Source organism: Columba livia, unplaced genomic scaffold, assembly GCF_036013475.1.
Source record: "Columba livia isolate bColLiv1 breed racing homer unplaced genomic scaffold, bColLiv1.pat.W.v2 Scaffold_206, whole genome shotgun sequence".
Classification (NCBI taxonomy): domain Eukaryota; kingdom Metazoa; phylum Chordata; class Aves; order Columbiformes; family Columbidae; genus Columba; species Columba livia.
In genome coordinates, this window is record NW_027043202.1 from 21038 (window position 1) to 91382 (window position 70345).

Below are 70345 nucleotides of genomic sequence, written 5' to 3' on the forward strand. Positions count from 1 at the left end.
AGAGATCTTGGAGACAGGTTGTCACATCCATCCCACCTGAGAACATGACGGGACAGCAGCAGGGACATGGTCGTGTGTATCAGAGAAGCTGAAAGGCCAGCAGCACTCACGGGATTTAAGAGATCATGGTGAGGTTACTTCTCTCTGGTCAAGTGCAAGACCACATGAAGAATAACAGGTTGGGATCTCTGCTTGATGGGCAGTTTCTGAGGTGGTGAATCTTTCTCAAGTAGTGGGAAAAAGCAGCAGAGAAAAAAAAACAAACCACCAAGTGCAGATTGGGAAGTGGGACTGGTTATCAGGAGTAAGAAATGTCACTGTAAGGGCAGTGCTGTGGGGCAAGAGGTGACCCAGAGGGAGCTGGATCAGCCCATGGTTTGTGTTCCAAAGAGCAGCCAGTGAGGGTGCAGACACAGCAGTGAAGGTGCAGAAATGCTGGGTGAGAGCAGGTGGGGAAGCGAGATGGGTGTCTGCAGCCTGCAGGGAAAGAGGGGCAGGGGTAGCACCGTGTAGAACAGCCTGTGGTGGAGATGGCAAAGGGCGCTGTAAGGCTGGAAGGGACCCACAGAACCCAGGTCTCTGTCCCCTTGGCCAGGGCAGTTGTCTCTGCCACTGAGGCCCAGCAGAAGACATGTTGTCCTCATGGCACTGGGGCCTCGGTGCCTCCTTGCAGCCCCATGGGGAAGCTGGAAGTTGTTGTCCCAGTGTTGTCCTTCCCTGGGCCTTGCACACCCACATCCCACGGTCCCAGGAAGAGCCCTGAGCCGTGTGTGAGGGACAGGATCCCCCTTCCCATTGCCTGCAGGTCATGGTTCCTCATTTCTCCTTCAGAAAGCAAACCAAGGGGTTTCTGAGCACGAGAGCTGAAGAAAAGACTGAAAGGAGACCTCATGGTGGCTACAGCTTCCTCACAAGGGGAGAAGGAGGGGAAGGTACTGATCTCTTCTCTGTGGTGACCAATGGTAGAAACCAAGGGAATGGAAGAAGCATGTGCCAGGGGAGGGTCAGTGGGACATGAGGAAGAGGTTCTTCCCCAAGAGGTGCTGGACACTGAACAGGCTCCCCAGGGAGGTGTCACGGCCCCAACCTGACAGTGTTCAAGAAGAGACTGGACAACGTCCTCAGACACACGGGGTGACCTGTGGGGTGTCCTGTGCAGGGACAGGACTTGGACTCCATGATCCTCGTGGGTCCTTCTAACTCAGGACATTCTATGATTCTATGAAAGACTAGGTCAAGAGTCCATGTCTTCATTGTGCAGATGAGTTGTAAACATACACATCATGTGCATGTCCAGTGTGTGCATGTGGTGAGATGAACCCAAGCGAGCACAAATGCCATCAGCTGTTCCTTGGGGTGCCATAAAGGTCAGTGGGACACAGATGGTGTTCAGGGGCCTCTTCCAACCTGCGTTATTGTAGGATTCCATGAATCTTTTCCTTGGAGAGCTCTTTCACGTCAGAATAGACAGAGGAAGGAGAACAAAATCAGAGGCAGAAGCAGAGATGTAAAATGCCCCAGAGTAAATACAGCAGCTCCTCTGAGGAACGTTTCTCTACTCAAACCCTTGATAGGAAATCTATTAGATACATTTGATGAAAGCAGCTTAGTTTGATCTGCTCACACACTTCACCACAAGGAGGGTGATGGTGGGTACGATGTCGTGTGGTCACTTGTGTCTCAGGAACTCATAGTCGAGTAGGAAGCCAGTGGCTGTGGAGGGGACTGTGAGGTCACTTCTGCCTCTGCAGGGGATTGGCCAACAGCAGGAACATGGCTGGCAAAGGACTGTGAGGTCACACAGACGAGACGAGCAATCAGGCCCAATCAGCATGGCTGGATGAAAGGCAGGTCCTGCTTGACCACCCTGATCTCCTTCTGTGACAAGGTGACCGGCTGAGCAGATGAGGGAAAGTCTGTCGTGGGGAGTGAATCCGCCACACGGGCTGTGGGTGTTGTGTCCTTAGACTGCAGTAAAGCCTTTGACACCGTGTCCCACAGCATCTCCTGGAGAAGCTGCAGCTCATGGCCTGGATGGTGTATCTGTGATGGATCAAGAACTGGCTGGATGGCAGGGCCCAAAGAGTTGTGGTGAACGGAGCCAAATCCAGTTGGTGGCCAGTCATGAGTGGTGTCCCCAGGGCTCAGTATTGGGGCCAGTTCTCTCTCATCTCTTTATCACTGATCTGGATGAGGGGATCGGGTGCACCCTGACTATGTTTTCAGATGACCCCAATTTAGGTGGGAGTGTTGATCTGCTGGAGGGCACGAAGGCTCTACAGTTGGATCTGGAGCTGCTGCTTCATTAGGCTGAGGCCATTTGTGTGAGGTTTAACAAGGCCAAGTGTCAGGTCCTGCACTTTGGTCATAACAATCCCCTACAACACTACAGGCTTGGGGAAGAGTAGCTGGAAAGCTGCGTGGTGGAAAAGGACCTGGGGTTGTTGATTGAAAGCAGCTGAACATGAGCCAGCGTGTGCCCAGGTTGCAAAAAGGCCAATGGCTTGATGTGCATCAAGAATAGTGTAGTGGGCAGAACAGGAGCAGCGATCATCCCCTTGTACTCGGCACTGGTGAGGCCACAACTCAAATCCTTGGTTCAGTTTTGGGCCCATCACTGTAGGAAAGACCTTGGGGTGTTGGAGTGAGTGCAGAGGAGGGGGACAAGGCTGTTGAGGGTCTGGAGCACAAGTCTGCTGAGGAGCAGTTGGGGGTTCTGAGGCTGTTTATCCTGCAGAAAAGGAGGCTGAGAGGAGACCTTTTTGCTCTGTACAACTCTCTGAAAAGAGGTTGTAGCATGGAGGGTGTTGGTCTTCTCCTGAGTAGCAAGTGAGAGGATGAGAGGAAATGGACTCAGCTTGTACCAGAGAAAGTTCAGAATTGATATTAGGAAACATTTCGTCATGGAAAGGGTTGTGAAGCAGTGGAACAGGCTGCCCAGGGAAGTGGTTGAGTCACCATTCTCTGTTCCTTAGCACAGCTTCTAGGAGGATCTGTTCCATCATCTTCCCAGGCACAGGTAAGAGGCTGACAGGTCAGTAGTTTTCAGGGTCCTTCTTTCTACAGCAGAGGAGAGAAACACTGCCACACAGCGCAGCTTGGAAGGTGGAGACTGGACATGAGGAGGAAGAAATGTCACTCAAAGGGCAGTGCTGTGGTACGAGAAATCATCCAGAAGGAGCAGGATATCAGTCCATGTACTTGTGTTTCCAGGAACAGAGCATGAGAGTGGAGACACATCAGTCAATGTATGGAAATACCGGGGTGAGAGCAAGGGGAGGAAGTGAGATGGGTGTCTACAGCCTGCAGGGAAACAGAAGCAGCTGAGGGACAGTGTAGGACAACCTGTGGTGGAGATGGCAAAGGGCACTGGCAAGGCTGGATGTCACCTGGAGAACCCAAGTCTTTGTTCCCTTGGCTATGGCAATGGCCTCTGCCACCAAGGCCTGTGAGCAGACGTGTTGTCCTCAGGCACTGGGGCACCTCGTGGCCTCCTTGCACACCCCAGTAAGGCTGGGAACGGTCACACCATTGTCCTTCACTCAGCACCACACAGCCCACATCCCCTCCCCAGGAAGAGCCCTGAGCAACGTGTGAGAGACAGGATCTGCCTTCCCAGGGGCTGGGGGCCAGGCCTTGGCCTCTCTGCTTCATCCAACTAAACCAGGGTTTTCTCAGCACCTCAGCTGCCTGCACGCTTCCCTTTGTTTATCTGCCATCATGGCCTCCAATTCTCTGCTCTAACGAGTCCCTGGGGAGGCTTTGCTGGTACTTGCCCTCAGTGGAACTCATTAATACTTCAAGGAACTTAGTGCTTTTTTCTTCTGGCTTTGACTTCTGGAAAGGTTTGTGCAGTCTCCTCTCAGCACCTGAGTAATGTTCAAGGACTCAGCACCCAATGCACCATGGGGCTCATTACACTCAAGAAAGCTCTGACAAACCATGTCTCTTCTTGTATTTTCCTTCCAATCTTGTATAGTTAATTAGAGAGTTTTCTTTGTGTAATTACGGAAAAAGATTTCAAAAAGCTTCTGATAAAAAAGTCTTTCTATTGTAAAGGGTGTATTTTAATCATTTTCAGTTTGGAGAGGATGCGATTGCAGCATTGTCTGATGTTGATCCAGGGTCTCTCCTCAGGAGGTCTGGACTGGCTGGAGAAGCTGTCCCTTGAGGTCTCACACCGTGTGGACAACCTTGCTCCTCACCTCCCCAACCCCATCGTTTCTCTCATTGGCCCCTGGGCCTTGCATCCCTTTTCCTCACACCAGACTTCACTGCAGTCTGCAGCTGGATGTGCCAGCTCCTTTGCACCAGCTCCCACCTGCTCTCCTTGCAGACCCAAGTGCACACAGGAAACAGGGACTTTGCTTTACCCTTGAACAAACAAAACACAACTGATGAGAGTCATGATTAAAAGAAAACAGACTCCTCAACTGTACACCAAGGACAAGCTGCCACCACTGAGGTTCACCTTCTCCAAGGCAGAACCATGCAAGAAATGTTTTAGACAGAAAGGAAATTATAAAATAAACACAATAAAAGAGTTGGCTAAAGACAGAATTAGACAGACTACTGAAAGACAAGGAAGCTTTTAACTCCTTGAAGCTGAAAGCAGCAACCGGGTTGTTGACAAGTGTCTGAGTGATCAAACAGTAAGAGGAAGGGAAACCCAGAGAGCAATCGCAAGTGTTGTGTGCAGATCAGCTGCTGGAAATGGGACCTCAGACATGGCCAGTTTAGTCAGGGCAGGAGGAAATACCTGGAGGATGAGGGAGATGAGATGCACAGATAACAGAGAGAGTGCTGAGAAGGCAAATGTAGTGGAGGATCAGAAGTTCTCCTCTTGCTCTTAATGCACATCCTGAAAAGTCTCATTTTGATCTAATGGGAAAACACTGACATTTAAAGTATTCAAAACAAAGGTAGGAGAATTACAACACCAACAGTGTTTGATGTTTAAAGTTGCAAGAACACATTTCCTTCACTCTACATCTTTCAATTGGTTTCTTTTTCCCTCCATTTTTAAAAAAGGTTCTCTAGATTTCTCTCCTACCAAAGCCTCCAGCATTAAGAAAGATAATCCTTGTGTCTTGTACAGAGCCGAAGGCACCAAACAATCCACAGCCATGGGCTGTCAGTGCCACTTTTTACCCTTGGCACACAGTGAGTCATGCTGGAAGCTGTTGGCCACTCTTGACTGATGGAGGAAAGAGGGATAAAAAGGTTAATTGAGCTGTTCTCTTTTTAGATGGCCATGTTGACAGTGATCTCAACAGACCTGTGTTGTCTGTCTTTCTATGTGATCATAAGGAAAATATTATATTTATGTGTTGGTAAATATATAGTAAAATGTATAAGTGTGTCCAGTTATATTTCCTACCAGAACTCTCCAAGGAAGAATCTTTCTTCAGATAAATTGCTGTTTTGATATTGTCTTTGTCACCCGTCCCCTGCCCCACTGGCCACTGGGACCAGGGTGCCCTCAGCCGCCTTCCTTGTGCTGACCACATCTTTGGAGAAGCCCTCCTGGGTGCCCTCCCCTTGCACGGCCATTTCAGCCACTGCTCAGCGTTGGCTTTGCTGGCTCCATCCCTGCACCCCCAGGCCAGGTGTCTGTCTGTCTGTCTGTCTCCTGGGCAGCCTGTTCCCCTCCAGCCTCCCTGCACGTCCTTCTGCTGTTTGATCTCCTAAGTCAGGGGGTCCCTGTTCGTCCATGCTGACCTCTTGCAGGCCATGCTGGACCCCCTGGCCATCAGGTTGGTTTCTTCCTGGGCTCTGAGGACACTGCCCCTGAACAAGGACTCACAGCCTGTTTGTTCTCCAGGACAGCCAAAGCAGATCCTCCAGTAATGAAATCAGTTCTCCTGCAGGACCGCACTCTTGTTCTGCAGTTGTCCTGCTTCTCCACCATCTCATGGTCACTGCAGCCATGGCCGCTCTCATCCTTCAGATCCCCGGCCTGATCCACCTTGTCTGTCAGTAGGAGACCAGCCCTCGTCAGCTCGTCCGTGTTTGTCTCAAAATGCTGTATTCCACACCTGCAGGAGCCTCCTGGGTTGCTTGTGCCCAGCGCTGCTGCCATCCCAGCAGACCAAGCCATAGTCCAACTTGCCACGTAATTGAGGACCTGTGACCATGAAGCTTCCTCCAAGGCAAGGCTCTGTGCACACCAGGCTCCCCTCTGCACAGAGCTCATCTCCAGCTCCTCATCCACCCGCCTGCCTTCCCGAGGAGCCCTGACCACCCCTGGCTGCCCTCCCACCACTGAGCTGTCCCACCAGGGCTCTGCAGTCCCCATGGGGAGCACGGTGCTGCCTGTCCAGCAGAAATGACAGTGCTGGGTGGGAGAAAGGAGAGGCAGGTACAGGGGAAGTGTCTGGAGGTTGGCTGTGAGGTGACCCCTGGTGCCAGAAGAGGATGATGCAAGGTGAGGGGTCATGTGAGGGAGGTAGATTTTGAAGTCCCATCTTTGGAAACAATCCAACTGGGCACGTGGTGAGTCAGGCCTAGTGATGTCACCTGGATGCTGGAAAACACACCCAGCAGTGCTGAGAGCCTGGGAGACGGGAGATGCAGGAGAAGGGGAAGATGACACGGCTGGAGGTGGGTTGTGATGCCACTTCTATTGCGGTTACCTGGGGGTACATGTAGGCAAAGCCAACATGGCCGGATTATCACTTGTGAGGTTACCTCATGACAGCAATGTGATTGGCCAGAGTTAGGCAGGTATGATGAGGTCATCAAGGACACCAGATGGGAAGGCTGCAGACAAATGACCATGGCCATGGTGAGTCCCTGGCCTGGGTGAAACCACCTGTACGTGCCATGGGAAACTGTGGGACCTGCGTGAGAAGCTGAGGGATGTGAGGAGGGACCAGCAGTGTGGGCAGCTCCGTGTGTCCCAGCTGGGCCTCACAGGTGGCTGTGGATGTGACCAGGCTGGCCAAACGGCACAGACGGGAGCACTTCCCACAGTCTGGGCAGTCAAGTCTTGCAAGGCCATCAGTGCCTGGAGGAGCCACCAGTGATGCCGCTGAAGTCCCAGAGGAACGAGGCAATGGCATCCAAACTATTAAATTTGAGTAGAGGTGGAAATAACCTGAGCCAACTGGGGAAAAACTAACTGATGATGGTTATGAATTGGGGAAGAGACTGGGGCAGAGAAAGCTGGATCGTGGAAGAAGCAGCCTGTGGAAGGGGGAGAAGGATTCAAGGGACCAGCTGCCCATGGGGAGGTGGCTGCTCAGCACTGCTCTGGCTGAGCCCCCTGCCTGATCACCATGGTCTGTACTGCTTACTAGACTGGTTTCAGCTGGGATAGAGTTACTTATCTTCACAGCAACTTGTATGAGTCCATTTCACATTTGTGATGGAAACAGTGTTGATCCCACCCCATGTTTCAGTCATTGCTGAGCAGTGCTTGCACAGTATCAAGGGTTTTTCTGCTTCTCACACCAAACCCACCAGCATGGGGGCTGGGGATGCACAAGAAATCGGGAGGGGACATGGCTGGAACAGCTGAACCAAACTGACCAAAGGAATGTTTCACAACATATGATACCATAGTCAACAATAAAATCTGGGAGAGGAAGGGAGGGGAGGACATTCGGAGAGATGGCGTTTGTCTTCCCAAGTAACAGTCATGTATGATGGAGCCCGTCTTTTCTGAAGACAGTTGAACACCCTCCTGGCAATGATGCAGTGAATGAATTCCTTAGTTTTCGCTGACTACATGCATAAATTTTGCTTTACCTATTAAACTGTCTTTGTCTCAACCCATGAGTTTTCTTTTGTGTTTCCGATCCACTGCACCATCCTGCTGTGGGGCAGTAAGTGACAGACTGTGTGGTGCTGAGCTGCCTGTCAGGGTTAAACTACAGAACTAATTAAACTGCTCCTGGCTCTTTGCTGTGTGAGTGGGCTCACTAGAGTGTGTGTGTTTGGGGGTGATGATATGCACACATCTTCTTGGTCAGTTCTAAGAGGCTAGCAAGAAGGAGGAGGGCCCCAGGATCTGGAGAAACCCAGGGTTAGGATGGCTAAATGGGTAATATCTCTGAGTCTGGGCTGACCCAAACCCCAGGTCCACACTGGAGGGACCACAGGAGCGTGTGTGAGACTGTGGGTAAGTTCTGCGTGGGATGTAAAGACCACTCGTGCAACCTTCACACCAGATCAGGGAGAACTGGACATGCTCAGTACTGTTGCTCGTGGTTATGAAAGTGCTGCTGTTGGTGTGGTGGCCCTGAAGGTGCTGTTGCCTATTGGAGCTGGTCTGTGTCAGATTGTCTGTGTCCATCTTTGTTTCCCTGCAGATACCTGGTTTAGTGTGACAAAGAGGATTTTTCTCTGGCTGTTTTTGAGGTGAAACTCCTGGGCTTGTTGTTGATATCAGCTTTAAAACAACAGCCAAATCTAGAGGAAATGCAAGGGAGAGAGATCATTTTATTACAGAGAGGCAATGAAAGGAAATAAAGAGGATAAAACAATAAATAGAGTACAGGTCTGCACTGGGATACAGTATAAGTCATTTCTGTAGAGTCATTGAAAGTTTATCAGCATCAACAAACACCCATGAAATCCCTTTCCTAATGGACTCCTTGAGCTCCTGGTTCCTCATGCTGTAGATGAGGGGGTTCACTGCTGGAGGCACCACCGAGTACAGAACAGACACCACCAGATCCAGGGATGGGGAAGAAATGGAGGGGGGCTTCAGGTAGGCAAATGAACCAGTGCTGACAAACAGGGAGACCACGGCCAGGTGAGGGAGGCAGGTGGAAAAGGCTTTGTGCCGTCCCTGCTCAGAGGGGATCCTCAGCATGGCCCTCGAGATCTGCACATAGGACACCACAATGAATACAGAACAGCCAAAACTGATTAACAGACTAAACACGATAAGCCCAAGTTCCCTGAGGTAGGAGTGTGAGCAGGAGAGCTTGAGGATCTGGGGGATTTCACAGAAGAACTGGCCCAGGGGCCAGTTTTCACTGCACAGGGGCAGATTTCACTGCACAGGGGCAGTGAAAATGTATTGGCCGTGTGCAGCAGAGCATTGAGAAACCCAGTGGCCCAGGCAGCTGCTGCCATGTGGACACAAGCTCTGCTGCCCAGGAGGGTCCCGTAGTGCAGGGGTTTGCAGATGGCAGCGTAGCAGTCATAGGACATGATGGTGAGAAGGAAACACACTGCACCAAGCAAGAAAAATACAAAGAAGACCTGGGCAGCACATCCTGCATAGGAAATGACCCTGGAATCCCACAGAGAGTTGGCCATGGACTTTTGGAGAATGGTGGAGATGGAGCCCAGGTCGAGGAGGGCGAGGTTGAGCAGGAAGAAGTACATGGGGGTGTGGAGGTGCTGGTCCCAGGCTATGGTGGTGATGATGAGGCCGTTGCCCAGGAGGGCAGCCAGGTAGATGCCCAGGAAGAGCCAGAAGTGCAAGAGCTGCAGCTCCCGTGTGTCTGTGAACGGCAGGAGGAGGAACTGGGTGATGGAGCTGCTGTTGGACATTGACTGCCTGTGGGCATGAGGACCTGTGCAAGGAGGAAAAGGCAGTGTCAGGTTAGGGGAGACTTCTCTGAGGAAAATAAACATGCTGTTTCTGATGGAAAACGCCCTCCCTGATGGAGGGATGTTTCTGCTCATTCTCTCTTTCTACCAGCTGAGAAAAAACAGTTTATCACAGTTTAAAATGCAGCTTGGGCATCTGGTTTCCATGAACACAGCTCTGGGGCAAAACCCCCTGAGTTGGTGTCAGAACAAAAACTGGCCCACACTCCCACCCCAACCCCAGAGAGCAAGAGCACCAGGGACAGGTGGAGAAACAGGGAAGGACACTGCAGTGCTACCAGAAAATAAAGCAAGGACAGAAAGGAAGACAGGCATGCTGTGGAACCTTCTACTGACCCAGCTGTGCTGCTGCCACTCACATAGTGACACTGGAGAGCAAGTACTTTTAGCACCTTATTTGTGTACCCCGTTCCAGGAACCCTTCACCTGGAGGTCCGGCTGCTGAGGTGGAGACTCGTGACCTGGACCCCATGGCTTTGGGGCAGAGGGTCTGCTGGGGAGGAGAGGAGACCAGGGGTTGCACTGGGAAATGTGTCTGCACTGCAGGGCATGGCAGGGGGTTTCCAAAATCCTGTCCCTGGCATATCTGGTAGGAGCTCCTTCTCCCTGCCCATGTCTGTGCTGCCTGCAGCTGTGTGTCTGTCCCTGGTCTGCTCCCTGTCAGTGTCACAGACCCCGTCCCACCCGCTGTGTGCTCAGCTCTGTCCTGCTCACACCTCCTGGCACTGCCCAGGGGCAGCTCTGTGTGTGCAGGGGCTCAGGAGCAGCTCAGACCAGTCCTAACAAGAACTGGGGTCTCAGTGTCTTCTCCAAAGAGAGAAATAAATCCCCATCTCCCACTGCACACCCAGCCGACCAAGAGTGGAAAACTGAAAGCACAGACTCCTTCCCTTCCACATGTTCCTGTGTTGAACTTGTTGTTCAGAAGGCCCCTCTGCCATGTCTGTGAGGGGATCTGGAGCTCTGAGCAGCCCTGACCCACACAGCCCCCTTCAACCCCACAAGCTCCCTGCCTGCCCTGCCGGGGGTCGCTCCTTCCACCCACAGCTGCTGCCATGGGATCTCCCGGGCAGGTCTGAGCGCTGACCCTGGCAGGCGGCAGAGTCCCTGCCCGGCACAGCCCTGGGGTGCAGGGACCCTGCTCTGCAGGACAGCCCTGGGCACCCCTGGGTGCTCCCCCGGCTTCACAGCTGTTCAACATGGCCTGACAAGAGCCCCGTCCTTACAGACCCCACAAGCTGTGCCTGTGCCAGTTTCAGGAGTTGCCTCCAGGAGCTACAGCTGCACTGCCCTGCACCCAGAGACTTACCATGGCAAGGGCTGCAAAGGTTTCTCCTCCAGTGAGCTCTCAGTCATCCTCCCAGTCCTGACCACCTTTAATCTCTCTCTGCCTTGCTCGTCTCCTGAGATCCCCAGGCAGAGCCCTCAGCCCTGCTGCGTGTGCAGAGGAGCTGCTCCTGGGCAGAGCTGTCTCTCTGCAGCGCTGCCGCTGCCATGAGCTCCCTGTGTCCCAGGAGCCCAGCCCAGCTCAGCAGCACAGGAGCAGCACAAGGCACTTTAATGACCCCTCTGGTGGGTTTGGTGCTGAGTCCATGGACCTCAGACCCTGAGGGGAAGGTGATGAAACTTCTCAGAAAGTCAAACTCAGATGCAAACTCCAAAGTTCCCTGTAATATTAATGGGCCCCACTGAGGGACACAAATGAAGAACTGACCCCAGAGTTTGGTTAGAGCAGAAAACTGGAGGCAGTGATGACAGGTCAGAAAAGCAAAGTAAAGGTCTCTCTGATGCTGCGTAACCCTGGATGTGTTTCATTAACCAAAGGACTAAGCCCTGACCCCCAACCCTGGGGAGTCAGATCCTGTCCCTCCCATGTTGCCCAGGGCCCTTCCTGGGACAGTGTGATGTGGGGCTGTGGAAGGCCAAGGGCAGGACTATGGTCCCACACCTCCCAGGTTCCTGGCTGGGGACAAGGAGGGTTTGGATCTCATTGACAACATCTTCCTGACACGGGTGACTGAGGAGTCAGTGGGGTGAGGTGCCCTGTGGGACTTCACACTTACAAACCAGAAAGAGTTGGTCAGGATGGAACAGTCAGGGATGGGAAAGTGGAGCTGAGGCTCCTGGGAGATGAGAACAAGGCCAAGAGCAGGATTTCAGGAGAGCAAGCTTTGGCCTGCTGAGGGACCTGCTTGGGTCCTATGGGATATGACCTTGGTGTCTGCAGAGCTTTTCTCTCCCATCTCCTCCCTCCTCTCTCCCACCTGCTGTTGTGCAGTGTTTTTTACCCTTACTCAAATACAATATCCCAGAAGTGCTGCCAACATCACTGAGTGTCTCAGATTTGGAAAGAAGTGGGTCCCTCTTGGAGCAGCTGGAATCGGCTCTGTCTGACATTGGTCAAACTCCTGTTGTCTTCCCTGAGAGGTGACAGCTGTAGCACACCCACACCTACCCCCAGTTCCAAGAGTTTGTCATGTAAACCCAATAGAGAGTGACAATGTGTTGGGTGTTGCAAACTACATGATCATGTAGAAGAAATGGAAAAGATCTTCTGTCAGCAACTCAAGGAGGAAGTCACCAGTCAATGAGCAGGTTCCTATGGGGAACTGTAATTGCTCTGACATTAACTGGCCTGGCAAAGTGGCAAGTGCCATCAGTCCAAAGGATCTTGGGCCAACTGCTTAACGTGTCTGCATTGTGGGCCAATGAGAGTGATGCTCAACTGAATCTGGAACTGGGAAACAAGGAATAGCTGGTGAGGGATGTGAACATCAGTGTCCACCTTGGCTGTTGTGACCAGGACACAGAGGGGTCCCAGGCACCAGAGGGGAGGGAGGAAGGCCAGCAGCAGAGCACAGGCTGGTGGGCTCCAGAGGAAAAGACTTTGACATACTGGGGGTGCTGATTCAGGTGGTGCCATGGGAAGCAGCTCAGAAAGGTGAAGGAGCTCAGGAAATCTGATCAGCCTTTCAGGACAGGTTGCTCCAAGCACAAGAATGATCATTCTGAGAACCAGCAAAATGAAGCATTTATCTCGTGAGGGTGTTTGTCTGAACTGATGGAGCTGCAGGGCACAAAGGCAGCACACAGGAGGTGGAAGCAGGGGAAGCTGCAAAGGAGGAATTTAGAAACCTTGTCCATGGATGTGGGGATGATGCCAAAGCTGCCCTGGACTTGGTACCTGCAGGGGAGGCTAAGGGCAGCAAGATGGGCTGACACAGCTTCCTTAGAGAAAAAGACCAGGGTAACATAGACCTGGTGCAGAACTTCGTAAGAGTAGAATCAGACAGGACTGAGGTTCTTCATGGCTTCTTTGCCTCCATCTTCACCAGCAAGGTCTCCTGGGCCTTTGTTCCTGAAGGCAGGAGTCTGGAGAACACCCAGCAGTGGATGGGGCTCAAGTCAGGGGTGACGTGAGCAAACTCAGACACCGTTGCAGAACAGGAGATGGGTCACTTGACCAGCCCCCTGAACACAAGTATCACTGTGCTGTGGCACCTGAGATTGCCAGGAACACCCACCTCTTGGTCCAGAGGAGTGTGACTCCTCTTGAGGTGTTCTGAACTATCTTCTCATTCAAGTGGTGATTTAGGCACCCACTTTTCTGGCATATTCAGTCTTTATCAGGAGACGCTCCATACCGATATGAACTGGAGTCTGCTGATACCACCTGTTCTGGAAAGGGAGGGAAGGGCGAGCAGGGAAGGGAATAGAAGAAATTTGGCTTTATTGCTATTTATTATGCAAATGCTCTCTGTTTCGCTATTCCTGAAATCTCCCTAATCATCCACACCAGACTTGAAGCCTTTAGGATAATGATGCACAGAGCCTTGGCTTGTAAGAGCATTTTAGATGTTAGTGAGCCCTCTGCTGCCATGATCCTGAACTGCAGCTACAGAAAGAATGAACAAACCTCTAATGAAGTGAAAGGCAGAAGCAAACCCCAAGTTTCTGAGGGTGTTTGGACCCCATGAAGGGCCATCACTGACACAGCTGTGAAGGAAACAACCAGTGCAGGTCCCTGTCCCTGGAGGCTGCTGAAGGAAAGACTTGGAGACACTGGTTCCAGGTGGTGAGGGCCATGTGGAGGTGGCTCTGATGCCATGTCAGCCCCTGATGCTTGTTCATCACCAGAATGGCTGAGCCCTGACCCCTGGGACCTGGTAGATCTTTCTCCAATGTTTTTCAAGGCTTTTCCTGTGGTCAGTGTGAGTGTTTTGTGTTTTGGGGGTGGGTTTTATGTCAAGTGCTGTTGCTTTAACTGCAAGGTTCTGGTTTTCTGTGGAGTTGGAAATGCCTGTGAGCTCCTCACAACTCATCCAGCTTCTTTCATACACCTGGCAATGGTTACCAGTCACCTAAATGTCCCAGTCCCACACTTGCTTGAATCCCCTATTTGGATCCATAGCCATCACTCCAGGAGGTTCATGGTTCCACCAGACTCATGGACAATTCCTGAGGACCATCCAAGTGTGGGCAGTGTAAGAGAGGAGCAGAGCAGGGTCAGCTCATGGGCCATGACTGAGCACAGCCACCCCAGCAGCAGCCGTTCCCCATCTCCCAGGCACAGCCATGCCCACAGCATGCAAATGGCACTGCCATACATGATTAGCCCAAGAGAGGCCTTTCTTCCTTCCATATTCCCAGGAAGATCTTCCTCCTGTTCCTCCTCCACCTGCAGACATCAACTGCTTTCCATTTGTGGGCTCAGACACGGCTGGAAGGGTTCACTGAAGCCATCAGCCATCTCATTGCTTCTCCCTGACATGCCCTGACCCTCTCCCACACCTACAATGGCCAATCACGGCTGCTCAGGCCTCCCGCTCTTCAGAAGAGTCCTCGAGCTTCTTGGTTCTTCCTGGTGCTTATTATGAACTTCCTCGCTCTCTCCAGAGTTCACGGTGAGCTTCCTTGTCCATAACAGCCCCTTTATGACCATGTCTCACTAAATGGTTGTGTTTTTATGATCATTTGTGCAGAAAGGGCAGTCACAGGACAGCACCCAATATGTCAAACTGATGCCCAGTGAAATGCCGTAAAGCCCTGTTGAGTTCCCCCTGTGTCTGTGTCTCTCCTGGAAGGAGTCTGTCCCGAGAAGGGGATCCAGCTCCTGCCACTCTCTGCAGAGGCACATGAGCAGTGTCCATCACCTGGGGACACAAAGGGTGACGTTTGCCAGACCACCGGTCATCTGAACCACTTAGATGTGTGCTTGTGGATGAGGTATGGAGCCTTATAGTGCAAATACCTATTTAATTGTCATTGCCAGAGGGGCTACCAGAGATGCAGTGTACTATTTTACAAATCTGTAAATATAAGCATATACGACTGACATTCCTAGACAAATTACACAAACACCTGAAGGATTATTCATGCCTTTTAACATGATTATCCTCAGAAGGCCACCAGCTTTGCGTCTCAGGAAATGGGATCCAGAGTCCAAGGGCAGGATGGTTTGGGCTCTGTGCTGGGATCTGGAAACTGAAACGTGGTCCCATCTCCCAGCCCCCTGCCCTCCTCAGTGAGGGTGTGAGACATTCTGCCAGCGAGGGCTGAACTCACAGCCATGACCAGTATCTTATGTCCAACTGCAGCCAATGGTGTCCTGCCAGCTCAGGATTGGAGCTTCCATTGCTGGAGGTGGTTAAAAGATGTGGAGTTGTGGCGCTTTGGGATATGGTTTAGTGATGGACTGGGCAGTGTTTGATTTACGGTTGGACTCCACGTTCTTAAGGGTCTTTTCCAGCCTAAATGATTCTCTGATTCTATGATTTGGGTTGAAACCATTTCAGTTCCATCACCTCCAGCTTCCCTCAGAGGCTGCTGTTGTGTGGCACAACTGTCCTTGCTCTCCAGGCAGGTTGGGCACTGGGTTGGTGTCTGCATTGGCAGTTTTCCCCTTCCTGGGGTAAAAGGCTGTTGAGCAGAGACAGTTGTAGAGATTTGGGTCACAGGGGTTTGCAGCAATCCTGTCAAACTCTGAGCAGGATGAGCTTTGGAGCCCAGGAACAATGGAGATGCTCTGAAGGATGTTTGTGAACAGTGGTGCTGGCACTAGTAACAGTAACAGGGAACTCCTTATTCTCACTGATGATCATGATGACCTAAATCTCTTTAATTTCAGTCCTAACAGTCATTCTTGCTTTTCTAAGCATCTACTACACCTCAGCAGTTGTGTCTTGAAAGAATTTCTTAGAACAATGCTTTTTCTCTCACTTAATTTTTGTTATAGTCATTTAAAGAGTACACCTCTTGGACAGAATTACCCCCAAATTGTGCTTCTTTCATTATTTTTCTACCTTTTAATTATTTCTTACGTGGAGTGATAGAGGTTGCATAGGAGAACAGTTTCTTTTTGAGACAAAGAAGGCCAATGAACAGATCCCAGGTCAGTGCAAAGGCCCAAAGGAAGCCAGAATCTTTATGTGTGTGCACTGACACACACTGTCACCTGCATTTCCAGTCTCTGCAGTCCCAACCGTGCAGCAGAGTCTGGAGTTCTGAGCTCCCTTCATCTGCCCTGTGTGACACGTGTAAAATGGAACCACCCCAGTCCAATGGCTGGTTTTGATTCTCTTCACAGCCTGAAGCACCACATGGGTCAGGAGACAAGCCAGGATACCCAACCGGGACTCACATGCTCTGCTCTTACAGTTCAGGTGTTCCCGGGAATCTCAGCTGACATGTCACGCTGATATCTGGGTTCAAGGAGCTGGTCAAGTGTCTCATCTCCATTTCTGTAACGGTGGCTTTGCTGCCTGGCTGATGTGCAGACAATGTACATGGATGCTGACACCTCTTGAACAAGCTGCTATGAAAGGATTAGCAAGATGGGCTGTTCATTCGTAAAGGGTATAAGGACAGCGAAAAATAAGACACTGGGTGGGGACATATGAAAAGGGATTCACAAGATGTGGTCAGGGCCATTTGGCGGCCCTTGTAAAGCAGCTCTGGACCCTCTGTGAATTATTCCTGTGGTCAGGGAGAACCTGAGAGCTTTCTCTAAATTGAAAACATAAAGGAGAAGGAAGGACAGTGCCATTCAGGCTCCAAGGGAGCTCAGGACATGTCTTGACCAACCTCCTGCTCACAGCAGGGTCAGACCAGATTACTCAGGGCTTTATCCAAACAGATCTTGGTCACTTTCTGGGACAGAGTGGGTGCGCACTCCTGGGAAACAGCTTCCAGTGCTGGACTGTCCTCAGGACTGGAAAGTTTCTCCCTTTCTACAGCACCTTTCCAAGCCCAACCATCCAGATTGTTTTTACCCATCTACTCACACACTGACACAGAATATTGTGGGGGATGATGCTGAATGCCTTGCTGACTTCCAGTTAAAAGACCACCACTGGTAACAGACCATCAATGTTCTCCCCACTTCCACAACCCTGTCCTTTCCTCACAGAAAGCAAAGAGGATGGACAGGCACAACCCGCCCTGGGTAAACCCCGTCACCTTCTCTTCCAGACACCCAGAAATGGGGTCCCAGTGGACATGCTCTGGGGCACAGCCCTTAGTTTCCCTGCTCACCCATTGGCCATTTTGAAAAGTGCACACACTGTGTGAGAGCTGCCAGTGGTCAGGGAGTCCCCCCAGTCTCCATGAGCTTTCACAGATGGTGGAGAGTGGCCTCACTGTGACATCGTCCTGCTGTCCCAGCTCCTGGGATGCTGCCCCTGCTGTCCCATAGACTGGAGAGGATTGTGTTAGTTCCAGTGACCCCTGACTTGATCCCCATGCACTGCTGGTTGTTCTGCCTCCAGCCACAGAGATCTCAGAGACCTTGCTGGTGAAGAGGGAGAACAAGAGGACACAGGGATTCTCACCTCTTATTATATTCATTAGTGTCCACACAGTGTCTTTGTTTCTCCTTTAACTGTTCCTGCAGTAGTAACATCTCATTATGGGGCCCTTGAATTGCCTTACAGGTCTAGACTGAGTTCTGATCTGGACTGTTGCTGTGCTTGGAGGCTGCTGTCCTGGCAGACCAGATGAACTCACTCCTGCCACCCTGCCTGGCAGTTCATTCCATCCGTGTCACAGCTCTGTCTGCAGCACTGACAGCTCCAGCTCCCCCACTCAGGTCCCTGGCTGAGGACATTGCCTCACATCTGGGCTGAGCCACCCCAGCTGTGGCACCAGCCCAGCTCTGACCTGCCACAGGAAACCTGGTACCAAGTGTCCAAGAGCCCATGTGTGCAAAGGCTTTGAATCAGAGCACACACATGACATGGCCAAAGACTGATGAATGTCTCTCTAGACATAGGAGTGTAAAACAAGAATAAAATGCCTGAACTCATTCAGCTGAAGATATTCCTCCCCTAGCTTGGAGGAATTAGATCCTTTGCTGTAATCTTCCTGGTGTCCTGTCTAATGATGGGACAAGAAAAGTTGATTCTCATATTAATTCATTGTTTAATACGAAGAACACAATGATGTGTCTCTCCAGAGGAGAGAGAATCAACATCACTGATTACTTCAGGTTGTTTCAAAGGATGTGCCCCTGGAGCCCCAGGGACACCTGGAGGAGCCCAGAGGGGTCAGAGAAAGGGACATCAAGGGCTGCTCCTGTGCTGCTGAGCTGGGCTGGGCTCCTGGGACACAGGGAGCTCATGGCAGCGGCAGCGCTGCAGAGAGACAGCTCTGCCCAGGAGCAGCTCCTCTGCACACGCAGCAGGGCTGAGGGCTCTGCCTGCAGCACCGAGGGCACAGGAGCCAGGCAGAGAGAGGTTAAAGGCAATGTAGGGGGTTGGTTGCTGAGGGCTCATTGAGTGACAAATCTTCACAGTTCTAACACGGTAAGTCTCTGGCTGTAGGACAATGCAGCTGCATTTCCTGGAGGGATCTCCTAAAGATGATACATCCCACAATTTACAGGATCTGTCAGGTCTCTCTCACAGTATTTCTCATGCAGAGGACAAGAACATGGTCCAGACCAGCGCTTCCCTGCTACACTGTCAGAGGGACAGGGCATGATGGCAGCTTCTGCTGAGGGTGATTGCAGGGGGAGCACCCAGGGGTGCCCAGGGCTGTCCTGCAGAGCAGGGTCCCTGCACCCCAGGGCTGTGCCGGGCAGGGACTCTGCCGCCTGCCAGGGTCAGCGCTCAGCCTGCCCGGGAGATCCCATGGCAGCAGCTGTGGGTGGAAGGAGCGACCCCCGGCAGGGCAGGCAGGGAGCTTGTGGGGTTGAAGGGGGCTGTGTGGGTCAGGGCTGCTCAGAGCTCCAGATCCCCCCACAGACATGGCAGAGGGTCCTTCTGAACAACAACATCGAGACAGGAACAGCTGCAAGGGAAGGAGTCTGTTCTTTCAGTTTTCCACTCTTGCTCGTCTGGGTGTGCAGTGGGAGATGGGGATTTATTTCTCTCTTTGGAGAAGACACTGAGACCCCAGTTTTCGTTAGGACTGGTCTGAGCTGCTCCTGAGCCCCTGCACACACAGAGCTGCCCCTGGGCAGTGCCAGGAGGTGTGAGCAGGACAGAGCTGAGCACACAGCGGGTGGGACGGGGTCTGTGACACTGACAGGGAGCAGACCAGGGACAGACACACAGCTGCAGGCAGCACAGACATGGGCAGGGAGAAGGAGCTCCTACCAGATATGCCAGGGATGGGATTTAGGAACCCCCCTGCAATCCCCTGCAGTGCAGACACATTTCCCAGTGCAACCCCTGGTCTCCTCTCCTCCCCAGCAGACCCTCTGCCCCAAAGCCATGGGGTCCAGGTCACGAGTCTCCACCTCAGCAGCTGGACCTCCAGGTGAAGGGTTCCTGGAACGGGGTACACAAATAAGGTGCTAAAAGTACTTGCTCTACAGTGTCATCATTTGAGTGGCAGCAGCACAGCTGGGTCAGGAGAAGGTTCCACAGCATGCCCGTCTGCCTTTCTGTCCTTGCTTTATTTCTCGGGAACACTGCAGTGTTCTTCCCTGTTTCTCCACCTGTCGCTGGTGCTCTTGCTCTCTGGGGTTGGGGTGGGAGTGTCGGTCAGTTTTTGTTCTGACACCAGTTCAGTGGATCTTGCCTCACAGGTTTGTTCATGGAAACCAGATGCCCAAGCTGCATTTTAAACTGGGATGAACAATTTCTCTCAGTTAGTAGAAAGAGAGAATGAGCTGAAACATCCCTCCATCAAGGAGGGGGTTTTCCATGAGAAACAGCATGTTTATTTTTCTCAGAGAAGTCTTCCACAACATGTCACTGTCTTTTCCTCCTTGCACAGGTCCTCATGCCCACAGGCAGCCAATGTCCAACAGCAGCTCCATCACCCAGTTCCTCCTCCTGCCATTCACAGACACACGGGAGCTGCAGCTCTTGCACTTCTGGCTCTTCCTGGGCATCTACCTGGCTGCCCTCCTGGGCAACGGCCTCATCATCACCACCATAGCCTGGGACCAGCACCTCCACACCCCCATGTACTTCTTCCTGCTCAACCTCGCCCTCCTCGACCTGGGCTGCATCTCCACCATTCTCCCCAAGTCCATGTCAAATTCCCTCTGGGACACCAGGGCCATTTCCTATTCAGGTTGTGCTGCGCAGGTCTTTCTGTTTTTGTTTTTCATTTCAGCAGAGTTTTATATCCTCACCGTCATGTCGTACGACCGCTACGTTGCCATCTGCAAACCCCTGCACTACGGGACCCTCCTGGGCAGCAGAGCTTGTGTCCACATGGCAGCAGCTGCCTGGGCCACTGGGTTTCTCACTGCTCTGCTGCACACGGCCAATACATTTTCACTGCCCCTGTGCAAGGGCAATGCTCTGGGCCAGTTCTTCTGTGAAATCCCCCAAATCCTCAAGCTCTCCTGCTCACACTCCTACCTCAGGGAACCTGGGCTTATCGTGTTTAGTCTGTTAATCAGTTTTGGCTGTTTTGTGTTCATTGTGGTGTCCTATGTGCAGATCTTGAGGGCCGTGCTGAGGATCCCCTCTGAGCAGGGACGGCACAAAGCCTTTTCCACCTGCCTCCCTCACCTGGCCGTGGTCTCCCTGTTCCTCAGCACTGGTTCATTTGCCTACCTGAAGCCCCCGTCCATCTCCTCCCCATGGCTGGATCTGGTGGTGTCTGTTTTTTACTCAGTGGTGCCACCAGCAGTGAACCCCCTCATCTACAGCATGAGGAACCAGGAGCTCAAGGAGTCCATTAGGAAAGGGATTTCATGGGTGTTTGTTGATGCTGATAAACTTGCAATGACTCTACAGAAATGACTTATACTGTATCCCAGTGCAGACCTGTACTCTATTTATTGTTTTATCCTCTTTATTTCCTTTCATTGCCTCTCTGTAATAAAATGATCTCTCTCCCTTGCATTTCCTCTAGATTTGGCTGTTGTTTTAAAGCTGATATCAACAACAAGCCCAGGAGTTTCACCTCAGAAACAGCCAGAGAAAAATCCTCTTTGTCACACTAAACCAGGTATCTGCAGGGAAACAAAGATGGACACAGACAATCTGACACAGACCAGCTCCAACAGGCAACAGCACCTTCGGGGCCGCCACACCAACAGCAGCACTTTCATAACCACGAGCAACAGTACTGAGCATGTCCAGTTCTCCCTGATCTGGTGTGAAGGTTGCACGAGTGGTCTTTACATCCCACGTAGAACTTACCCACAGTCTCACACACGCTCCTGTGGTCCCTCCAGTGTGGACCTGGGGTTTGGGTCAGCCCAGACTCAGAGATATTACCCATTTAGCCATCTTAACCCTGGGTTTCTCCAGATCCTGGGGCCCTCCTCCTTCTTGCTAGCCTCTTAGAACTGACCAAGAAGATGTGTGCATACCATCACCCCCAAACACACACACTCTAGTGAGCCCACTCACACAGCAAAGAGCCAGGAGCAGTTTAATTAGTTCTGTAGTTTAACCCTGACAGGCAGCTCAGCACCACACGGTCAGTCACTTACTGCCCCACAGCAGGATGGTGCAGTGGATCGGAAACACAAAAGAAAACTCATGGGTTGAGATAAAGACAGTTTAATAGGTAAAGCAAAATCTATGCATGTAGTCAGCGAAAACTAAGGAATTAATTCACTGCATCATTGCCAGGAGGGTGTTCAACTGTCTTCAGAAAAGACGGGCTCCATCATACGTGACTGTTACTTGGGAAGACAAACGCCATCTCTCCGAATGTCCTCCCCTCCCTTCCTCTCCCAGATTTTATTGTTGACCATGGTATCATATGTTGTGAAACATTCCTTTGGTCAGTTTGGTTCAGCTGTTCCAGCCATGTCCCCTCCCGATTTCTTGTGCATCCCCGGCCCCCATGGTGGTGGGTTTGGTGTGAGAAGCAGAAAAACCCTTGATACTGTGCAAGCACTGCTCAGCAATGACTGAAACATGGGGTGGGATCAACACTGTTTCCATCACAAATGTGAAATGGACTCATACAAGTTGCTGTGAAGATAAGTAACTCTATCCCAGCTGAAACCAGTCTAGTAAGCAGTACAGACCATGGTGATCAGGCAGGGGGCTCGGCCAGAGCAGTGCTGAGCAGCCACCTCCCCATGGGCAGCTGGTCCCTTGAATCCTTCTCCCCCTTCCACAGGCTGCTTCTTCCACGATCCAGCTTTCTCTGCCCCAGTCTCTTCCCCAGTTCATAACCATCATCAGTTAGTTTTTCCCCAGTTGGCTCAGGTTATTTCCACCTCTACTCAAATTTGATAGTTTGGATGCCATTGCCTTGTTCCTCTGGGACTTCAGCGGCATCACTGGTGGCTCCTCCAGGCACTGATGGCCTTGCAAGACTTGACTGCCCAGACTGTGGGAAGTGCTCCCGTCTGTGCCGTTTGGCCAGCCTGGTCACATCCACAGCCACCTGTGAGGCCCAGCTGGGACACACGGAGCTGCCCACACTGCTGGTCCCTCCTCACATCCCTCAGCTTCTCACGCAGGTCCCACAGTTTCCCATGGCATGTACAGGTGGTTTGACCCAGGGCAGGGCCTCACCAGGGGCACGGTCATTTGTCTGCAGCCTTCCCATCTGGTGTCCTTGATGACCTCATCATACCTGCCTAACTCTGGCCAATCACATTGCTGTCATGAGGTAACCTCACAAGTGATAATCCGGCCATGTTGGCTTTGCCTACATGTACCCCCAGGTAACCGCAATAGAAGTGGCATCACAACCCACCTCCAGCCGTGTCATCTTCCCCTTCTCCTGCATCTCCCGTCTCCCAGGCTCTCAGCACTGCTGGGTGTGTTTTCCAGCATCCAGGTGACATCACTAGGCCTGACTCACCACGTGCCCAGTTGGATTGTTTCCAAAGATGTGACTTCAAAATCTACCTCCCTCACATGACCCCTCACCTTGCATCATCCTCTTCTGGCACCAGGGGTCACCTCACAGCCAACCTCCAGACACTTCCCCTGCACCTGCCTCTCCTTTCTCCCACCCAGCACTGTCATTTCTGCTGGACAGGCAGCACCGTGCTCCCCATGGGGACTGCAGAGCCCTGGTGGGACAGCTCAGTGGTGGGAGGGCAGCCAGGGGTGGTCAGGGCTCCTCGGGAAGGCAGGCGGGTGGATGAGGAGCTGGAGATGAGCTCTGTGCAGAGGGGAGCCTGGTGTGCACAGAGCCTTGCCTTGGAGGAAGCCTCATGGTCACAGGTCCTCAATTACATGGCAAGTTGGACCATGTCTTGGTCTGCTGGGAGGGCAGCAGCACTGGGCACAAGCAACCCAGGAGGCTCCTGCAGGTGTGGAATACAGCATTTTGAGACAAACTCGGACGAGCTGACTAGGGCTGGTCTCCTACTGACAGACAAGGTGGATCAGGTCGGGGATCTGAAGGATGAGAGCGGCCATGGCTGCAGTGACCATGAGATGGTGGAGAAGGAGGACAACTGCAGAACAAGAGTGCAGTCCTGCAGGAGAGCTGATTTCATTACTGGAGGATCTGCTTTGGCTGTCCTGGAGAACAAACAGGCTGTGAGTCCTTGTTCAGGGGCAGTGTCCTCAGAGCCCAGGAAGAAACCAACCTGATGGCCGGGGAGTCCATCAGGGCCTGGCAAGAGGTCAGCATGGATGAACAGGGACCCCCTGACTTAGGAGATCAAACAGCAGAAGGACGTGCAGGGAGGCTGGAGGGGAACAGGCTGCCCAGGAGACAGACAGACAGACAGACACCTGGCCTGGGAGTGCAGGGATGGAGCCAGCAAAGCCAACGCTGAGCAGTGGCTGAAATGGCCGTGCAAGGGGAGGGCACCCAGGAGGGCTTCTCCGAAGATATTGTCAGCACAAGGAAGGCGGCTGAGGGCACCCTGGTCCCAGTGGCCAGTGGGGCAGGGGACGGGTGACAAAGACAATATCAAAACAGCAATTTCTCTGAAGAAAGATTCTTCCATTCAGAGTGCTGGTAGGAAATATAGCTGGACACACTTATACATTTTACTATATATTTACCAACACATAAATATAATATCTTCCTTATGATCACAGAGCAAGACAGACAACACAGGTCTGTTGAGATCACTGTCAACATGGCCATCTAAAAAGAGAACAGTTCAATTAACCTTTTTATCCCTCTTTCCTCCATCAGTCAAGAGTGGCCAACAGCTTCCAGCATGGCTCACTGCATGCCAAGGGTTAAAAGTGGCACTGACAGGCCATGGCTGTGGATTCTTTGGTGCCTTCAACCCTGTACAAGACACAAGGATTATCTTTCTGAATGCTGGAGGCTTTCGTAGGAGAGAAATCTAGAGAACCTTTTTTAAAATTGGAGGGAAAAAGAAACCAATTGAAATATGTAGAGTGAAGGAAATGTGTTCTTGCAACTTTAAACATCAAACACTGTTGGTGTTGTAATTCTCCTACCTTTGTTTTGAATACTTTAAATGTCAGTGTTTTCCCATTAGATCAAAATGAGACTTTTCAGGATGTGCATTAAGAACGAGAGGAGAACTTCTGATCCTCCACTACATTTGCCTTCTCAGCACTCTCTCTGTTATCTGTGCATGTCATCTCCCTCATCCTCCAGGTATTTCCTCCTGCCCTGACTAAACTGACCGTGTCTGAGGTCCCATTTCCAGCAGCTGATCTGCACACAACACTTGCGATTGCTCTCTGGGTTTCCCTTCCTCTTACTGTTTGATCACTCAGACACTTGTCAACAACCCGGTTGCTGCTTTCAGCTTCAAGGAGTTAAAAGCTTCCTTGTCTTTCAGTAGTCCGTCTATTCTGTCTTTAGCCAACTCTTTTATTGTGTTTATTTTATAATTTCCTTTCTGTCCAAAACATTTCTTGCATGGTTCTGCCTTGGAGAAGGTGAACCGCAGTGGTGGCAGCTTGTCCTTGGTGTACAGTTGAGGAGTGTGTTTTCTTTTAATCATGACTCTCATCAGTTGTGTTTTGTTTGTTCAAGGGTAAAGCAAAGTCCCTGTTTCCTGTGTGCACTTGGGTCTGCAAGGAGAGCAGGTGGGAGCTGGTGCAAAGGAGCTGGCACATCCAGCTGCAGACTGCAGTGAAGTCTGGTGTGAGGAAAAGGGATGCAAGGCCCAGGGGCCAATGAGAGAAACGATGGGGTTGGGGAGGTGAGGAGCAAGGTTGTCCACACGGTGTGAGACCTCAAGGGACAGCTTCTCCAGCCAGTCCAGACCTCCTGAGGAGAGACCCTGGATCAACATCAGATAATGCTGCAATCACATCTTCTCCAAACTGAAAAGGATTAAAATACACCCTTTACAATAGAAAGACTTTTTTATCAGAAGCTTTTTGAAATCTTTCTCCATAATTACACAAAGAAAACTCTAATTAACTATACAAGATTGGAAGGACATAACAAGAAGAGACATGGTTTGTTAGAGCTTTCTTGAGTGTAATGAGCCCCATGGTGCATTTGGCGCTGAGTCCTTGAACATCACTCAGGTGCTGAGAGGAGACTGCACAAACCTTTCCAGAAATCAAAGCCAGAAGCAAAAAGTACTAAGTTCCTTGAAGTATTAATGAGTTCCACTGAGGGCAAGTACCAGCAAAGCCTCCCCAGGGACTCGTTAGAGCAGAGAATTGGAGGCCATGATGGCAGATAAACAAAGGGAAACGTGCAGGCAGCTGAGGTGCTGAGAAAACCCTGGTTTAGTGGGATGAAGCAGAGAGGCCAAGGCCTGACCCCCAGCCCCTGGGAAGGCAGATCCTGTCCCTCACACATTGCTCAGGGCTCTTCCTGGGGCAGGGGATGTGGGCTGTGTGGTGCTGAGTGAAGGACAATGGTGTGACCGTTCCCAGCCTTACTGGGGTGTGCAAGGAGGCCATGAGGTGCCCCAGTGCCTGAGGACAACACGTCTCCTCACAGGCCTTGGTGGCAGAGGCCATTGCCATAGCCAAGGGGACAAAGACTTGGGTTCTCTTGGTGACATCCAGCCTTGCCAGTGCCCTTTGCCATCTCCACCACAGGTTGTCCTACACTGTCCCTCAGCTGCTTCTGTTTCCCTGCAGGCTGTAGACACCCATCTCGCTTCCTCCCCTTGCTCTCACCCTGGTATTTCCATACATTGACTGATGTGTCTCCACTCTCATGCTCTGTTCCTGGAAACACAAGTACATGGACTGATCTCCTGCTCCTTCTGGATGATTTCTCGTACCACAGCACTGCCCTTTGAGTGACATTTCTTCCTCCTCATGTCCAGTCTCCACGTTTTAACCTGCGATGTGTGGCAGTGTTTCTCTCCTCTGCTGTAGAAAGAAGGACCCTGAAAACTACTGACCTGTCAGCCTCTTACCTGTGCCTGGGAAGATGATGGAACAGATCCTCCTAGAAGCTGTGCTAAGGAACAGAGAATGGTGACTCAACCACTTCCCTGGGCAGCCTGTTCCACTGCTTCACAACCCTTTCCATGACGAAATGTTTCCTAATATCAATTCTGAACTTTCTCTGGTACAAGCTGAGTCCATTTCCTCTCATCCTCTCACTTGCTACTCAGGAGAAGACCAACACCCTCCATGCTACAACCTCTTTTCAGACAGTTGTACAGAGCAAAAAGGTCTCCTCTCAGCCTCCTTTTCTGCAGGATAAACAGCCTCAGAACCCCCAGCTGCTCCTCAGCAGACTTGTGCTCCAGACCCTCAACAGCCTTGTCCCCCTCCTCTGCACTCACTCCAACACCCCAAGGTCTTTCCTACAGTGATGGGCCCAAAACTGAACCAAGGGTTTGAGTTATGGCCTCACCAGTGCCGAGTACAAGGGGATGATCGCTGCTCTGGTTCTGCCAACTACACTATTCTTGATGTACATCAAGCCATTGGCCTTTTTGGCAACCTGGGCACATGCTGGCTCATGTTCAGCTGCTCTCAATCAACAACCCCAGGTCCTTTTCCACCACGCAGCTTTCCAGCTACTCTTCCCCAAGCCTGTAGTGTTGTAGGGGATTGTTATGACCAAAGTGCAGGACCTGACACTTGGCCTTGTTAAACCTCACACAAATGGCCTCAGCCTAATGAAGCAGCAGCTCCAGATCCAACTGTAGAGCCTTCGCGCCCTCCAGCAGATCAACACTCCCACCCAAATTGGGGTCATCTGAAAACATAGTCAGGGTGCACCCGATCCCCTCATCCAGATCAGTGATAAAGAGATGAGAGAGAACTGGCCCCAATACTGAGCCCTGGGGACACCACTCATGACTGGCCACCAACTGGATTTGGCTCCGTTCACCACAACTCTTTGGGCCCGTCCCTCCAGCCAGTTCTTGATCCATCACAGATACACCATCCAGGCCATGAGCTGCAGCTTCTCCAGGAGATGCTGTGGGACACGGTGTCAAAGGCTTTACTGCAGTCTAAGGACACAACACCCACAGCCCGTGTGGCGGATTCACTCCCCACGACAGACTTTCCCTCATCTGCTCAGCCGGTCACCTTGTCACAGAAGAGATCAGGGTGGTCAAGCAGGACCTGCCTTTCATCCAGCCATGCTGATTGGGCCCGATTGCTCGTCTCGTCTGTGTGACCTCACAGTCCTTTCCCAGCCGTGTTCCTGCTGTTGGCCAATCCCCTGCAGAGGCAGAAGTGACCTCACAGTCCCCTCCACAGCCATTGGTTCCTACTGGACTATGAGTTCCTGAGACACAGTGACCACATGACATCGTACCCACCATCACCCTCCTTGTGGTCCAGTGTGTGAGCAGATCAAACTGAGCTGCTTTCATCAAATGTATCCAATAGATTTCCTATCAAGGGTTTGAGTGGAGAAACGTTCCTCTGAGGAGCTGCTGTATTTACTCTGGGGCATTTTACATCTCTGCTTCTGCCTCTTCATTTTTTTCTCTTCTTCCTCTGTCTATTCTGACGTGAAAGAGCTCTCCAAGGAAAAGATTCATGGAATCCTACAATAACGCAGGTTGGAAGAGACCCCTGAACACCATCTCTGTCCCACTGACCTTTATGGCACCCCAAGGAACAGCTGACGGCATTTGTGCTCCCTTGGGTTCATCTCACCACATGCACACAGTGGACATGCACATGATGTGTATGTTTACAACTCATTTGCACAATGAAAACATGGACTTTTGACCTAGTGTTTCATAGAATCATAGAATGTCCTGAGTTGGAAGGACCCACAGGATCATCGAGTCCAACTGCTGTCCCTGCACAGGACACCCCACAGGTCACCTCGTGTGTCTGAGGACGTTGTCCAGTCTCTTCTTGATCACTGTCAGGTTGGGGCCGTGACGCCTCACTGGGGAGCCTGTTCAGTGTCCAGCACCTCTGGGTGAAGAACCTTTTCCTCATGTCCCACTGACCCTCCCCTGGCACATGCTTCTTCCATTCCCACGGTTTCTACCATTGGTCACCACAGAGAAGAGATCAGTACCTTCCCCTCCTTCTCCCCTTGTGAGGAAGCTGTACCCACCATGAGGTCTCCTTTGAGTCTTTTCTTCAGCTCTGATGCTCAGAAACCCCTTGGTTTGCTTTCTGAAGGAGAAATGAGGAACCATGACCTGCAGGCAATGGGAAGGGGGATCCTGTCCCTCACACACGGCTCAGGGCTCTTCCTGGGACCGTGGGATGTGGGTGTGCAAGGCCCAGGGAAGGACAACACTGGGACAACAACTTCCAGCTTCCCCATGGGGCTGCAAGGAGGCACCGAGGCCCCAGTGCCATGAGGACAACATGTCTTCTCCTGGGCCTCAGTGGCAGAGACAACTGCCCTGGCCAAGGGGACAGAGACCTGGGTTCTGTGGGTCCCTTCCAGCCTTTCAGCGCCCTTTGCCATCTCCACCACAGGCTGTTCTACACGGTGCTACCCCTGCCCCTCTTTCCCTGCAGGCTGCAGACACCCATCTCGCTTCCCCACCTGCTCTCACCCAGCATTTCTGCACCTTCACTGCTGTGTCTGCACCCTCACTGGCTGCTCTTTGGAACACAAACCATGGGCTGATCCAGCTCCCTCTGGGTCACCTCTTGCCCCACAGCACTGCCCTTCCAGTGACATTTCTCCCTCCTGATATCCAGTCCTTACCTTCCAAGTTGCACTTTCTGACCTTTTTTTTCCCTCTTCTGCTTTTTGCTATTACCAAGGAAAGCTCGGCCATCTCACTAACAGGCCTCCATGCATGGAATCCAACTCATAAGATGTTTCGAGATCTTTTACCTGAGAGAAGCAGCCTCACACTGATCTTCTAAATCCCCTGACTGCTGTTGGTCTTTCATCTTCTCTGACAAACACGACCATGTTCCTGCTGCTGTCCCATCATGTTCTTATGTGGAATGGACATGACAACCCGTCTCTAAGGCCTCTTTTTGGGTAGGGCCTTTGGGTACTTGGGCAGAGGTTCTTTCCCAGCCATGTCCCTGCTGCTGGGCTGTTACCTCCAGAGACAGACCTCACTGTCCCCTTCACAGATACATGCTTCTTACTGGATTATGAGATATTGGGACACAACTGATGTCATAACACACCATACCCATCCATAAAGCTCCTATGGCCCAATACCTGATCAGATGAATGTATGCTTGTTTTATCAAAGTTATCAAATATATTTCCTACTAATGATTTGAGTGGGGAAACATCCCAGTGCTGCATCCAGGCAAATTTCTCTGGTATGTAACATCCAACGTGAAGTGACCTGTAGATACTGTCTGCCCCACAGGCCTTCATGAAACCTCAAGGAATGGCTGGTTTCACTTGGGCTCATCTCACCTTGGGTTCCTCTCACCTCACATACATGATGTGCATGCTCACAGCTCATCTGTTCAATGAAAACCTCCTGTTGCCACTCCCAAGGGATGGGAGGTACCTCAGCCCTAAGGTGTGTCCCCCTGCTCTGCACTCCTCTGAGACGTCCCACGTCATGTGGAATGGACACAGGGATCTCAGTTCAAGGAAGCACATCCAGGGCTGCATTCACATGTTTTCCTGTGGGATGTTCCTCCCAACATGAAGTGATCTCGAGACGCTGCCTGTCCAACGGGCCCTTATGGAACCCCCTGGAATAACCGGATGGTGTTTGTGCTCACTCAGGTTCATGTCACCTCACATACATGATGTGCATTCTCGCATCTCATCTATACAATACAAACCTGCACTGCTGAACTACTCATTTGGTGTCCACCCATGCAGGGAAGAACAACATCTGTGGGTGAGGGGCCAGGGCTGGAAATCGTGGAGGGGGTTGGAGGGGTTAGGAGCTCATGGACAACATCTTCCTGACATGGGTGACTGAGGAGTCAGTGGGGTGAGGTGCCCTGTGGGACTTCACACTTACAAACCAGAAAGAGTTGGTCAGGATGGAACAGTCAGGGATGGAAAGTGGAGCTGAGGCTCCTGGGAGATGAGAACAAGGCCAAGAGCAGGATTTCAGGAGAGCAGGATTTGGCCTGCTGAGGGACCTGCTTGGGTCCTGTGGGATATGACCTTGGTGTCTGCAGAGCTTTTCTCTCACATCTCCTCCCTCCCCTCTCCCACCTGCTGTTGTGCAGCGTTTTTTACCCTTTCTCAAATACAATATCCCAGAGGTGCTGCCAGCATTACCGAGTGGCTAAGATTTGGCAAGGAGTGGGTCCATCTTGGAGCAGCTGAAATCCCCTCTGTCTGACATTGGTCAAACTCCTGTTGTCTTCTCAGAGAGGTGACAACTGTAGCACAGCCACACTCACCCCCAGTTCCAAGAGTTTGTCATGTAAGCCCAGTACAGGGTAACAGAGTGTTGGCTGTTACAAACTACTTGATCATGGAGAAGAAATGGAAAAGATCTTCTGTCAGTAACCTGAGGAAGTTTCCAGTCAATGAGTACGTTCCTATGAGGAACTGTAATTGCCCTGACATTCACTGGTCAGGCAGAGCTGCATGTACCAACAGTCCAAAGGATCTTGGGCCAACTGCTTAACATGGCTGCCTGGTTGGCCAACAAGGGTGATTCTCACCTGGATCTGGAACTGGGAAACAAGGAATAGCTGGTGAGGGATGTGAACATCAGTGTCCGCCTTGGCTGTTGTGAGCAGGACACAGTGGGGTCCCAGGCACCAGAGGGGAGGGAGGAAGGCCAGCAGCAGAGCACAGGCTGGTGGGCTCCAGAGGAGAAGACTTGGACATACTGGGGGATGGTGGGCAAAGTGGTGCCATGGAAGTAGATCTGAAGGGTGAAGGAGCTCAGGAAATCTGATAATCCTTACAGGACATCCTGCTCCAAGCACAAGAATGATCTCTCCAAGTAACCTTGAACAGAAGCATTTATCTCGTGAGGCTGCTCCTCTGCACTGATGGAGCTCCAGGGCACAAAGGCAGCACACAGGAGGTGGAAGCAGGGGAAGCTGCAAAGGAGGAATTTCGAAACCTTGTCCATGGATGTGGGGATGATGCCAAAGCTGCCCTGGACTTGATACCTGCACAGGAAGGGCAGCAAGATGAGCTGACAGAGCTTCACTTGCAGTAAGAGAATAGACAGGGTGAACGTGGGCCTGCTGCTGAACTTCATAAGAGTAGAATCAGACGGGACTGAGGTTCTTCATGGCTTCTTTGCCTCCATCTTCACCAGCAAGGTCTCCTGGACTTTGTTCCTGAAGGCAGGAGTCTGGAGAAGACCCAGCAGTGGATGGGGCTCAAGTCAGGGGTGACCTGAGCAAACTCAGACACCGTTACAGAACAGGAGATGGGTCACTTGACCAGCTCCTGAACACAAGTATCGCTGTGCTGTGGCACCTGAGATTGCCAGGAACAGCCACCTCTTGGTCCAGAGGAGTGTGACTCCTCTTGAGGTGTCCTGGCCTGTCTCCTGATTCACATGCTGATTTAGGCACCCACTTTTCTGACATATTCAGTCTTTATCAGGAGACGCTCCACATCGATATGAACTGGAGTCTGCTGATACCACCTGTTCTGGAAAGGGAGGGAAGGGTGAGAAGGGAAGGAAATAGAAGAAATTTGGCTTTATTGCTATTTATTTTGCAAATGCTCTGTGTTTGGCTATACCTGAAATCTCCCTAATCATCCACACCAGACTTGAAGCCTTTAGGAAAATGATGCACAGAGCCTTGGCTTGTAAGAGCATTTTAGATGTTAATGAGCCCTCTGCTGCCGTGATTCCTGAACTGCAGCTACTGAAACAATGAACAAACTTCTAATGAAGTGAAAGGCAGAAGCAAACCCCAAGTTTCTGAGGGTGTTTGGACCCCATAAAAGGGCCATCACTGACACAGCTGTGAAGAAAACAACCAGTGCAGGTCCCTGTCCCTGGAGACTGGTGAAGGAAAGACTTGGAGACGCTGGTTCCAGGTGGTGAGGGCCATGTGGAGGTGGCTCTGGTGCCATGTCAGCCCTTGATGCTTGTTCATCACCAGAATGGCTGAGCCCTGACCCCTGGGACCTGGTAGATTTTTCTCAAATGTTTTTCAAGGCTTTTCCTGTGGTCAGTGTGGGTGTTTTGTGTTTGGGGGTGGGTTTTATGTCGAGTGCTGTTGCTTTAACTGGTTGTGTTTTTATGATAATTTGTGCAGAAAGGGCAGTCGCAGGACAGCACCCAATATGTCAAAACTGATGCCGAGTGAAACGCCGTAAAGCCCTGATGAGTTCCCCCTGTGCCTGTGTCTCTCCTGGAAGGAGTCTGTCCCGAGAAGGGGATCCAGCTCCTGCCACTCTCTGCAGAGGCACATGAGCAGTGTCCGTCACCTGGGGACACAAAGGGTGACGTTTGCCAGACCAGCCTTCATCGGACCACCCAGGTGGTTTCAGCCATGCCCAGTGCGTGACCACCAAGAGCAGGGACAGCGCCCTGGGCCTCCTGGGCACAAGGACAGCCTCGGGGCCAGCAGCACCCCGAAGTCCTTCCTCCACAGAGTGCTGGGTGCATGGGCAGTGGGTGGGGTGGGACACTGGGGGCCCATGTCACCTCCATGTCACAATGCGACCACGGGGCAATGCTGATGTCACAATGACCCGGGGCAGTATAAAAGGGAGCAGGCTCCCGTGTCTGCTGCCAGAGCTGGCCTGGAGGCATCCTGAAGACATCGGAGAGGAAGTCCTTGAGGAGCCGGTGGAATCCCTTGACAGGGGCTGAAGGAGGAAGAGCTGGACGAGGCAGCTGGAGTTTCTCCGCTGCAAGGCCATCTCCCAGCAGGGCAACCTTCCAGGTTCATCTGATGGATGATCATCCTTTTCAGCTGGTTAGCAGTAGCCAAATGAAGGGAATGCCTTCTTGAGGAGCACTGCAGAGCTCACCGTCCTGATGGAGTGGGGAGCTAGGGTCAGCAGCTGTAGGAAGTGGAATGCAGAGTGGTTTGAAGGGCGTGCGGTGCTCTCCCGGCCACCAGAAGGTAGATGCGTCGTTGGCATAAGGTGATGGAGCGAATGGGTAAGCTGGGCAAGGTTCCAAGTGTTTGTCAGGGATTTCCCCAGCATGCACTGGTAGTGAAAGGAGGGGGAAGGAAAAGAGGGAGAGAGAAGAAGAGGGAGAGGGAGAGAGAGAGAGGGAAGAGGTGAAGCAAGAGGAGAAGAGAGAGAAGAGAGAAGAGAGAAGAGAGAAGAGAGGAAGAGAGAAGAGAGGAAGAGGAAGAGGAGGAGGAGGAGGAGGAGGAAGAGGAAGAGGAGGAGGAAGAGGAGGAGGAAGAGGAGGAGGAGGAGGAGGAAGAGGAAGAGGAAGAGGAACATCCTTTTCAGCTGAATAGCAGCAGCAAAATGAAGGGAATAACTTCTTGAGGAGCACTGCAGAGCTCACCGTCCTGATGGAGTGGGGAGCTAGGGTCAGCAGCTGTAGGAAGTGGAATGCAGAGTGGTTTAAGGGGTTACGGTGCTCTCCCAGCCACCAGAAGGTAGATGCGTCCTTTGCACAAGGTGATGGAGCGAATGGCTAATCTGGGCAAGGTTACAAGTGTTTGTCAGCAATTTCCTCAGCATGTACTGCTAGTGAAAGGAGGGAGAAGGAAAAGAAGGAGAGAGAAGAGGGAGAGGGAAGAGGTGAAGAAAGGAGGAGAGGAGTGGAGAGGAGAGGAGAGGAGAGGAGAGGAGAGGAGAGGAGAGGAGAGGAGAGGAGAGGAGAGGAGAGGAGAGGAGAGGAGAGGGGATAGGAGAAGAGAAGAGAAGAGAAGAGAAGAGAAGAGAAGAGAAGAGAAGAGAAGAGAAGAGAGAAGACATCATCATCCTATCATTCTATCCTTCTATTATTCTGTGGTCTTCTGGGAGGCATGACCAGCCTGTGGGCCGAGGAGCCAGGTCTCGCTCAAATGCTCAGGGAACAGCCGATCGCCAGTGTTGGGGTCAGGAAGGAATTTTCCCCCGGGGCAGACTGGCCCTGGTCCCCGGGGTTTTTTTGCCTTCCTCTGCAGCATTGAGCATGACCACCTGTCAGAGTTCCTCTGGGCCCTTTTGGCTCGGTTCATGCCCACTGCTCTTGCCCTCCAAGGCACCACTCGTGCCCTGGCTTTCTCGGGTTCTTTCTCCCAGGGCAAGTTTGCAGCAGGAGCCAGCTCTCCTCCTTCTCCTTCTTCTATTAAAATTTGTAATTTTAATAAAATAAATATTAAAAAAAAAAATTCTGTTTCCAGTTGTATCCTTTGTGTATGTGTCCCTGAAACTGTTTTTGGATCTAAAACCTGTCTGGCATTTCAGTCAAACAGTCCCATCTTATTTGACTCCTTGTGAGCGTACAGAATAGAGAAGCACAGCACAGCTCAGCACAGCATGGTTGTGCTCAGTAGCTGTGCCTGGAGCACGATGAGCTCTGAGCCAGGCCTGAGGACTCCATCCAGGAGAGCCGCTCTCTGCAGGGCAGGGCCCAGGCCCGTCCAGGAGATGGGGCAGAGACAGGCACACACACCTACAACATGGCTCAGGCAGGCACCAGAGGTCCCAGGCTGAGCTGAGACACGGCCCCGGGGCCCCTGCAGGAGATGGTCCCCAGGGAGGCCGGTCCCAGCCACTGAGGCCTTTGAGCACCCCAAGACCCTGTAGACACGGATGGCTGGCAGCTTTGGAGACTGAGTCTTGGCCCAGATGGACCTTCTCTCTGATCAGGACTTTTGTTCTCAGATTCTTTTCTTTAGGTATGTTTTTTCCAAAGCAAAGATCTCAGGCATTACTAAAAAGGAGAACAAGGAGAAAAAGAAATCCATGTCACACACCACACACTATCCCATGTGTGTATGAGTTTTGACGCAAATGTCCAAAATGGCAGTAGCTTCCTTACTCTTTCAGTACTCAAAAGAGTATCTCTTAAAGGCTTTCCAGAAGTTCTGAACCTCTTCCCACCAATCAAGGTAGGCAAATAACTCCGAGAAAGGTGCAAGTCACACAGGAGGTGTGGAAGGTTTACCCTGCAGCTGAAGTGCTTTTTGCATCCCCTGTACAGATGGCCAACTGTGGATCTTGGTTTGGGTAGAAAAGGAAACATGACTGCAGTAGCAGCAATGGACTCTTTTTGCTCATTTGGGAAGAGTCATCATTTGCCTGGCTGTGCTTTGGGAATGGATTCAAAGCGAGTCTTATTTCCATGGCGGTCTGTTGGCACTGTCCAGCGCAGCCTATGGCTCTGGTCACACTTGGGATTTTCTCCATGCTGCAGTGGTTGAAACCATCCTGTTATCCCCTCAGAAAAGGCTTTGTGAGCCTGGTCCTCCTCGCTGTGGGGCCTCATGGACATCAGCTCTGGTGCAGAGAGGGGACAGCTACCAGGGCTCTTCTCTTGGTTGCAGGGCTGGTTTCTGCCATGACTGGAGAGAAGAGCAGGAGCTTTGTCCTGGAGAGCCAAAGGGCAGAGAAGGCACCAGGGACAGCCAGCAGCTGTGCCCAGCACGTGGCCACCAAGGGCAGGGACAGCCCCCTGGAACTCCTGGGCACCGGGACTGCCTTGGGGCTAGCACCTCAAAGGCTTCCTGCAAAGGGTGCTGGGTGGGGCTGTGGTGGGGGGGCTTTGCAGCTTCCCCCTGCTAGGGAAAGGAGGAGAAAGGAAAGAAGGGAAGTGAGGTATAGTTCAGCTGTAAGGGTCCTATCATGACCATCTAGTCCCACTGCATGACCAATTCAAGGCTGATCTAAAGTTAAAACAGGGTAGTAAGTGCATTGGCCAAATGCCTCTTGAATGCTGAGGCTTGGGGCATCAACCAGCTGTCACAGAATCACAGAATGGTTGGGCTTGAAAGGGACCTCTGGAGATCATCTAGCCCAACCCACCTGCTAAAGCAGGTTCGCCCAGAGCAGATGGCACAGGAAGGTGTCCAGGCGGGTTTTGAATGTCTCCAGAGGAGGACACTCCACAACCTCTCTGGACAGCCTGTTCCAGTGGTCAGGCACCCTCACAGTAAAGAAGTTTTTCCTAATATTCAGATGGGACCTCCTATGCTGTGCCCGTTGCCCCTCATCCTATCGTTCAGAAGTCTGTTCCAGTATCTGACCACACTCTCAGTAGAGGGTCAAGTCTGAACTTCCTCTGACCCAGGTTTGCACCATTCACACATGTCCTGTCACTGGATACCAGGGACAAGAGACCAGCACTTCCCTATACACTTCCCTCCTCGGGAACTTTTAGAGGGCAATGAGCTTGCTCATCAGCTTCCTTCTCTCCAAACCTGAGAAATCCAGATTGCTCAGCCACTCCTCAGAGGACATGCCTTCCGGTCGGTCACCAGCTTTGTTGCGCTCTGGACACATTGGAATACTTCAACATCCTTGTCAAATCGTGGGGCCCAGAACTGCACACAGCACTCAAGGTGAGGCCACAGCAACTCTGAACACAGCAGGATAATCACCTCCTTTGAGCGGTTGGTTCTGCTCTGTCTGATGTACCCCAGGATGGAATTTGCACTCTTGGCTGCCAGGGCACACACTGCTGACTCTTGTTGAGCCTCCTGTCAACCAGCGCCCCAAGGCTCCTTTCTGCAGGGCTGCTCTCCAGCCAATCCTCTCCCCATTAGACTTGTCCTTGGCATTACTTTATCCCAGGTGCAGAATCCGGCATGTGGACTTGTTAGATTTTATGCCGTTGATCATTGCCTAATGCTCCAATCTATCTAGATCGTTCTGCAAGGCTCCTTGTCCCTCAGGATAGTCATCAGCACCTCCGAGGATGGTATGATCAGAAAATTTGCTAATGGTGCATTAAATTCCTGCATCCAGATTATTGATAAAAATATTGGACAGACCCGGCCCTAGGACTGAGTCCTAAGGAACATCACTGGTGGTTTCCGTGAAGAATTTTTTCCTCATATCCAATCTAAACCTCCCCGTGTGCAACTTGAGGCCATTTCCTCTTGTCCTATCACTTGCTACTTGGGACAAGAGAGCAACACCCTCCATGATAAAACCTCCTTTCAGGCAGCTGTAGACAGCGACAAGGTCTCCCCTCAGCCTCCTTTTCTCAAGGCTGAACAGCCCCAGCTCCCTCAACCGCTCCTCGTCAGACTGGTGCTCCAGACCCTTCACCAGCCTTGTCACCCTCCTCTGAACTCTCTCCAGCACCTCAATGTCTTCCTTGCCATGAGGGGCCTAAAACTGACCCCAGGATTCAAGGTGCAGCCTCACCAGTGCCCAGTACAAAGGGATGATCACTTCTCTAGTCCTGCTAAAGCTCTGATTGAATCAAGGCTTGAACACCTTGGTGTGACCCAGTTGGTGACAGGTTGGGCTGCAGACTCCTGAGGTCCCTTCAACCTCAGTTCTCTCATGATCCCATTGTGATGCTGGGCTCTGTTTCAGACTGGAGCAGAGCAGGCGATGATGGGGCAGGATCCACCTGTGCTGTAGGTGACCATCTAAACCAACATCTCAGCCCGTGAACCAGCCAACGCCTCAGTGTGACTCGCTCTGGGCAACGTGTGAGGAGTCCTGGGCTGGGAAGGTTCAGAGGGCATGGGGCGCTGTGCAAGACACAACATGATCTTGGCTTCATGCCTGCAGGTCCATCAGATGTCAGTTGATGTCAATGGATATTAAAATAAGAAGAACTGAAGACAAAGATCCAAAGCAAAGGAACGTGTCAACCTTCTTTTTCTTTGTTTGTTTCTTTCTTTGTTTATTTGTTTGTTTGTTTGTTTGTTTCTTTTTCTCTTTCTTTCTATTTATTAATGTATGTATTTATGTATTTATTTATGTATTTAAGTATTTATTTACTTATTTACTTATTTATGTAGTTAGTTACTGATATATTTATTTATTTACTTATTTACTTATTTATTTATTTACTTACGTATTTATTTATTTGCTTATTTATTTATTTATTTATTTATTTATTTATTTATTTATTTATTTATTTTAAAGTCTTTTTAGGGGAGTCTCTTTTCTTTGGAAAGGAAAGAGTTCTCCAGAACTGGGCATGGGTTTAGGACACAAATGTCTTCAGCTCCAGGGACACAAACACCTGGTGCCAGTGTAGATGCCCCGGGAACCCCTGCCCAGGCTCCACCTGCACTGCAAGGTGCTCTGGTCTCCCCAGGTCCTGTGTGAGAGATGCCAATCCCAGGCCAGCACCTCAGGTACACTGGGCCCCTAAAATGGCCCTGGCTGTTTATGGTGAGACAGCTGATGAAAGATGTACTAAGGGTACGAGAAGAAATATTGGTCTTCCCCTGTACTTCTATTACCAACACTCTATTATTTCATCTCCCTCGTCATTCAGGAGTTCCCACCTCTCCTGATTAAATGTCCCTGTCCAAGGACAACTTTCCAGCACTGTCTGGCCGTTTGCCCTTCCCAGTGCTCTCAGGTTTCTCCTCCACTTGCTCTTTGGTCATTCAGTGGCCTCTCAGCTGTCTGGTTTCTGCTTTGAGCTTCAGGGAGTTACAAACTTGCCCCATTCTTCAGAGCTCTAATTAAAATGGCAGTCAACACGTTCATTGTGTTTGTTTCTATCCTCTCCTGTCTCTCTGTCTAAACCAGTTCTTGTGTGGGTGTCCCTTGTGGATGCTGGACCTCATCAGATCCAGCTTACACACACAGCTGAGGAAAGTGTTTTGCTGTTTATTAAACTGATGTAGGAAAAGTGATGCAATCTCTGGTGGCCAATGAGGGAACCGGCAGACTGGGGGTGGGGGTGAGGAGCCAGGCTGTCCATACAGTGTCCAGCCTCAAGGACTGTTCTCCTGCCTGTCCAGATGTCTTCAGGAGACCCTCGGGATCAATGTCCAGTGTAGAATGCTGCTGTCACTTCTTCTATATACTGAAAAATGATAGAAAACACCCTGGAAAGAAAAACCCTCCTTTATGAAATCTTCCTTGAAACCTTCATCAGCAAGTGTCCCATTGAAACCTCTCCAGTTAGTTCTACAAGTCTGGAAGATTTGAAGAATATTAGGGAAAGAAACATCGCTCGTTAGGTCTTTCTGTGTTTTAATGAGCCCCATGGCGTATTTGGTGCTGAGTCCATGAACCTCAGATACCAAGGACAGAGTGAAGAATCTGCTCAAGAGTCCAAGCCAGAACAAACTCCAAAGTACCTTGAAGCATTAATGGGCCCCACTGAGGGCTGTTACTGACAAAGCCTCCCCAGGGACTCGTTAGAGCAGATAATTGGAGGCAGTGATTGCATCAGGCAAAGGCAAAGTGCAGCAGCTCTGATGCTGAGAAAGCCCTTGGTTTGTCTGATGAAGGACAATGGCCAAGCCTTGAGCCCCTGCCCCTGGGAAGGGAGATCCTGTCCCTCACGTGTGGCTCAGGGCTCTTCCTGGGGCTGTGGGGAGTGCGATGCCCAGTGCAGGGTAATGGGGTGACAACCCTGGGGGTGCAAGGAGGCAATGGGGTGCCATGGCCATGACAACCATGCGTCTCCTCTTAGGCCTTGCTGGCAGTGGCATCAGCCATAGCCAAGGGGACAAAGACCTTGGCTCTTGCAGGGACATCCACCCTCACTCTTGGCCATGTCCACCATGGTCCATCCTGCACTGTCCCAGGCCTGTGGCTGTTTCCCCACAGGCTGCAGACACCCCATGCGCTTCCCCACCTTGTTCTCAGCCCAGTGTGTCCCCACCTGTGCTGCTGTCTCTCCATCTGCACCAGCTGTTCCTGGAAACACAAAGTCATGGCTGATCCAGAGTCCTTCTGAATGACCACAGCACTGCGCTCAGAATGACGTTTCTTTATCCTGACTGCACTCTGGACCTCCAGAGCTGCAGTTTCTGATGGTTTTCCTTTCTCATGCTGTTTTCCTCCACAAAAAAAAAAAAAAAAAAAAAAAAAAAAAAAAAAAAAAAAAAAAAAACTGCCACCATCTTGGAAATTGATTTTCAAGATTTCTGAAGCTACTACTGCCCTTTCTTGTCATGGTGTTACCACAGCCACCAACTAAGACCCTGATAGCTGCTCACATCCTGCCCCTAATCCCCAAAGTGGGACAAGGGAGAGAACTGAAAGGGAAGAGAATAATCCCCCACAGATCTCCAGTCATGTGGAACAGCTAACCCAAAAGAAGGGAGCACCTCGGTCCTAAACAGCTGATCCCAGCAAGAGAAAGCAAAAATGTAAAAGGCAGAAAGGCCCAACGGCCAACTTAAATACAACAAAATGTCATAAAACTGAACTAACACTGACCTCCCAACAGATTGAACAGAACCAACCAACGTAGCCAGAAAATCTGAACTAACTAGCTGGAAAAGGCATCTCCAGGTTTATACTGAGCATGACACTAATGGTAGAGAATAGCTCTTTGATTGACCTGGATGTCAATCAAGGTGCTGTCCTGTCTGTGCCCTCTCCTGCCAATTTGCACCTGCAGCTGCACTCCAGAGAACTCCTTGGTTTCACTGACAATGGTCAAGGTAAGTTAAATAGAAATAGATAAATTAAATTAAGAAAATATACTCAGTGCTATTCCCCGTGTAACTCCAGTCACACGGAGCAGCCGGTCCTGCAGAAGGGAGCACCTTGGTCCTGAACAGCCCATCCCAGCAAGAGAGAGCAAAAGGGCAACAGGCAGAAAGGCCCAAAGGCCAACGGCAAAATGGCAGAACGGCAAAAGGCCGAACGGACATCGAACTCCTGACAGAATGAAACTTCTGAATGGAACTGACCAAACCAGCTGGAAAACCCAAAGTAACAGATGTAACAAGCCCTAAAAGCTGGCTCCAGCTTTAGACTGAGCATGGCGCTAATCATAGGGAATATTTCATTGATCAGCCTGCATGTCAATCCAGGTGCTGTCCTGTCTGTGTCCCCTCCTGCCAATCTGCATCCACAGCTGGATGGCCAAAGAAGTCCTTGGTTTCCCTGACAACAGCCAAGCTATCAGTGAGTTCTGACATTCCTTTCATAGCAAATGGCAAACACTGCAAAGCTGCTAAAAGGAAAAATTAACTCTATCCCAGGGAAGAAACAGCATTATCTCATTATTCTCATAGTAAATCTAAACAAAAGACTGTACTAATTGTGAAGGAGACAGGTTCAAAATGCATGAGGAAAATTAACCCAGTTTCACTAAAACCAGCATGTTTCCTCAGGCTCCCCTTCACCAGGCTAAAGAAGTTTGGGTCTCTCAACATCTCCACACATGACCCAGACTTTCTCTGGCCATACGACAGCTCCTCCCGTTCCTCCAGAATGGGGAACCTCACACTGGGCCACACGGCTCCAGATGTGACCACACCAGTGCTGAGTCACGATGGGCGATAACTGCCCTTGTCTGGGTGGCCACGCTCCTCCCAGTGCAGCCCAATGTGCTCATGGGCATGTTCCTGTTTAGCACCACTGAGAACTGGCTGAACATCCAGGCTCAGAGGGTTGTGACCAGTGGCACAAAGCCCAGCAGGAGGTACCATGAGGAGCACTGAAGGACACCATATCCCCACCCAACATCTCCTCCTCTCTTGGGTCCCTGGAATCACCTCAGTGACAAGGGGAAGAGCACTGCCTGTATGGGTGGAGGATATGGGGTCTGGAATGAGGGTCCTGGGGCAGTTTCTCCTGGTTGTTCATGCAGCAGCAAGCTGGGCTGGATATTTGGAGAGAGGAACTCTTCCTAAGGGCCTCCAATGGGTATGGGGATCGTCCATAGTTTCCTGCACGCTGCCTTTTCTTGTGGAGATCACAGAGGCTGCCAGCCCTTTAAAGGACCCAGGACAGGCCTTGTCCTTCCTCTGGTCACAGCTGGACCCCAGTTCTCCAGCTCAGCCCCAGCTCAGAAACCTTGTCTAGGGGTGACTTTTGGGGTAAGGTTGACAAGAGGGGTGCATAAGTTTGTCTCAAGGACATGTGATGAGCACCAGGACTGAGGTACCAGAGCAAAATGGTGTGGCTTCTGGGTGAATACTTTCTGCAGTGCAAGTCCGGACACAGGGTCCCAGACTTGCTTTCCATTACACCCTTTAGGAGGTAAAATGCACTAAGAGATGGCAAGTGGAGGACACCAATCCTTCTCCAGCTACTTCCCAGGCCTGGTGAAGCACCAGGACAGCAAGGACTTCTGGCCCTGCACCGTTAACTCTGGTTATCATCTTGGGGCAGCTGAACACCAGCATTTTTCTCTCCAAGGCAATTTCCAGCCCAGGTCAGCTCCTGTCTCATCTCCCCCATCCCTCCTCTGATCTGCTCTGGTGCTCCTGGCCCCATCCTGTGCTCCCCACAGGGCCCCAACCTGGCACTGATGCTCTGCAGAGCAGGTTGGCTGCAGGACCATGGGGTGACTGCACACTGGTTGTGCTGCTCAGTGAGGGACACAGATGCAACTGGCTGGGCTGCACTGTCACTGAGCTCTTTCCTGGGGGTCTAAAGCTCTGGAATGGGTCCAGAGCGTTTCTTATGACTCACTGGGTTTTCCACTCATTTGGGTTCAGCAATCCCTTCCTTGTCCTTCAGGTGCCTGGAGATTGGTGCAGGAAGACATGGACTTTACCCTTCCCAGGGACAGAGGTAGGCTGACCAGCCCTTAATTCTTCAAATCCTCCTTCAGGCCCTTCTTGAAGATGGGCTTGACATCTTCCTTCCCCAAGGACCTCAGAATTTCTCTGATTTTGCTGTCACTTTTGAAAGCACAATCCAGAATCACGGGCAAGGGTGATGTAGCAGACAGGAGCGTTTGCAATGAGTCGTCCCAGCAGCTGAGATGAATCTCACTGGGCCACTGGGGATTGTTCCTGGAGTCACACACAGAAATGCCAGAAGTCCATCAGAGCCAGTCTCAGGAATCCTTATGCATCCAGGGATGCTCAGAGACAGAGGCTGTCCCTTTTACACAGAGGCAGGAATCACAGTGTCTGTCTGGCCTCCTGTTGCCACTCCCAAACAATGGGAGACAGCTCAGCCCTGTGGTGGGTCCCCCTGCTCTGCACCCGTCTGAGATGTCCCACATCATGAGGAATGGACACAGGGACCTCAGTTCAAGGAAGAAGATCCCAGTGGGTATTTTCCCATGGGCTGTTACTCCCATCGTGAAGTGACCTTGAGACACTGTCTGTCCCACAGACCTTCATGGAACCCCCAGGAATAGCTGATGTTGTTAGTGTTCACCTGGATTCATCTCATCTCACATCCATGATGTGCGTGCTCACATCTCATCAGAACAATGCAGACATGGACTTCTGAGCTACTCATTCCGTGTCCCTCCGTGGAGGGAAGAGCAACCTATGTGAGTGGGGGAGAGAGGCCAGAGCTAGAAATGGTGGTTGTGAGGGGCCCGTCCATGACGATGCCCTGGGGCAGCTTCCCTGGGGTGTCCAGTGCACAGGGGCACAGCCCAGCCCCTGCTCTGCTGGTCCTGCAGGTCTCTGGCAGGAGCCTGGCTGTGAGAGGACACTGCTGTGTGCCAGCCCTGCACACACACACTGTTCAGCTGTACCCTGGTGTCTGAATCTGTGGGACACTTTTGTACTCATATGCTTGAAGACATAAACCGTCATGTACTGCCCATAGGAGATCACCTTTCTATCTGGAAAGGCTGTTGTGAGGCCAGCTCTGTCACAGCAGTGCCCATTGCCTGTCCCTGCCTGCGCCCACAGCACTGACACACAGCAGGACGGTGACCAAGCTGCCAGAGCACTCAGGCCTTGCACCAACACCAGGGATGAGAAGGAGAGTGTGGGAGTGGAACCAGAACAGCTCTGGAAGAGCAAGCGCTGCTGCTCCCTGGCAGGGCTGCCATGATGGACACGTTTCCCCTCCACCCATCACAGGAACTGTCCCTGCAGCTCCAGAAAGGCCTTAGAGTTAAGATGTCAGTAGAAAAAAAATGGTGGAAGGTCCCTTTATTTTACTTAAACACAGAAAGCACGAATTTGTCACTGACACAGCCACTCAGTGAGAAAAGAAAAGCAGGCAGTGAATTACAAAGGGAATTAAAATATTTTCATAATAAGCAAACACAAGTAGAAACAAAAAATACTGCACACAGGATGAACCTGCAATGAGTTGGACTATAACTCTTATGTAGAAGAAGTTAGAGACAGTTTATAGCTTCAGAAGAAATCCAGTCATCTGTTTCCTCAGGGCATCCTTGAGCTCCTGGTTCCTGATGCTGTAGATGAGGGGGTTCACTGCTGGAGGCACCACTGAGTACAGAAAGGACAAAACCAGGTCCAGGGATGGGGAGGAGATGGAGGGGGGCTTCAGGTAGGCAAACATGGCAGTGCTGACAAACAGGGAGACCACGGCCAGGTGAGGGAGGCAGGTGGAAAAGGCTTTGTGCCGTCCCTGCTCAGAGGGGATCCTCAGCACGGCCCTCAAGATCTGCACATAGGACACCACAATGAACACAAAACAGCCAAATGCTAAGCAGACACTGGCCACAAGAAGCCCAAGTTCCCTGAGGTAGGAGTGTGAGCAGGAGAGCTTGAGGATCTGGGGGATTTCACAGAAGAACTGGCCCAGGGCATTGCCCTTGCACAGGGGCAGTGAAAATGTATTGGCCGTGTGCAGCAGAGCATTGAGAAACCCAGTGGCCCAGGCAGCTGCTGCCATGTGGACACAAGCTCTGCTGCCCAGGAGGGTCCCGTAGTGCAGGGGTTTGCAGATGGCAACGTAGCGGTCGTAGGACATGATGGTGAGGAGATAAAATTCTGCTGTAATCAAGAAGACAAACAAAAAGAGCTGTGTTGCACATCCCAAGTAAGAGATGGCCCTGGAATCCCAGAGGGAATTGGCCATGGATTTAGGGACAGTGATGGAGATGGAGCCCAGGTCAAGGAGGGCGAGGTTGAGCAGGAAGAAGTACATGGGGGTGTGGAGGTGCTGGTCCCAGGCTATGGTGGTGATGATGAGGCCGTTGCCCAGGAGGGCAGCCAGGTAGATGCCCAGGAAGAGCCAGAAGTGCAAGAGCTGCAGCTCCCGTGTGTCTGTGAACGGCAGGAGGAGGAACTGGGTGATGGAGCTGCTGTTGGACATTTGCTGCCTGTGGGCATGAGGACCTGTGCAAGGAGGAAAAGACAGTGACAGGTTAGGGGAGACTTCTCTGAGGAAAATAAACATGCTGTTTCTCATGGAAAACCCCCTCCCTGATGGAAGGATGTTTCAGCCAATTCTGTTTCTACCAAATGAAAAAAACAGTTCATCACAGCTTAAAATGCAGCTTGGGCATCTGGTTTCCATGAACACAGCTCTGGGGCAAAACCCCCTGAGTTGGTGTCAGAACAAAAACTGGCCCACATCCCCACCCCAACCCCAGAGAGCAAGAGCAGCAGGGACAGGTGGAGAAACAGGGAAGAACACTGCAGTGCTACCAGAAAATAAAGCAAGGACAGAATGGCAGATGGGCATGCTGTGGAACCTTCTCCTGACCCGGCTGTGCTGCTGCCACTCACATTATAACACTGTAAAGCAAGTACTTTTAGCACCTTATTTGTGTACCCCGTTCCAGGAACCCTTCACCTGGAGGTCCAGCTGCTGAGGTGGAGACTCGTGACCTGGACCCCATGGCTTTGGGGCAGAGGGTCTGCTGGGGAGGAGAGGAGACCAGGGGTTGCACTGGGAAATGTGTCTGCACTGCAGGGGATGGCAGGGGGTTTCCAAAATCCTGTCCCTGGCATATCTGGTAGGAGCTCCTCCTCCCTGCCCATGTCTGTGCTGCCTGCAGCTGTGTGTCTGTCCCTGGTCTGCTCCCTGTCAGTGTCACAGACCCCGTCCCACCCGCTGTGTGCTCAGCTCTGTCCTGCTCACACCTCCTGGCACTGCCCAGGGGCAGCTCTGTGTGTGCAGGGGCTCAGGAGCAGCTCAGACCAGTCCTAACGAGAACTGGGGTCTCAGTGTCTGCTCCAAAGAGAGAAATATATCCCTATCTCCCACTGCACACCCAGATGAGCAAGAGTGGAAAACTGACAGCACAGACTCCTTCCCGTGCAGCTGTTCCTGTGTTGATGTTGTTGTTCAGAAGGACCCTCTGCCATGTCTGTGGGGGGATCTGGAGCTCTGAGCAGCCCTGACCCACACAGCCCCCTTCAACCCCACAAGCTCCCTGCCTGCCCTGCCGGGGGTCGCTCCTTCCACCCACAGCTGCTGCCATGGGATCTCCCGGGCAGGCTGAGCGCTGACCCTGGCAGGCGGCAGAGTCCCTGCCTGGCACAGCCCTGGGGTGCAGGGACCCTGCTCTGCAGGACAGCCCTGGGCACCCCTGGGTGCTCACCCGGCTTCACAGCTGTTCAACATGGCCTGACAAGAGCCCCGTCCTTACAGACCCCACAAGCTGTGCCTGTGCCAGTTTCAGGAGATGCCTCCAGGAGCTACAGCTGCACTGCCCTGCACCCAGAGACTTACCATGGCGAGGGCTGCAAAGGTTTCTCCTCCAGTGAGCTCTCAGTCATCCTCCCAGTCCTGACCACCTTTAATCTCTCTCTGCCTTGCTCGTCTCCTGAGATCCCCAGGCAGAGCCCTCAGCCCTGCTGCGTGTGCAGAGGAGCTGCTCCTGGGCAGAGCTGTCTCTCTGCAGCGCTGCCGCTGCCATGAGCTCCCTGTGTCCCAGGAGCCCAGCCCAGCTCAGCAGCACAGGAGCAGCCCAAGGCGCTTTAATGAACCCTCTGGTGGGTTTGGTGCTGAGTCCATGGACCTCAGACCCTGAGGAGAAGCTGAAGAAACTTCTCAGGAAGTCAAACTCAGATGCAAACTCCAAATTTTCCTGTAATATTAATGGGTCCCACTGAGGGAACCTACTGAGAAACAACATCCAAGTTTGGTTAGAGCTGAAAACTGGAGGCAGAGATGAAAGGTCAGGAAAAGCAAAGAAAAGGTGGCTCTGATGCTCAGTAAACCTGGTTGTGTTTCATTAATCAAAGGGCCAAGCCCTGACCCCACTTTGGAAATCAGATCCTGTCCCTCCCACGTTGCCCAGGGCCCTTCCTGGGACAGTGTGATGTGGGGCTGTGCAAGGCCAAGGGCAGGACTATGGTCCCACCCCTCCCAGGTTCCTGCCTGGGGACAAGGAGGCCATGAGGCCCCTGTGCTGCAAGGACAAGGTGTCTCCTCACAGGCATCAGAGGTGCAGACAACAGCCATAGCCAAGGGGAGAAGGAGCTCATGTCTGGTGGGGCTTTCAGCCCCTTTACATCCCTTCATCATCTCCACGACAGCCTGTCCTGTGCTGTGGCATCCCCTGCACCTCTGTCCCTGCAGGCTGGAGACATCCCCCCTGCTGCCCCACCTTGCTCTTGTCTGAGCATCTTCCTTCCTTTGCTGAGGTCTCTCCATCCTCCCCAGCTGGTCCTTGAAGCACAAAGCCTTGGGCTGATGCAGACTCCCTCTGCTGACCTGCTCCCCCACAGCACTGCCCTTCCATCACATTCCTTTCTGCCCATGTCCAGCCTGGACATCCCCAGCTGCACTTTGGGCCATTATTTCTTTCTCAAGCTCTTTCCCACTATACAGAAAACCTCCACCACCTCTGAAACCGCCCTTCAAGCACTCTCAGGCTACTCCTGCACTGCTGCAGCCTCCCCAGCGCTGCTGGGCCAAAGCAGCCCAGGTCCCTCAGCACCCCACACCATGTGCACAAGGTGCTGAACCTGCCTTGGCACAGCCCTGCACTCTGCAGTTCCTCCCTGCTGCTCCAAACTGGGAAGCCGCACACTGGCACACACCCGTGTGTGTGTGTCACACCAGTGCTGAACCGAATGGGATGAGAACTGCAGGTGTCTGGGTCCCCACGCTCCTCCTCATGCAGCCCCGTGTGCAGCTGCCTTGTTCATGGTGAGCGTGCACCATGGGCTGGTGTGGGGACCTTGTAGTGCCCAGGCCCTTCTCCTCAGGGTCACTGCTCAGCGTGTCAGGTCCTGCTCTGTCCTGATGGATGGGGTTGTTCTCCTGCCCTGATACAGAACTGGTCACTTCCCTTTTTAAATCTTTAGAGCTTCCTGATGGGCGAATACCAGATATTCACAAGGTCTGGACTCTCCCTGGCCTGAAGCTCCATTTGCTCAGCTGTTAATGTTTGCATGCAGATGGTTTATCCTGATGAGGGTGTGTCTCCCAAGAGAACAGCGTGAGGAGTTACAGGACACTACAAATACCACCTCCAGGAGGAAATTTGGGGTCTTGGGTGTCTGATACTCATAATGTCAGAGCTCTGGAGTCACAGGGGTTGATTCCTTTCATGTGGGAGAGCAGCAGGAATGCGTGGAGCTCTGTCTGGGGACAGACAATGTCAGCTGAAGGTTGAGGAGTCAGCATGAGAGGGCAGAACAACATGGGCTGTGTTTTGGTGGGTGGACATCAGCTACAGACTCACTGATGAGGAAGAGGAATGAGATGAGGCCTCCTCCAGACACATGAAAGAAGCCTCATGTTTCCAGGGCAGTGTCCTCATGGCAGACCTGAGATATCCCAATATCTGCAAGGTACCGGCCATCCAGGAGGGTTTGGAGCTCATTGACAACATCTTCCTGACACGGGTGACTGAGGAGTCAGTGGGGTGAGGTGCCCTGTGGGACTTCACACTTACAAACCAGAAAGAGTTGGTCAGGATGGAACAGTCAGGGATGGAAAGTGGAGCTGAGGCTCCTGGGAGATGAGAACAAGGCCAAGAGCAGGATTTCAGCAGAGCAGGATTTGGCCTGCTGAGGGACCTGCTTGGGTCCTATGGGATATGTCCTTGGTGTCTGCAGTGCTTTTCTCTCCCATCTCCTCCCTCCTCTCTCCCACCTGCTGTTGTGCAGCGTTTTTTACCCTTTCTCAAATACAATATCCCAGAGGTGCTGCCAGCATCACTGAGTGGCTCAGATTGGGCAAGAAGTGGGTCCATCCTGGAGCAGCTGAAATCGGCTCTGTCTGACATTGGTCAAACTCCTGTTGTCTTCCCGGAGAGGTGACAACTGTAGCACACCCACACCTACCCCCAGTTCCAAGAGTTTGTCATGTAAACACAATAGAGAGTGACAATGTGTTGGGTGTTACAAACTACATGATCATGTAGAAGAAATGGACAAGATCTTCTGTCAGCAACATGAGGAAGTCAGCAGTCAATGAGCAGGTTCCTAGGGGGAACTGTAATTGCTCTGACATTAACTGGCCTGGCAAAGTGGCAGGTGCCATCAGTCCAAAGGATCTTGGGCCAACTGCTTAACGTGTCTGCATTGTGGGCCAATGAGAGTGATGCTCAACTGGATCTGGAACTGGGAAACAAGGAAGGGCTGGTGAGGGATGTGAACATCAGTGTCCACCTTGGCTGTTGTGACCAGGACACAGTGGGGTCCCAGGCACCAGAGGGGAGGGAGGAAGGCCAGCAGCAGAGCACAGGCTGGTGGGCTCCAGAGGAGAAGACTTTGTCAAACTGGGGGTGCTGATTCAGGTGGTGCCATGGGAAGCAGCTCAGAAGGGTGAAGGAGCTCAGGAAATCTGATCAGCCTTTCAGGACAGGCTGCTCCAAGCACAAGAATGATCTATCTGAGAACCAGCGAAATGAAGCATTTATCTCGTGAGGGTGTTTGTCTGAACCAATGGAGCTCCAGGGCACAAAGGCAGCACACAGGAGGTGGAAGCAGGGGAAGCTGCAAAGGAGGAATTTAGAAACCTTGTCCATGGATGTGGGGATGATGCCAAAGCTGCCCTGGACTTGACACCTGTAGGGGAGGCTGAGGGCGGCAAGATGAGCTGACACAGCTTCCTTACAGAAAAAGACCAGGATAACATAGACCTGCTGCTGAACTTCGTAAGAGTAGAATCAGACAGGACTGAGGTTCTTCATGGCTTCTTTGCCTCCATCTTCACCAGCAAGGTCTCCTGGGACTTTGTCCTGAGGGCAGGAGTCTGGAGAACACCCAGCAGTGGATGGGGCTCAAGTCAGGGGTGACCTGAGCAAACTCAGACACCGTTACAGAACAGGAGATGGGTCACTTGACCAGCTCCCTGAACACAAGTGTCTCTGTGCTGTGGCACCTGAGATTGCCAGGAACACCCACCTCTTGGTCCAGAGGAGTGTGACTCCTCTTGAGGTGTCCTGGCCTGTCTCCTCACTCACATGGTGATTTAGTTACATACTTTTCTGACATACTCAGTCTTCATCAGGAGATGCAACACATCGATATGAACTGGAGGCTACTCATACCACCTGTTCTGGAAAGGGAGGGAAGGGCAAGCAGGGATGGAAATAGAATAAATTTGGCTTTATTGCTATTTATTATGCAAATGCTCTCTGTTTGGCTATTCCTGAAATCTCTCTAATCATCCACACCAGACTTGAAGCCTTTAGGAAAATGATGCACAGAGCCTTGACTTGTGAGAGCATTTTGTATGTCAATGAGCCCTCTGCTGCCATGAGCCTGAACTGCAGATACTGAAAGAATGAACAAACCTCTAATGAAGTGAAAGGCAGAAGCAAACCCCAAGTTTCTGAGGGTGTTTGGACCCCATGAAGGGCCATCGCTGACACAGCTGTGAAGGAAACAACCAGTGCAGGTCCCTGTCCCTGGAGGCTGGTGAAGGCAAGACTTGGAGACACTGGTTCCAGGTGGTGAGGGCCATGTGGAGGTGGCTCTGGTGCCATGTCAGCCCTTGATGCTTGTTCATCACCAGAATGGCTGAGCCCTGACCCCTGGGACCTGGTAGATTTGTCTCCAATGTTTTTCAAGGCTTTTCCTGTGGTCAGTGTGAGTGTTTTGTGTTTTGGGGGTGGTGTTTATGTCAAGTGCTGTTGCTTTAACTGCAAGGCTCTGGATTTCTGTGGAGCTGGAAATGCCTGTGAGCAAATCACAACTCATCCAGCTTCTTTCATACACCTGGCAATGGTCACCAGTTACCTCAATGTCCCAATCCCACACTTGCTTGAATCCCCTATTTGGATCCATAACCATCACTCCAGGTGGTTCATGGATCCACCAGCTCATGGATGATTGCTGAGGACCATCCAAGTGTGGGCAGTGTAAGAGAGGAGCAGAGCAGGGTCAGCTCATGGGCCATGACTGAGCACAGCCACCCCAGCAGCAGCCGTTCCCCATCTCCCAGGCACAGCCATGCCCACAGCATGCAAATGGCACTGGCATACATGATTAGCCCAAGAGAGGCCTTTCTTCCTTCCGTATTCCCAGGAAGATCTTCCTCCTGTTCCTCCTCCACCTGCAGACATCAACTGCTTTCCATTTCTGGGCTCAGACATGGCTGGAAGGGTTCACTGAAGCCATCAGCCATCTCATTGCTTCTCCCTGACATGTCCTGACCCTCTCCCACACCTACAATGGCCAATCACGGCTGCTCAGGCCTCCCGCTCTTCAGAAGAGGTCTTGAGCTTCTTGGTTGTTCTTCTTATTATAAACTTATCAACTGCTTATTATGAACTTCTTCACTCTCTCCAGATTTCATGGTGAGCTTTCTTGTCCATAACAGCCCCTTTATGACCATGTCTCACTAAATGGTTGTGTTTGTATGATCATTTGTGGAGAAAGGGCAGTCACAGGACAGCACCCAACATGTCAAAAATGATGCCAGTGAAATGCTGTAAAGCCCTGATGAGTTCCCCATGTGTCTGTGTCTCCTGGAAGGAGTCTGTCCCGAGAAGGGGATCCAGCTCCTGCCACTCTCTGCAGAGGCACATGAGCAGTGTCCATCACCTGGGGACACAAAGGGTGACGTTTGCCAGACCAGCCTTCATCTCACCACCAAGAGCAGGGACAGCCCCCTAGGCCTCCTGGGCACAAGGACAGCCTCGGGGCCAGCAGCACCCCAAAGTCCTTCCTCCAAGGAGTGCTGGGTGCATGGGCAGTGGGTGGGGTGGGACACTGGGGGCCCATGTCACCTCCATGTCACAATGCGACCACGGGGCAATGCTGATGTCACAATGCCCCGGGGCAGTATAAAAGGGAGCAGCGTCCCGTGTCTGCTGCCAGAGCTGGCCTGGAGGCAGCCTGAAGACATCGGAGAGGAAGTCCTTGAGGAGCCGGTGGAATCCCTTGACAGGGGCTGAAGGAGGAAGAGCTGGACGAGGCAGCTGGAGTTTCTCCGCTGCAAGGCCATCTCCCAGCAGGGCAACCTTCCAGGTTCATCTGATGGATGAACATCCTTTTCAGCTGGATACCAGTAGCAAAATGAAGGGAATGCCTTCTTGAGGAGCACTGCAGAGCTCACCGTCCTGATGGAGTGGGGAGCTAGGGTCAGCAGCTGTAGGAAATGGAATGCAGAGTGGTTTGAAGGGGGCCCGGTGCTCTCCCGGCCACCAGAAGGTAGATGCGTGGTTGGCACAAGGTGATGGAGCGAATGGGTAAGCTGGGCAAGGTTCCAAGTGTTTGTCAGGGATTTCCCCAGCATGCACTGGTAGTGAAAGAAGGGGGAAGGAAAAGAGGGAGAGAGAAGAAGAGAGAGAGGGAGAGAGAGAGGGAAGAGGTGAAGCAAGAGGAGAAGAGAGAGAAGAGAGAAGAGAGGAAGAGAGAAGAGAGAAGAGAGAAGAGAGAAGAGAGGAAGAGAGAAGAGAGAAGAGAGGAAGAGAGAAGAGAGAAGAGTGGAAGAGGAGGAAGATGAATAGAAGGAGGAGGAGGAGGAGGAGGAGGAGGAGGAAGAGGAAGAGGAAGAGGAAGAGGAAGAGGAAGAGGAAGAGGAAGAGGAAGAGGAAGAGGAGGAGGAAGAGGAGGAGGAAGAGGAGGAGGAGGAGGAAGAGGAAGAGGAAGAGGAACATCCTTTTCAGCTGAATAGCAGCAGCAAAATGAAGGGAATGCTTCTTGAGGAGCACTGCAGAGCTCACCGTCCTGATGGAGTGGGAGCTAGGGTCAGCAGCTGTAGGAAGTGGAATGCAGAGTGGTTTAAGGGGGCCCAGTGCTCTCCCGGCCACCAGAAGGTACATGCGTCCTTTGCACAAGGTGATGGAGCGAATGGCTAATCTGGGCAAGGTTACAAGTGTTTGTCAGCAATTTCCTCAGCATGTACTGCTAGTGAAAGGAGGGAGAAGGAGAAGAACGAGAGAGAAGAGGGAGAGGGAAAAGGTGAAGAAAGGAGGAGAGGAGAGGAGAGGAGAGGAGAGGAGAGGAGAGGAGAGGAGAGGAGAGGAGAGGAGAGGAGAGGAGAGGAGAGGAGAGGAGAGGAGAGGAGAGGAGAGGAGAGGAGGAGAGGAGAGGAGAGGAGAGGAGAGGAGAGGAGAGGAGAGGAGAGGAGAGGAGAGAAGGAGAGGAGAGGAGAGGAGAGGAGAGGAGAGGAGAGAGAAGAGAGAGAAGAGAAGAGAAGAGAGAAGAGAAGAGAAGAGAAGAGAAGAGAAGAGAAGAGAAGAGAAGAGAAGAGAAGAGAAGAGAAGAGAAGAGAAGAGAAGAGAAGAGAAGAGAAGAGAGAGAAGAGAAGAGAAGAGAAGAGAAGAGAAGAGAAGAGAAGAGAAGAGAAGAGAAGAGAAGAGAAGAGAAGAGGAAGAGAAGAGAAGAGAGAGAGAAGAGAAGAGAAGAGAAGAGAAGAGAAGAGAAGAGAAGAGAAGAGAAGAGAGAGAAGAGAAGAGAAGAGAAGAGAAAGAAGAGAAGAGAAGAGAAGAGAAGAGAAGAGAAGAGAGAAGACATCATCATCCTATCATTCTATCCTTCTATTATTCTGTGGTCTTCTGGGAGGCATGACCAGCCTGTGGGCCGAGGAGCCAGGTCTCGCTCAAATGCTCAGGGAACAGCCGAATCGCCAGTGTTGGGGTCAGGAAGGATTTTCCCCCGGGGCAGTACTGGCCCTGGTCCCCGGGGTTTTTTTGCCTTCCTCTGCAGCATTGAGCATGACCACCTGTCAGAGCTCCTCTGGGCCCTTTTGGCTCTGTTCATGCCCACTGCTCTTGCCCTCCAAGGCACCACTCGTGCCCTGGCTTTCTCGGGTTCTTTCTCCCAGGGCAAGTTTGCAGCAGGAGCCAGCTCTCCTCCTTCTCCTTCTTCTATTAACATTTGTAATTTTAATAAAATAAATATTAAAAAAAAAAAAAATCTGTTTCCAGTTGTATCCTTTGTGTATGTGTCCCTGAAACTGTTTTTGGATCTAAAACCTGTCTGCATTTCAGTGGAACAGTCCCATCTTTATGGACTCCTTGTGAGCGTACAGAATAGAGCAGCACAGCACAGCACAGCACAGCATGGTTGTGCTCAGTAGCTGTGCCTGGAGCACGATGAGCTCTGAGCCAGGCCTGAGGACTCCATCCAGGAGAGCCGCTCTCTGCAGGGCAGGCCCCAGGCCCGTCCAGGAGATGGGGCACAGACAGGCACACACACCTACAACACGGCTCAGGCAGGCACCAGAGGTCCCAGGCTGAGCTGAGACACGGCGCCTGGGCCCCCTGCAGGAGATGGTCCCCAGGGAGGCCGGTCCCAGCCACTGAGGCCTTTGAGCACCCCAAGACCCTGTAGACACGGATGGCTGGCAGCTTTGGAGACTGAGTCTTGGCCCAGATGGACCTTCTCTCTGATCAGGACTTTTGTTCTCAGATTCTTTTGTTTAGGTACGTTTTTTCCAAAGCAAGGATCTCAGGCATTACTAAAAAGGAGAACAAGGAGAAAAAGAAATCCACGTCACACACCACACACTATCCCATGTGTGTATGAGTTTTGACGCAAATGTCCAAAATGGCAGCAGCTTCCTTACTCTTTCAGTACTCAAAAGAGTATCTCTTAAAGGCTTTCCAGAAGTTCTGAACCTCTTCCCACCAATCAAGGTAGGCAAATAACTCCGAGAAAGGTGCAAGTCACACAGGAGGTGTGGAAGGTTTACCCTGCGGCTGAAGTGCATTTTGCATCCCCTGTACAGATGGCCAACTGTGGATCTTGGTTTGGGTAGAAAAGGAAACATGACTGCAGTAGCAGCAATGGACTCTTTTTGCTCATTTGGGAAGAGTCATCATTTGCCTGGCTGTGCTTTGGGAATGGATTCAAAGCGAGTCTTATTTCCATGGCGGTCTGTTGGCACTGTCCAGCGCAGCCTATGGCTCTGGTCACACTGGGGATTTTCTCCACGCTGCAGTGGTTGAAACCATCCTGTTATCCCCTCAGAAAAGGCTTTGTGAGCCTGGTCCTCCTCGCTGTGGGGCCTCATGGACATCAGCTCTGGTGCAGAGAGGGGACAGCTACCAGGGCTCTCCTCTTGGTTGCAGGGCTGGTTTCTGCCATGACTGGAGAGAAGAGCAGGAGCTTTGTCCTGGAGAGCCAAAGGGCAGAGAAGGCATCAGGGACAGCCAGCAGCTGTGCCCAGCACGTGGACACCAAGGGCAGGGACAGCCCCCCGGAACTCCTGGGCACCGGGACTGCCTTGGGGCCAGCACCCCAAAGGCTTCCTGCAAAGGGTGCTGGGTGGGGCTGTGGTGGGGGGGCTTTGCAGCTTCCCCCTGCTAGGGAAAGGAGGAGAAAGGGAAGAAGGGAAGTGAGGTATAGTTCAGCTGTAAGGGTCCTAGAATGACCATCTAGTCCCACTGCATGACCAATTCAAGGCTGATCTAAAGTTAAAACAGGGTAGTAAGTGCATTGGCCAAATGCCTCCCGAATGCTGAGGCTTGGGGCATCAACCAGCTGTCACAGAATCACAGAATGGTTGGGCTTGAAAGGGACCTCTGGAGATCATCTAGCCCAACCCACCTGCTAAAGCAGGTTCGCCCAGAGCAGATGGCACAGGAAGGTGTCCAGGCGGGTTTTGAATGTCTCCAGAGGAGGACACTCCACAACCTCTCTGGACAGCCTGTTCCAGTGATCAGGCACCCTCACAGTAAAGAGGTTTTTCCTGATATTCAGATGGGACCTCCTATGCTGTGCCCGTTGCCCCTCATCCTATCGTTCAGAAGTCTGTTCCAGTATTTGACCACACTCTCAGTAGAGGGTCAAGTCTGAACTTCCTCTGACCCACGTTTGCACCATTCACACATGTCCTGTCACTGGATACCAGGGACAAGAGACCAGCACTTCCCTATACACTTCCCTGCTCAGGAACTTCTAGAAGGCAATGAGGTTGCTCATCAGCTTCCTTCTCTCCAAACTAGAGAAATCCAGATTGCTCAGGCACTCCTCAGAGGACATGCCTTCCGGTCGGTCACCAGCTTTGTTGCTCTCTGGACACATTGGAATACTTCAACATCCTTGTCAAATCGTGGGGCCCAGAACTGCACACAGCACTCAAGGTGAGGCCACAGCAACTCTGAATACAGCAGGATAATCACCTCCTTTGAGCGGTTGGTTCTGCTCTGTCTGATGTACCCCAGGATGGGATTTGCACTCTTGGCTGCCAGGGCACACACTGCTGACTCTTGTTGAGCCTCCTGTCAACCAGCGCCCCAAGGCTCCTTTCTGCAGGGCTGCTCTCCAGCCAATCCTCTCCCCATTTAGACTTGTGCTTGGCATTACTTTATCCCAGGTGCAGAATCCGGCAGGTGGACTTGTTAGATTTTATGCCGTTGATCATTGCCTAATGCTCCAATCTATCTAGATCGTTCTGCAAGGCTCCTTGTCCCTCAGGATAGTCATCAGCACCTCTGAGGATGGTATTATCAGAAAATTTGCTAATGGTGCATTAAATTCTGGCATCCAGATTATTGATAAAAATATTGGACAGACCTGGCCCTAGGACTGAGTCCCGAGGAACATCACTGGTGCTTTCCCTGAAGAATTTTTTCCTCATATCCAATCTAAACCTCTCCGTGTGCAACTTGAGGCCATTTCCTCTTGTCCTATCACTTGCTACTTGGGACAAGAGACCAACACCCACCATCATAAAACCTCCTTTCAGGTAGTTGTAGATAGTGACAAGGTCTCCCCTCAGCCTCCTGTTCTCAAGGCTGAACAGCCCCAGCTCCCTCAACCGCTCCTCGTCAGACTGGTGCTCCAGACCCTTCACCAGCCTTGTCACCCTCCTCTGAACTCTCTCCAGCACCTCAACGTCTTCCTTGCCATGAGGGGCCTAAAACTGACCCCAGGATTCAAGGTGCAGCCTCACCAGTGCCCAGTACAAAGGGATGATCACTTCTCTAGTCCTGCTAAAGCTCTGATTGAATCAAGGCTTGAACACCTTGGTGTGACCCAGTTGGTGACAGGTTGGACTGCAGACTCCTGAGGTCCCTTCAACCTCAGTTCTCTCATGATCCCATTGTGATGTTGGGCTCTGTTTCAGACTGGAGCAGAGCAGGCAATGATGGGGCAGGATCCACCTGTGCTGTAGGTGACCATCTAAACCAACATCTCAGCCAGTGAACCAGCCAACCCCTCAGTGTGACTCGCTCTGGGCAACGTGTGAGGAGTCCTGGGCAGGGAAGGTTCAGAGGGCATGGGGCGCTGTGCAAGACACAACATGATCTTGGCTTCATGCCTGTAGGCCCATCAGATGTCAGTTGATGTCAATGGATATTAAAATAAGTCTTTGGCTGGGTTTCTTTTCTTTAAAAATAAAAGAGTTTTCCAGAACTGGGCATGGATTTAGCACACAAGTGTCTTCAGCTCCAGGGACACAAACCCCTGCTGCCAGTGTAGATGCCCCGGGAACCCCTGCCCAGGCTCCACCTGCACTGCAAGGTGCTCTGGTCTCCCCAGGTCCTGTGTGAGAGATGCCAGTCCCAGGCCAGCACCTCAGGTACACTGGGCCCCTAAAATGGCCCTGGCTGTTTATGGTGAGACAGCTGATGAAAGATGTACTACGGGAAGGAGAAGAAATATTGGTCTTCCCCTGTACTTCTATTACCAACACTCTAGTATTTCATCTCCCTCGTCAATCAGGAGTTCCCACCTCTCCTGATTAAATGTCCCTGTCCAAGGACAACTTTCCAGCACTGTCTGGACGTTTGCCCTTCCCAGTGCTCTCAGGTTTCTCCTCCACTTGCTCTTTGGTCATTCAGTGGCCTCTCAGCTGTCTGGTTTCTGCTTTGAGCTTCAGGGAGTTACAAACTTGCCCCATTCTTCAGAGCTCTAATTAACATGGCAGTCAACACGTTCATTGTGTTTATTTCTATCCTCTCCTATCTCTCTGTCTAAACCAGTTCTTGTGTGGGTGTCCCTTGTGGATGCTGGACCTCACCAGATCCAGCTTACACACACAGCTGAGGAAAGTGTTTTGCTGTTTATTAAACTGATGTAGGAAAAGTGATGCAATCTCTGGTGGCCAATGAGGGAACCGGCAGACTGGGGGTGGGGGTGAGGAGCCAGGTTGTCCACACAGTGTCCAGCCTCAAGGACTGTTCTCCTGCCTGTCCAGATGTCTTCAGGAGACCCTCGGGATCAATGTCCAGTGTAGAATGCTGCTGTCACTTCTTCTATACACTGAAAAATGACAGAAAACACCCTGGAAAGAAAAAACCCTCCTTTATGAAATCTTCTTTGAAGTCTTCATCAGCAAGTGTCCCATTGAAACCTCTCCAGTTAGTTCTACAAGTCTGGAAGATTTGAATGAAATTAGGGAAAGAAACATCGCTCGTTAGGGCTTTCTGTGTTTTAATGAGCCCCGTGGCGTATTTGGTGCTGAGTCCATGAACCTCAGATACCAAGAACAGGCTGAAGAATCTGCTCAAGAAGTCCAAGCCAGAACAAACTCCAAAGTACCTTGAAGCATTAATGGCCCCACTGAGGGCTGTTACTGACAAAGCCTCCCCAGGGACTCGTTAGAGCAGATAATTGGAGGCAGTGATTGCATCAGGCAAAGGCAAAGTGCAGCAGCTCTGATGCTGAGAAAGCCCTTGGTTTGTCTGATGAAGGACAGTGGCCAAGCCTTGAGCCCCTGCCCCTGGGAAGGGAGATCCTGTTCCTCACAGGTGGCTCAGGGCTCTTCCTGGGGCTGTGGGGAGCGCGATGCCCAGTGCAGGACAATGGTGTAACACTCCCTAGGGGGTGCAAGGAGGCAATGGGGTGCCATGGCCATGACAGCTATGTGTCTCCTCTTTGGCCTTGCTGGCAGGGACATCAGCCATAGCCAAGGGGACAAAGACCTTGGCTCTTTCAGGGACATCCAGCATTGCCAGTGCCCTTGGCCATCTCTATCACAGTCCATCCTGCACTGTCCCAGACCTGTGGCTGTTTCCCCACAGGCTGCAGACACCCCATGCGCTTCCCCACCTTGTTCTCAGCCCAGTGTGTCCCCACCTGTGCTGCTGTCTCTCCATCCAAACCAGCTGTTCTTGAAACACAAAGTCATGGCTGATCCAGAGTCCTTCTGAATGACCACAGCACTGCGCTCAGAATGACATTTCTTTATCCTGAGCTCCACTCTGGACCTCCAGAGCTGCAGCTTATGGTGTTTTTCCTTTCTCATGCTGTTTCCCTCCTCCCATCATCTTGGAAAGTGATTTTCAAGATTTCTGAATCTACTGCTACTCTTTCTTGTCATGGTTTTACCACAACCACCAACTAAGACCATGAGAGCTGCTCACATCCTGCCCCCAACCCCCAAAGTGGGCCAAGGGAGAGAACTGAAAGGGAAGAGAAAAGCTCATAGGCTAAGAATATAAAATTATTAAAACAATGAAAAAAATAATAATACACTACTACTTATATACTGATACTAAAATATACATAAAATTAAATATATGATAGTGCAATCCTCCACATGACTCCAGTCACCTGGAACAGGCAGCCCAAAAGAAGGGAACACCCTGGTCCTGAACAGGTGATCCCAGCATGAGAAAGTAAAAATTAAAAAGGCAGAAAGGCCCAAGGGCCAAATGAAAAACAGCAAAACATCATCAAACTGAACTAACACTGCACTAATGGAACTTCCGAACAGAACTAACAAAGGAGCCAGAAAGCTTGAACTAACTAGCTGGAGAATGCATCTCCAGCTTTATATTGAGCATGACATTAATGGTAGGGAACAGCTCATTGATCAACCTGTCTGACTCCACCACTTCCATGCGCAGCCTGTTCCAATATCCCACAACCCACAATCAAACCTGTCCTCTGGAACCTTCCCCAGCTCCGTTCCCTTCTCTGAACTCACTCCAGTGCCTCAAGGGCTTTCCACCAACTGGATCTGACTCCTTTCACTACAACTCTTCAGGCCCAGCCCTCCAGCCAGTTCTTTACCCAGCAGGAGTACACCTGGTCAAGCCATGAGCAGACAATATTTTTATTTTATTATTTTGTTTCATTTTATTTATGAATAAATACGGTATTTAAAATGTATATATTCCTCTATACATGTGTATATTTGTACATAGATATATAGATATGTATAAAACCAGAGAAATTAAATATACATAACCATTATAACGTACATATAAAATGGATAACACCTTCTCCAATAAGACATAATGGAATGAAGAAGTAGATTTTAAATGAGAGTAGAAAGAAAAGTACAAGGATGGGTCTACACTCCCCACTTCATCAGGTGCAGAAGCACCCACAGATGTGTGGGGTGGAGGAACTTCCAGAAGGTGGGGAGGACACAGGCAAGTTGGATCACGCCCAAGGGCCAAGATCCCCCAAGCGGACCACCAATGGACCCTCAGCGCAAATCCTTTAACATACAAAGAAAAGCCCAGTCCTGTGGGCTGGACTGGAAGGTCCCCACATCCAAGCCCAGCCCAGCAGGATGGGCCTTGCAGGATCTCTGAGCTTTTCTTGGTGCTGTGAGACACAGGGAAACTGTCTGTGAACATAGGAAACCAGGAGAAAACGCCAGCTTCAGAAAAACATGTGCATGGGGACAATATGGAAAAGACCCAAAGGGCATCTCAAAATAGACCACGAGAAGCAGAGGAACTCGCCAATGAACTGATGGCCCACAAACTGGATTTTGAGGTGCCGGAGGAAGGGTGGTGGGGAACTGCCTTTCCTCGTGGTTGTAGGGGATCATACAGCTGCTTGTAAGGGCACTGCGGGGTGCAGGCTGGTGATAAATAGGTTTCCTTGTCCTTAGGATCTCAAAGGGGATCTCAAAATAGACCACGAGAAGCAGAGGAACTCGCCAATGAACCCTGAACCACAAATTGGATGTTGAGGTGCCATACAGAGGCACCCCCCTGGTTGTGGGGGTCTCCCAGCTGCCTGTAAGGCCAATGGGGGGTTCAGGCTGGTGATAAGCAGGATTCCTTGTGTGACAACCTTGAAGCGCTCCCCCCATCCTTAGCAGAACAAAGACCTTGTTATGCCTTAAACGTCTGGGTTTTGTTGATTTGGGAAGAAGACATAGATGACACCTCGTCTTATCTTTCCCGAAGTTTTATGGCCATGGAGGCAGAAGATAAGGACAATTAACAGTGTTGCTGTGAAAGGCCTCATGGCCTAATGGGGATGATAGAAATGAACCATCTGTCTGATAACCAACTACCAGAAGAAATCGTGAACCATCCATAGAGACCAATGGAGACCATAGAGACCACAGAGACCCATAGAGACACATGGAGACCATAGAGACCATAGAGACCCATAGGGACCATAGAGACCATAGAGACCCATGGAGACCATAGATACCCACAGGGACCCATAGAGACCATAGAGACCCATAGACACCCATAGACACCCATAGAGACCATAGAGACCCATAGGGACCGTAGAGACCCATAGAGACCATAGAGACTCATAGAGACCCATAGAGACCATAGAGACCCATGGAGACCATAGATACCCACAGGGAACCATAGAGACCATAGAGACCCATAGACACCCATAGAGACCATGCAGATCCATAGGGACTGTAGAGACCCATAGAGACCATAGACACTCGTAGAGACCCGTAGAGACCATAGAGAACCATGGAGACCATAGAGACCCATAGGGACCCATAGAGACCATAGAGACCAATAGAGACCCATAGAAACCATAGAGACCCATGGAGACCATAGAGACTACAGAGACCCATAGGGACCCATGGAGACCTCAGAGACCCATGGAGACCATATAGACCCATAGGGACCCATAGAGACCATAGAGACCCATAGACACCCTTAGATATCCATACAGACCATAGAGACCCATAGGGACCCATAGGGACCGTAGCGACCCATGGAGACCATAGAGACCCATGGAGACCATATAGACCCATAGGGACCCATAGAGACCATAGAGACCCATAGAAACCCATAGAGACCCATAGAGACCCATAGAGACCATAGAGACCCATAGAGACCCATAGACACCCTTAGAGACCCACACGGACGGTAGAGACCCATAGGGACCCATAGGGACCGTAGTGACCCATGGAGACCTTAGGGACTCATAGAGATCCATAGGGACCCATAGAGTCCATATGGACCATAGAGATCCAGAGACACCCATAGAGACCCATGGAGACCGTAGAGACCCATAGGGACCCATAACGACCATAGAGACCCATAGAAACCCATAGAGACCCATAGAGACCCATAGAGACCATAGAGACCCATGGAGACCATAGAGACCCATAGGGACCTATAGGGACCATAGGGACCATAGAGACCCATAGAGACACAGAGACACCCATAGAGACACATAGAGACCATAGAGACCCATGGAGACCCATAGAGACCCATGAAGACCCATAGAGACCCGTAGGGACCATAGAGATCCATAGAGACCCATAGAGTCATCCCGGGACCAATGTACCCATGGGGTGGTGATATCTGTGATCTCTCTCTTCCTTTCTCTTTCTGATATCTTAGTTTTCCTCTTCTCTCTCTCTCTTCCTTCTTCCCTCTTCATCCCATCTGTTGAGTCAGGATTGACTCATCCCTCATCCCATCTGTTGGGATGGGACACGTTGTCCTTAGGCTAATAACCTGATTGAATGTTCCCAACTGCTCTGGCTGAGCGAGGGGAGAAGTCAGGAGTTCTGGGACCTGCCCTGGTCCACCTGAGCGACACCAGCCAAACCCAGTGTGTGCGTGTGTCATGGCAAGGGCTGGGGAAGGGGTGGTGCTGGATGTCAATGTCTGAACACTGTAGGACCTGAGTAGGGTGCACACTGTGTGGAACAAGGGCTGGAGATGGTACTGGCTGGGATGGAGCTGATTTTCCTCTTCACAACCCCTGCTGATGGTGCCCAGAACAGCTCTGACAACACTGACGTTGTAGCAGTTGCTGAGCAGCACTGGCACAGCCTCAAGGCCTTTGCTGCTGCCCTAACAGTGTGGAGGCTGGAGGTGACAGGAGGCTGGAGGGGACGAAGCCAGGAGAGCTGACCCCAACTGACCAAAGGGATATTCCACACCATCTGATATCAGGGTCAGCAATAAAACTGAGGAGGCAGGTGTGTTCCTCAAAACACCCTTTGCTCAGAGGCAGGCTGGGCATATGTATCTCCTGCTGTGAGTAACTATTTCTCCACTTATTAAATTGTCTTTATCTTGACCCATGAGGTTTTCTTTCTTGCTTCTGCCCTTCCAGTTCCTGCCCAATCCCACTGGTGGGGTGTGAGCAAGTGATTGGGTGGGCGCTGCCACATGGGGTCACCCAAACATGTGCACAGAGCAAACAGGTTGTGCTGGTGAGATCCCTGGGATCTCAGTAGAGTCTTGTATCTGGGCAGGAACAACCCCAGGTTCCAGTATAAGGTGGGGAATGACCTATTAGAGAGCAGTGTAGGGGAAAGGGACCTGGGGGTCCTGGGGACAACAGGGTGAGCATGAGCCAGCACTGGGCCCTTGTGGCCAGGAAGCCAATGGTACCTGGGGTGGGTTAGAAGGGGGTCAGAGAGGTTCTCCTGCCCCTCTACTCTGCCCTTGAATAAAGGGTTTAGTTCAGTTACTATCAGGATATACATGAGGATCATATACTTATATATAATATATACAGCCATAGCACCCTGAGAATGGCTGATTGGGGAAGCTAAGCAGGGTCGGGCCCAGTTAGTACTTGGATAGGAGACCTTGTGGCCAGGAAGCCAATGGTACCTGGGGGGGATTAGAACGGGGTGGTCAGTAGGCCAGAGAGGTTCTCTTGTACCTCTACTCTGCCCTTGAAAAAAGGGTTTAGTTTGGATACTACCAGAATATACTTGAGGAACATATATATATAATATATGCAGCCACATCACCCTTAGAACATCCATCTCATCTGCTCTGGGAAGCTAAGCAGTGTCGGGCCCAGTCAGTGCTTGGATGGGAGACCATATATATACACAGCCATAGCACCCTGAGCATGCCCCATCTCATCTAATCTGGGAAGCTAAGCAAGGTCAGGCCTGGTCAGTGCTTGGATGGGAGACCATAAAGACCAATGGTACCTGGGGTGGATTAGAAGGGGGTGGTCAGTAGGTCAGAGAGGTTCTCCTGCCCCTCTGCTCTGCCCCGGGGAGACCACACCTGGAATATTGTGTCCAGCTGTGGCCCCTCAGTTCCAGCAGGACAGGGAACTGCTGCAGAGAGTCCAGCGGCAACAAAGATGCTGAAGGGAGTGGAGCATCTCCCGTGTGAGGAAAGGCTGAGGGAGATGGGGCTCTGGAGCTGGACAAGAGGAGACTGAGGGGGGACTCATTCCTGGGGATCAATATGGAGAGGGGGAGTGTCAGGAGGATGGACCCAGGCTACTCTGGGTGGCAACCAATGGTAGGACAAGGGGCAGTGATGTCGCTCCTGGCTGGACGGCTGATAGGCCAGGACCAGGTGCACATCCTTACAGGAGCTGGTGAGGTCACTGTCAGTGTAACCAATGAGCACACAGCGGTGGCAGTAGAGGGTGTGAGGTCACTGTCAGTGTAACCAATGAGCACACAGCGGTGGCAGTAGAGAGTGTGAGGTCACTGACAGTGTAACCAATGAGCACACAGCGGTGGCAGTAGAGGGTGTGAGGTCACTGTCAGTGTAACCAATGAGCACACAGCGGTGGCAGTAGAGGGTGTGAGGTCACTGTCAGTGTAACCAATGAGCACACAGCGACGGCAGTAGAGGCTGTGAGGTCACTGTCAGTATAACCAATGAGCACACAGCAGTGGCAGTAGAGGGTGTGAGGTCACTGTCAGTGTAACCAATGAGCACACAGCGGTGGCAGTAGAGGGTGTGAGGTCACTGTCAGTGTAACCAATGAGCACACAGTGCTGGCAGTAGAGGGTGTGAGGTCACTGTCAGTGTTAACCAATGAGCACACAGCAGTGGCAGTAGGAGGAGTGCTGCTCATGTCACTGGTGACACCCCATGGCCATGGAGCTCGGTGCCGACCATCCATGTGCTGTCACAGGGTCCCCAGCAGGTACAGGAGCTGCCCGGCCCCGTGCCTGCGAGGCCGAAGGAGCAGCCCCTGCAGCCCTGGCTGCAGCCGTCGGGCTGGGGGTGTCTCGGGGCACCGCAGGGATGTGCCCGGGCACGGCGCCAGGAGGAAACCACAGACTTCCTGCCCGGGCGCCGCGGGGGGAGCGCGGGGGCTGTGGTTTGTGCACCTGCAGGCTGCAGCTCTGATCCACCCGTGGGGAATAACGGCCCCTCGGTGACACGCTGGCAGTCAGGGACACGTCTGAGCCTCTGGGCTGTACGTCTGCTGCCAGGACAGGGACGTGTCCCAGCTCCACCTCCTGTGAGGGACCTTCTGCGGGCTGTCCAGGGAGCGGTGGGTGAGCCAGCGCTCGGGGGATGGGGCTCTGTCCTGGGCTAAGGCCCTTTCCCAGCTGCTGCTCCCCGCACAGCGGGCTCTGTCACAGGGGCTGTTTCCTTCCCTTCCTGACACAGCCCTGGTGCAGTCCCAGCCCCCTGGGTCTTACGGCACCGGGGTGACTGGACACTCTCACCTTGGGCTCTTGGATGTGCCTGTGGCAGGACATGCTCAGTGCTCCTGGTCCACACTCAGAGCTCAAGGGGTGAAAAACTGTTTCCCCCAGTACAGCCAGCCCTGTCCTGTGATGTTCTACCATTGCAGTGCTGTGACACCTGCAGCAGAGCCATCCCTCATATATGGTCATGAACAGCGCTGGAGAAGTTCATTGGAGGACTGGGCCGTGTCGGAGGGGAGATAGCTCCCGATAATGTCTAAAAAGGTGCTGCTGCTTCGATTGGCTCCTCCTGTAACCGGGGGGCATCTGCAGAGATATATTGCCCTTCCGTCATCATTGCTCCCACGAGTCCCTGGAGCTGTGGCAGGGAGTGCGGCACAGAGGGATGTGCCATCAGGGCAGGGGGCTCAGGATGGGCACAGAGGGACTCGTGTCCCCTCAGATGCTGTGGCTGCTCCTCTGGGTACAGCTGTGCAGGGGTAAGTGCTGACTCCCTTGTCCCACCACCCAGGGCCAGCGGGTACCAGTGCGGTCATGGGTCTGGGAATGGGGTTCCTTTGCAGCTGCTGCTGAGACAGGGGGCAGAAGGTTCTCAGTTCCACGGAGCCTGTGCTTTTCCCTGTGCCTGTCTGGGTGGGAGACAGTATCTCCTTTTCCGGGGCTCCAGTGTTCTGTGCCTGGCTGGATTCACAGCTCCACTGTCCTGGGGTACCTTTGGGGACCCCTTGTTCCCAGCACTCTGCCTCTGGACCAGTGGTGGCCTCACTGGCGATGGCAGCACCCAGACATCCCCAGGGCACTGCCAACATCTGGGCTGCCCCAGAGGGTTTGTGTGCTGCTCACTGCCCCTTGTCCAAAGGGAAACCTGACCCCACAAGGGTAGTTTGTGCCCGACAGAGAGAGAGGACGGGGACATCTGCAGTAGAGACATGTCCTTCCTGGGGGGCCTGGCCCAGGGCTGATGCCAGGGGAGAGGAGGGGAGGTGGGATCCTCTGGATCACCTCAGTGGGAACAGGGAACGCCCTGGGGATGGGGTTGGTTTGGATGGTGCTGGGGCAGGTGGTTTACATGGGAAGCTGCAGCCCTGGGTACACAGGGCTGTTCAGGAGATGCTGGGCTGGGGGAAGCGGGTGCCCAGTGCAGAGCTGGGCAGTGTGTGGGTGGTCATGGGTGGGGGGCAGGTGGCCAAAGGGGTGGAAAGAGGTGCCTTGTGTGGTGGGATCGAGAATGACCCAGCAGTGCTGGACATGGGCACTCCCAGCCTTGTGCAGCTGTGGGGACAGAAGGGACCCTCACACTGCTCTGGGGACCTGCAGGGGAGGGGGCTCCCACCCTGGTGCCCCTGACTCTGCCCAGGCAGGAGGTTCCCCCAGAGCTGCAGCACTGGGGCTGGGTGCTCTCCTGACTCATCCCATGTCGGTGTTTGAAGGTGCTGCGGAGGTGAGGCTGGTGGATGGCGGCGGGCGCTGTGCCGGGAGAGTGGAGGTGAAACACCAGGGACAGTGGGGGACCGTGTGTGATGACTACTGGGGTATGAACGATGCAGCAGTGGTTTGTAAGCAGCTGGGCTGTGGATCTGCTGTTGGAGCTCCTCAGTATGGACACTTTGGGGCAGGATCTGGCCCCATTTGGATGGATGATGTTGGCTGTAATGGCACCGAATCTGCCCTGTCCGACTGCAAACATGAAGGATGGGGTGAACATAACTGTGATCATGATGAGGATGCTGGAGTGACGTGTTCAGGTAAGGGGTCAGCCTGTTCCCACCTTTGGGGTTGGGATGGGGGAAGGGACCCGGCTGTGCTCTCAGGAAGCAACAAACGTGCTGGAGCAGGTCCCAATGTGGCCAACCAGTCTGCTGAGCTGGGACTGTCATTGCTGGTGCAACCAGTCCTTGGGGAAAGCTGTGACAGCCCTGTGGGCACAGGACCCCGTGCAGGTAGCGCTGACCAGCTGCCCAACCACTCCTGCCTCACCACAGGTTTGTATAATTTGCTTTTTGGTGTTTTTTTCCAGGATTTGTCCATCTGGTGGACGGGAAGAGCCGCTGCTCAGGACGTGTGGAGATCCGTGATGGGAACCAGTGGAAAACTGTTTGTGGTTCCCGCTTTGGCCCCAAGGCTGCTGAGGTGGTCTGCAGGGAGCTGCGGTGCGGCGTGGCCCTGCCTGTGTCTGGAGGAGGTCACTTTGGAGAAGGGGCTGGTCCCGTGTGGGATGGAGAGCTGCAGTGTGTGGGGAATGAGTCCCTCCTGTCCTCCTGCCCCACGGGGTCCTCCAGGGACCAGGCCTGCCCCCAGATGAACAGCGCTGCTGTCAGCTGCACACGTGAGGACTCGGGGTGGGGTGCTGAACGCTGGGGTGAAACCCAGCCTGAGGAGGGGACAGTTTGGGATTGTGGAGACAGGGGAACTGGGCCTTCTGTTCCCACAGGCTGGCATAGACGTGACCACCCTAGGGATCACAGACAAGGGCAGAGCTGGGCTGATGCCCAAGGACTAAAAAGGGACATGGGCCGGTAGGCCTCCCTGGGATCAACACGTTGGTCCACAGGGGATACACAAAGGCCTGAGATGATGAGCTGGGAGGTCCCCATGGTAGACTGTGGCCCAGGGGAGCTGGGGGCCCTGGGAGAAGCAGCAGTGTGTGCTTGGGGATCCCTGGGGACAGGTCTGTTCCCAGGGTGCTGTCTGGGGAGGAGAGGGTGCTCTGGGTGGGCCTGGGCCAGGGGCAGGTTGAAGGGTCTGTTAGGGTACAAGGAAGTGCTGAAAGCTCTGGGGTCACAAATGACCCAGCAGGGCTGGAGCTGGTCACTCCAGCCTTGCACCCTCCATGGGGATAGAAGGGACCTCTGCACCATACTGGGGACAGCATGGAAGGGAGGGGGCTCCCACCCTGACACCCACAGTGTTGGGGCTTGATGCTGATCTGACTGGTCCTGTGTCAGTGTTTGAAGGTGCTGCGGAGGTGAGGCTGGCGGATGGCGGCAGGCGCTGTGCCGGGAGAGTGGAGGTGAAACACCAGGGACAGTGGGGGACCGTGTGTGGTCACTACTGGAGCATGAACGATGCAGCAGTGGTTTGTAAGCAGCTGGGCTGTGGGTCTGCTGTTGGAGCTCCTCAGTACGGACACTTTGGGCCGGGATCTGGCCCCATTTGGATGGATGATGTTGGCTGTAATGGCACCGAATCTGCCCTGTCTGACTGCAGACACGCAGGATGGGGTGAACATAACTGTGTTCATGATGAGGATGCTGGAGTGACGTGTTCAGGTAAGGGGTCAGTTTGTTCGCCACCTTTGGGGCTGGGATGATGGAATGGCCCTGGCTGTGCCACAGGGAGCAACAAACATGCTGGAGTAGGGCCCAGTATGGCAATCATACTGCTGAGCTGGAACTGTCATTGCTGGTGTAACTGGTCCCTGGGGAAACCTGTGACAGCCCTGTGGGGACAGGACCCCATGCAGGCAGCGCTAGCCAGCTGCCCAGCCCCTCCTGCGTGCCCACAGCTCCCCATACTGACCCATGAAACAGGGTCTTTGCCAGCATTTACTGACTCTCGTCTGTGCTGCTGTCACCCTCTGGGGCAGCAGGAGGCCAGGGGGACATGCGGATCTCCTGTCCCCACCCTGGCCATTGGCCTGGGACCCGTGCACCCAGATAACAGTGTCCCTGGATGAGAACATCCCCCTAGAGCAGGCAGGGGAGGGCTCTGGAAAGCACCAGTTGTGATAACAGCTACTCCATTTCTGTGCTCTGGGACATCTCCCATCTAAAAGAACATCCCAACAGTCAGGAACACCCTGGGATCAGAGTGAGACCTGGTTGCACCAGGTGATGATGGTCCTGCCTGGCCCGAGCTCTGCAGGGGATGAGCAGCTGCAGCTTCGTCATCATCTGGGCCAGTTCTCCTGGACCCCAACGGCTCACACGGGTGCGGTGCTGGGGGAGCGTGCCGGGCAGCACACAGGACCTTGTGTGGGACCCTTTGTCTGAGCACACCTGTGGCTGTGAGTGTGTGGCAGACACACACCTCGAGTGCTCTGGTGCTGTAGAGAAGGGGAGGAGGGTCTTGGATGTGTTTGTGTCACCAACACTCCCCCAACAGCTTCCGCTGGGATGTGCAATGTGCGGTTTGTCCAGGGATTCCTTGGAGGTGATGTTGGATGTGGGCAAGTAACTGCCAGAGGGCTCTGGGAACTCCCAGGTTTGCTGGTGTTTATTTCCAGGATTTGTCCGTCTGGTGGACGGGAAGAGCCGCTGCTCAGGACGTGTGGAGATCCGTGATGGGAAGCAGTGGAAAACTGTTTGTGATTCCGGCTTTGGCCCCAAGGCTGCTGAGGTGGTCTGCAGGGAGCTGCGGTGCGGCGTGGCCCTGCCTGTGTCTGGAGGAGGTCACTTTGGAGAAGGGGCTGGTCCCATGTGGGATGGAGAGCTGCAGTGTGTGGGGAATGAGTCCCTCC

General features: G+C 52.2%; 3 protein-coding genes across 3 annotated transcripts in view; 2 read left to right on the forward strand and 1 right to left on the reverse strand.

Annotated features, from left to right (window-relative positions):
- Positions 1-8527: 8527 nt before the first annotated feature.
- LOC135577980 (olfactory receptor 14J1-like) lies at positions 8528-45282 on the reverse strand. The gene is made up of 2 exons (XM_065048135.1): positions 44522-45282; positions 8528-8735 (listed from the first exon to the last, which is right to left on the reverse strand). The coding sequence occupies exons 1-2, from the start codon at positions 45280-45282 to the stop codon at positions 8528-8530; spliced, it is 969 nt and encodes a 322-aa protein (XP_064904207.1).
- Positions 19815-20774, forward strand: LOC135577981 (olfactory receptor 14A16-like). Its single transcript, XM_065048136.1, has one exon. The coding sequence runs from the start codon at positions 19815-19817 to the stop codon at positions 20772-20774; it is 960 nt and encodes a 319-aa protein (XP_064904208.1).
- Positions 45283-66298: 21016 nt separating the features above from the next.
- The window catches only part of LOC135577977 (scavenger receptor cysteine-rich type 1 protein M130-like), a 10508-nt gene continuing 6461 nt past the window's right edge, over positions 66299-70345 (forward strand). Inside the window, 3 exon segments of the mRNA XM_065048132.1 lie at positions 66299-66365; positions 67317-67631; positions 70112-70345. The exon segment at positions 70112-70345 is cut by the window's right edge and continues 75 nt beyond it. Of these exon segments, the coding sequence (XP_064904204.1) occupies positions 66299-66365; positions 67317-67631; positions 70112-70345 (616 nt within the window).

Excerpts from the sequence above, each read along its gene's own strand:
- LOC135577981 (XM_065048136.1), top strand. The coding sequence starts at position 19,815 with ATGTCCAACAGCAGCTCCATCACCCAGTTCCTCCTCCTGCCATTCACA.
- LOC135577980 (XM_065048135.1), bottom strand. The coding sequence starts at position 45,282 with ATGTCCAACAGCAGCTCCATCACCCAGTTCCTCCTCCTGCCGTTCACA. Across the intron at positions 8,736-44,521 it reads CTGTTTGTCAGCACTGCCAT|CACTGGTTCATTTGCCTACC; the intron begins GTTTGCCTACCT and ends CCTGTTTGTCAG.